This window comes from Cololabis saira, chromosome 6 (genome assembly GCF_033807715.1).
Source record: "Cololabis saira isolate AMF1-May2022 chromosome 6, fColSai1.1, whole genome shotgun sequence".
In the NCBI taxonomy this organism is placed as follows: domain Eukaryota; kingdom Metazoa; phylum Chordata; class Actinopteri; order Beloniformes; family Belonidae; genus Cololabis; species Cololabis saira.
In genome coordinates this window covers 27,793,020-27,857,969 of record NC_084592.1, presented here as the reverse complement: position 1 = coordinate 27,857,969, position 64,950 = coordinate 27,793,020, and the positions used below count along the sequence as shown (strand labels likewise).

At 42.1% G+C, this 64,950-nt stretch overlaps 1 protein-coding gene across 1 annotated transcript; it reads left to right on the top strand.

The window, feature by feature from the left end:
- The first annotated feature begins 9,019 nt into the window (after positions 1-9,019).
- Positions 9,020-42,541, top strand: LOC133446100 (insulin-like growth factor-binding protein 2-B). The gene is made up of 4 exons (XM_061723880.1): positions 9,020-9,432; positions 34,290-34,441; positions 39,539-39,679; positions 41,976-42,541. Exons 1-4 carry the CDS (start codon positions 9,072-9,074, stop codon positions 42,132-42,134), a joined length of 813 nt encoding a protein of 270 aa, XP_061579864.1. The 5' UTR covers positions 9,020-9,071; the 3' UTR covers positions 42,135-42,541.
- The last annotated feature ends 22,409 nt before the right edge of the window (positions 42,542-64,950 follow it).

The following is a 64,950-nucleotide window of genomic DNA, read 5'->3' as shown; positions in this document are numbered from 1 at the left end:
AAGATACAGAACATCTACAGTTCAAACGGGGCTCCTGTGGTCTTTTAAAGATGGACGCGCCCTCTTGGCCACGTGCAATTAGAACGGATGGTGATCCCGGTGTTAAACCGTGATCAACTGCAGAAAACAGCGCTTTAAAACATGAATGACTAGCAGAAAGTAGTGACTACAAATTAATGAAAACAGTCCTTATAATGATGGTGGTGTAATCTCAGCTCTGAACACAGATTTAGCTCTGTAACACTCCCAGTTAAACTCATACACCCAGGTCTCAAAACCTCACGCCTCCTCGGGTCTCCGGGTGCCGATCAGGGGTTCCTGCCGGGTCTTTGGTCGGAGTCCGATCCCAGAGAGTCCTCCCGCCTCTCCCGCTCCTCCTCCTGACTCTGGAATCACGAGAGGACGGGGGTACAGCTGAAGCAGCCGGCGCTCCAGCTCCGGTCCGGAGGCTATCACGTCGTCTCGGGGGCGCGCGGGGCCAGTCTACTTCTTCTGAGTGCTGGTGCCCGTCGGCCTGAGCGCGTGGCCCCGGGACGGGCAGCGGGATGCGTCTCGGTTCTGCGCGGGGCAGGCTGTCCACAGGTCCTTTCAGGTGAAGTTTTAAGAGCAGAGAGAGAGGTTAGGAAAGAAGAACGGGTCTCACCCTGGGCCGGGGCCGAGCTTCGGAGCGGCTTCCCCCCCCTTTCCAGCTCCCAGGGACCGGGGACACGTGAAGCAGGACTCTGGATGAAAAGTTGAGACCGGGAGCTGATGGGGGCGGCTCCGTGCACCGCGGCTTCAACGGGCTGCAGGTCCAACGGAGCGGCCCGATGGGGCCTTACACCTCCCCCCAGCCGGGGGGAGAAAGGGAGATGGGATCTTGGCCCAGAGCCAAACGATCCAGCTCGGATGAGAGGGTGATCGGAAGAGCAGAAAAAGGAGCAGCGGCAGGGGTTTTGATCCTACGCGCGCTGCAGTGACGTCATCGGTGCCTCATTGCGATTGGATGAGCGCCGCTTGTAGGCGCCACCCCCCCCCGCAAGGCATGCTGGGGGTTGTAGTTCAGGCAACAGCGCCATTTTATGAGGCACATTAAAGCGGAAAAGGGGGGGTTCAAAGAAGCAGTACCATTTTGAGGTCTGGTTTTGGGCTCCGCTGCATCCCGACCCCTGCTTAGGTGTCATAAAACCCCAAGGAAGTCTGTTTTCCCTGGCAGAAACCTTCCTGTCCTGCTTTGATCTGGAGCCGTATCGTGGGTCACATACAGGCCATCTCGAACCAGGCCACCAGGGTCATAAATTGGCCTGAGCGAGAAGATAGCAGCCGGGCCATAAACTCCAGGGGGGAGGCCGGGTCTGGCTTTGCTGGAATTCATAATCACAAAATGTTCATACATTTTATAAGTTCAGATGGGCATATGGTCGGGCACAACATCCCCCCTTCGAATCGAAAACCGGAATGCAGGGTCTGGTTGTCGAATCTAACAACGGTGCACCAGTCCATGTGGCCATAAACTCTGGTTGGGGGCGTGAGGCTAGCCTGGTTAGTCCACTAGGCGAGCAATGCACAAAAATATGAAAAGAAAAACATATTCAAAGCAATAACATCATTCATTTACCTAACACAGTGATATCACTCTTAAAGTGCGGTAGATGAAAGATAAAAGGAGGGGTTAGTTAGGTTTCAGTATGTACACTGTACCTAAAATCAAAAACCAACAATTTAACCACTCTTTGATTAATTGCTAGGAGACAAAAACACACAAATTAACTTATGTCGGCTATGGAAGCCTGGAAATTGTTTGTAGGCGTGAATTTTTTTTAACGCCCCAAAGTATCCTACCCCCCTTTCAGGTGTGGAGCGGGCTTCCACTTCTGGGTCAGAAAAATTGTGAGGGGGCCGCTGCATACAAGGTAATGCAGCTGTTCAGTGTTCTTTTGCTAAAAAAGGTCAAACATGGGACCCCCCTCGCTCTGAGGTACGGCGTCTGCGCCTTGGTTGTTAATCGTGATCTGTTCTCCTCTGGTTTACTTTAAGAAAACGCTGAGCTGCTTCTTCAGCGTCAGTAACAGTGAAAACTGGGAAGGGCCGCAGCTCCTTTCGGGTAATTAATTTATCGGCTTACTCACGGTGGTGTCTGACCAGGGGGCTCAGGGGATGAGATGACCGGGCTCACCACTTTTGGGTCCAGCCTAAGAACAGACTTGCCTGTCGGTCCATCTCCATCAGCCTGGTCACCTCTGCTGGTTCTCCGTCCACTGCGATGAGCTCTCTGCCATTAATAACCACACCTCAGCTCACAGTCCAGGCCCCAGCGCTTCGCTTGGGATTCTGGCAAGAGATTACACTTATTAACGAAGTCAGCTCACGTTATCACCCAGATTAGAAGAAATTAAACCGATAACAAACCCTGAGAGACTGGGGTATTGGTTATAACCTTAGAAGCAAGAACCAACTGAAAGGAATTAATAAAGTGAATAAAAAGGGAGGAATCTTTAAATAACTTTAAATTAAAGATTCAACTTAAAACACAGTAGAGATTAATCTGAGAAGATTAATAACTCACATGGGGTAATCAGCAACAGTTCAATTAATAGAATTAAAGAAATTAAGTCAACCATTACCTTCAGTTAAGTATGGTTGCAAAAGGGAATTAATCAGAGATTAATAAAATAGTGATCCCTCAATAAAAGTTCAGATTAATAAAAATCAGGAATTTACAGCGAGCCAACCATTAGTTTCCATGGAACCTGGTTGCAAGAGGAAATTACTCAAACAGATTCACAAAAATTGAGTGATAGAAAAAGTTCAGGTTAATAAAATTAACAGAACTTAAAGCAAACCCAACCATTACCTTCAGTGAAGCAAGGTTGCAGAGGAAATCAATCACAAGATTAATAATCGTGTGATGAAAAATAAAAGTTCAAATTAATAAAATTAAAGAACTTAACAAAGCAATCACCCTTTAGTGAGGCGAGGTTGCCATTAGAACCGGGAGGTTTTAAAATCGTAGGAATCAGATAATGAGGGGGGAAGAAAAATAAAAATATTTTCTTTCCCGATCAAAATTAATGTTCTGTTATTTCATACAACCTGGTCACAAATATCGTTTCGAGAGCCTCACACGGGGCACCATTTATGTTGTGCAACTCAAGGTAGCTTGGCTGTCCAGTTATCAAGGCTAATGATAATTCTATTAAAGAATTATTAATAATTAATAAAGTTGACTATTTATCAAATTGTATTATCAAAAATGATAATTCTCGTAGGGGCACCACCGCCGGGGCCTTACTTCCGGTGGAATTCGATAACTAACAGCAGAAAATCAGTCTCATTATGATTTGAATTATCCTGCAGAACAGCAAATCTTACAGAATAACAGTGAAGGCGTGATATCCGAACACTAGGCTCTGCTTAAACAAATCAATTTGTGACCAAATCTTGCATGAAATAACACAACCACTCATAAAGAAATCAATCAGAATTTATTTACATACGGGTGTCAAAAGATGATAAACGCAACACCCAAATAAATCTGATGGCAGAAATGGCTTAAGTATCCATAAAACAATTAATTAACTAGAAAAACAACAATCAATAAAATGAAACATAAACGTTAAATGCATGGAATGAAAAAGAAAAGAAATCAAGCAATAATAACGAAGATACAGAACATCTACAGTTCAAACGGGGCTCCTGTGGTCTTTTAAAGATGGACGCGCCCTCTTGGCCACGTGCAATTAGAACGGATGGTGATCCCGGTGTTAAACCGTGATCAACTGCAGAAAACAGCGCTTTAAAACATGAATGACTAGCAGAAAGTAGTGACTACAAATTAATGAAAACAGTCCTTATAATGATGGTGGTGTAATCTCAGCTCTGAACACAGATTTAGCTCTGTAACACTCCCAGTTAAACTCATACACCCAGGTCTCAAAACCTCACGCCTCCTCGGGTCTCCGGGTGCCGATCAGGGGTTCCTGCCGGGTCTTTGGTCGGAGTCCGATCCCAGAGAGTCCTCCCGCCTCTCCCGCTCCTCCTCCTGACTCTGGAATCACGAGAGGACGGGGGTACAGCTGAAGCAGCCGGCGCTCCAGCTCCGGTCCGGAGGCTATCACGTCGTCTCGGGGGCGCGCGGGGCCAGTCTACTTCTTCTGAGTGCTGGTGCCCGTCGGCCTGAGCGCGTGGCCCCGGGACGGGCAGCGGGATGCGTCTCGGTTCTGCGCGGGGCAGGCTGTCCACAGGTCCTTTCAGGTGAAGTTTTAAGAGCAGAGAGAGAGGTTAGGAAAGAAGAACGGGTCTCACCCTGGGCCGGGGCCGAGCTTCGGAGCGGCTTCCCCCCCCTTTCCAGCTCCCAGGGACCGGGGACACGTGAAGCAGGACTCTGGATGAAAAGTTGAGACCGGGAGCTGATGGGGGCGGCTCCGTGCACCGCGGCTTCAACGGGCTGCAGGTCCAACGGAGCGGCCCGATGGGGCCTTACACCTCCCCCCAGCCGGGGGGAGAAAGGGAGATGGGATCTTGGCCCAGAGCCAAACGATCCAGCTCGGATGAGAGGGTGATCGGAAGAGCAGAAAAAGGAGCAGCGGCAGGGGTTTTGATCCTACGCGCGCTGCAGTGACGTCATCGGTGCCTCATTGCGATTGGATGAGCGCCGCTTGTAGGCGCCACCCCCCCCCGCAAGGCATGCTGGGGGTTGTAGTTCAGGCAACAGCGCCATTTTATGAGGCACATTAAAGCGGAAAAGGGGGGGTTCAAAGAAGCAGTACCATTTTGAGGTCTGGTTTTGGGCTCCGCTGCATCCCGACCCCTGCTTAGGTGTCATAAAACCCCAAGGAAGTCTGTTTTCCCTGGCAGAAACCTTCCTGTCCTGCTTTGATCTGGAGCCGTATCGTGGGTCACATACAGGCCATCTCGAACCAGGCCACCAGGGTCATAAATTGGCCTGAGCGAGAAGATAGCAGCCGGGCCATAAACTCCAGGGGGGAGGCCGGGTCTGGCTTTGCTGGAATTCATAATCACAAAATGTTCATACATTTTATAAGTTCAGATGGGCATATGGTCGGGCACAACACCGGATGCCTCCCGGACGCCTCCCTAGGGAGGTGTTCCGGGCATGTCCCACCGGGAGGAGACCCCGGGGAAGACCCAGGACACGCTGGAGAGACTATGTCTCTCGGCTGGCCTGGGAACACCTCGGACTCCCCCCGGAAGAGCTGGAGGAAGTGTCTGGGGTGAAGGAAGTCTGGGCATCCCTGCTGAGGCTGCTGCCCCCGCGACCCGGGAACGGACAAGCGGAAGAAGATGAGTGAGTGATGAGTGAGGAGTCAATTTTTGTTAAAACTTACATTATTGATCATTTGTACAAACATGGTTCAGAGTTCATGATTTGAGTCAATTTTTGTTGAATCTTATATTATTGATCATTTGTACAAACATGGTTCAGAGTTCATGATTTGATCATAACTGTTAGTGGCTTGTGAAAATTTAAAAAAACTTGATTTAATTTAATTAATTAATTAATTAATATATTGTTTCCTACCTTGTTTAATCATTCTGAATATTTTTTTTTTATGAATCATTAACGATTGGTGTCTTCATTAATAATAATGTTAAATTAAAGGTAAACTGTGTAATTTTCTTATTTCAGAAGTGTTTTATCAAAGTGGTGGCCCTTTGCATTACTCAGTGCCCTTGAAGTAGCCCTCAGTTTCAAGAAGGTTTGTGACCCCTGCTTTAAATGCTGTGCACAGACAGTTAACAGACAGTGTCTTTGATATTGATGGAAAATGTTTTGATCAGTAGAAATGGTAGAAAATGAGGAATGGTCCTGGAATAATACCTTGTTTTGGCCTACAAAGCCCTGTGGGCTTACTTTGTATTAATTTGCCCGTGCACATGTACCATCCAACCGTTGTAAAGTTCTGTTATTTCTATGAATTTCTTTGAAAGTTGGAAGGAACAACATGTAATGATTTGAACAGTGGGAATATGACATGGTCACACCAAAAAGCAAAGAGAATTAAAGCTGCAAGCAGCGATGAATGGGCCCTCGCACCCTTGTGCACGTTCAGGCGTGCTGCAGTGGAAGCGCTTGTATGACTTGCATGTAGATGTCTTCTGGCCTGGACAATTAGCGGATGACACCAGCCACGACTTTCTATATCAAACCATTCAAAAGTTATGGCAGAAAGTAGGAACTATCAGATATCGACCAATCAGATGAAGGGGCGGGGCTAATTTGCAGCAATTATGTTCAAGGACTCAAAACTGAGTCCAATGACACCACCCACGAGTCTTTATGTCAAACCATTCAAAAGTTATTGCAGAAAATAGGAACTATCACATATCGACCAATCAGAAGAAGGGGCGGGGCCAATTCGGGTGAAAAAGTAAGAACCGAGGCCGATGACACCACCCACGACTCTGTATGTCATACCATTCAAAAGTTATGGCAGAAAATAGGATATAATAGGTATAACACACCTGGGTGCATGTTACGGTTCGGGCCATGAAGCGGCCGAAGAAATGGTATAAATTGCGCCAAAATGACACGATTAATTCAAAATGGCCGACTTCTTGTTCGGTTTCGGCCATGGCGCCAAGAGACTTTTCTTTAAGTTGCGACATGATACAGGTGTGTACCGATTTCCGTGCATGTAGGTCAAACCGTATTGTGGGGCTTGAGTCACAAAGTTTTCTAGGGGGCGCTGTTGAGCCATTTTGCCACATTAATGCAAACCATTAAATATCAAATTTTTCACCAGGCCTGGCTTGCATGCAACATTTGGTGACTTTTGGGGCACGTTTAGGGGGGGCAAAAAGGCCCTCCTTTCATCGGAAAAAGAAAAAGAACAAAAAAAAAGGAAAATTCCTACAGATATAATAGGGCCTTCGCACCGTAAGTGCTCGGGCCCTAATAAAGAAAAATTCCTACAGATACAATAGGGCCTTCGCACTGTAAGTGCTCGGTCCCTAAATATACAAATATTCCCCACAATTTGACCTAGCATCACAGCAAAATGGGAAATGAAATGAAAAACTTTTCTCACTAATGTGCATGAGTTGACTTTTAGATTAATGAAATGCATTTATTGCTTTGAGATTAGTTCATGGTCAACCGAGTGACTGGAACGTACCCAGTATTTGAGACAACAAAATAAGTCAAAATCCTCACCCGTGTTGGTATGAGGTGATGATGCTGTTATACTGGATTTGGTTTTTACCAAACATAGCACTGTGTGTTGGGGCTAAATGTCACGAGTTTGCTCTCATCTGTCCAAAGAGCATTTCTTAATAAGTTTTGTGATTTGTTCAGGTTCAACATTGCAAATCTAAGACATGCTGCTATGATCTTTTAGTACAGAAGTCTTTTTCCTCCAAGTATGTGGGAAGGTTTTTGTATGATTTTACCTTCCTGAATATTAACATATAACCTGATAATCTGTTGATGTGAACTTGACACCTGTTATGGCTGGCAGCTGTTGGGCCACAGCTTATTTGTATTTGTGCAATACAAATAAAGCTTTTTGACAAAAGCAGTTCCAACACTAGTTTGGTACTAGTACCAGACTTAGCACCAGTTTTTTGCATTTTGAACACTGCAAGAAAAGCACTGACTTGGTGCCAAGATAACTGTTGCTACTCTGGCCCCAAAACCTTGCTGGGCTAGATGCAAGAACTGCTACGTCACGGCGGGGGCTGTGATTATTGTGTTCAACCAAAACTATGCAGCTGCCATATTTAGACAACCTCTCTGAGTTTTAAGCTTTTATCACTGTGAAATTGTACATGCATTCTTACTGATTTAACTATGCAATGAAAAAATATGTGTACTGCACAAGAAACATGTGACTAAAAAGATTTACTTTCATCATAAAAGTTGCATGAGGTCAAGTCCAGACTCCAAACAAGATTTTTAGGGCCGGGATCAGCATCTGAACACACCAAAATTCGATTTATATTGTTGTTATTGTGAGGGATTTTACGCTGCTTTGATGGATTTCCTCCTTCCTGCTTTGGTGGTTTAATAAATGATGTAGGGTCCTGGCTCTCCAGTGCTTTCAGCCCAGTGGAAAAGCAGTGCAATTCTTTGTAGAAACGTGTTTGGAATTGTCTTTAGTCTAGCACCAGTAGCCTACACATTTTGAGTTAATTGAACAGCCCTTAATAAAGGGTCTGCATGAAACCAACAAATGACTTGAAACCCCAGACGGTGTTAGATTTCACACTTATGTGTCAAATGATCGCATTGGTTCTAAGCTCCACAAGGGGTCCGTGGTGAGCAATGTGCTTTGTTTTTATTTCTTGTTTTTATGAAGACAGCAGCTTCCTCTGTGGTAGTCTGCCATGGACAGTGATGTCCTCAAGCCTTTAGCTGTTGCTCATGGTTTCTTTTATGAGCTCACTGAGGATTCTTCATTGTGCATTTGGAATCTGGAGTGTGGGAAGAATATGAAAGACACTTAACTGTATCTACAGACAGTTTGTCTCGCTGTGGAGCGATGGATGCTGATACACTTTGAGATTATGTTGTAAATGTTTTCAACACATGCTTCTTAGAAACGGCAAACTTAAAAAGTTTGAGTCTCTTTTATCAATTAAACTAGTTCAAAACAACACCTCCAAACCTCCAGTCTTATTAATTCGACTGTAGTTACCCTTATTGACGTTTGTGCATGGGGTTACGGTTTCTTGTCGCGTATCAATATTTAATAAAGATGATTGGAATTATAACTTCATGCTTCCCCCTTAAGCATGTTTGCCTATGGTGACTGAATATCAGACCACATCTTTTAAGTAAAATATTGCAGAGAACTAGTTAATTCCTTGGGGCTCAGATTCTTTTCTTGCCACTGTACCTGTAATCCTCATGCAATGCGTTTTTGTGTAAAAACATTTAAAAACAAGAAGTCATTCATTTCCGGGCATGTTAATAGTGTGTCAGTTGGTAACATGAGAGTAGATAGGACCCTGTCAGTAGCTCTACAATGTTTACCCTCAAGGGCTGGTTGTTAGAGGATCCTGAGGTTCATGCTGTAGTCTGTCAAGGGTCATCTTTGCCTTCAGTAGCCATTAATAAACCCGTCAAAATGTTGATAAATGTTACATACGGGTTACTGTTTGCATATTTTGCCTTACCTGGATTCTTAATGGGGGATTTAGCATTCCGGTGCCCAAGTTGCACAGCAGAGCATGGGACTGGGTGTCCTGAAGTCATAGCATTATGTACAGAGATAGTGAGGGAGCCTGGCTGCGGCTGCTGTCCAGTGTGTGCCAGGGTGGAAGGTGAGCTCTGTGGCGTCTACACGCCGAGGTGCGCTAGCGGCCTCAGGTGCTACCCCACACTTGACGCTGAATTCCCCTTGCATCAGCTCATCCAGGGTTTTGGACAATGCAGGCCAAAAGTGGACATGGAAGAAACAACAAGTGTGAACCAACAGCTGACAAATGGTAAGTTAAAGAAAATTATATTGGAACTATAGAAAGCCATAGTTTTTTTAGTATCATTGGATAACATTAAATGTAATGTAAATAGTCAGACAACAAGAGGACAATCTCTCAGATCTACAATATATTGTAAAAACATTCACTGCTTCTTCCCATTTGACTACCTCACAACTTGAAATTTAAATGGACTTTGTGATTTGGTAAAAATAAATTAGAAAATAGCCACAAGTATTTACCACCCCTAAAGTGGATACTTTGCTGGAACCCCTTTTACGACAATTGCTGCTGAACCCATCCAGTACATTTGATCTGTAAAGTAATCATGCTGATGTGCTGGATCTAGTTGGAATTAGAGCTAAAGACCATCAGTGAGTATGTTTCCATGTGCAGTTTAACTGGACATGGAACATTTAATTTTACTCTTTTTTCTGTGTCCTATGTGAAAATAACTGATTTAGCAACCAAAGTATGTCATGTTCAGCCACGATAGATGGTGATAGTGCTTTCCACTTGTTAACAATAGGTTAGCATTGGTTGACTTTTTACATCATCCAGCACTTTCAGGTAAAAGCCTAAAGCGGAGACTGTGGGGGATGTGCAGAGAGCATAGGCAAGTTCCTGTCCCACTGGAATATTAACATGCAAGCGTTACCTCAGCTTCCACGACATTACCTGGGTGTGTTAGTCCAACCATGGGATGTTTAGTTTGACTCAGATTCAGCTGGACTAATATGTTTACATGCATTTTAATACTACTATTTAATTCAGACTAATGCAATAATTCTATTTTTTTTAACGTCCTGTTAAAGCAGCACAATGTAACTTTTCCACCTTAATATCATATTTCCAGAGTCATTGTGATGGTACATCCAACTTCCAACAGGTTTAATGACACCTCTGTCATGGTCTGAGGGGTCTGTATCGCCTTCACTGGCACTATACTTGGAGGTGGATGGTAGGAACCCTTCCACACTACTGGTAAAGCACTACCGCTTTTGTCCAAAGGAGCCGCCAAACTCAACAAAAGCTGAAAGTTACATTGTGCTGCTTTTATGTACGGGAATAAATGTAGCAATTACCGAGCTGAAGTGTGCTGCTCGGTTTTGTGTGTCCTTGAAGAAAGCTGCCACAAGAACGGTGAACGATTAGATCAGATTATTGTTCTTTTATCAATGTTTAAAACTGTACTGCAGTTAGAGTTAAGTTGTGAAACCTTTTTGAAACTCACTTACTACATGCATTTAACATCACATATGCTGCCATCTTTTGTTTTAGGTTATCCTATAATCCGATTAGCTATCTGTGGCAGGGTGGAGGAGCTGCCGCCACTCAGGCTGATGGGACACACCTGTGTCCCATCAGCCTGAGTGGCTGCAGCTCCTCCACCCTGCCACACTATCATCTGATCAAAAATGTTATATGATTAACATATAATGAACATGATTTATCACCTCTTCTACACACCAAAAATCTTAAATTCTGCTAAGCTCCTCTATGGTGATCCAGAGACTGCAGGTCTAAACACACTAAATTTGTTTGATACACATTTACACATGTTTCAAGTCTTAATTTACCCATTTGTAACCATGACATTCCTCAGAGGTCATTATTCAAAGGTTTTGTTTAAAAAAGAAATCCTCCACAGGAGGACCTAGTAATGCAGTAGTACACACTGTGCTAAGTAATGAATATTTACATTGTGTGGCTATCTTCCTGGACTGTTCTCTAAATGTATGTTGGAATTGATTCCAAGTCATAAGCAACGGAAATTGTCTTTGCTACAGAGAGGTTGAGATGAGTAAATAATCTTTTGATTTGAAAAAAAAAGTTTCCAGCTTGTATTGTGGTATGTCACTTGGGTGTGTGTGAATTGTAACTAGTTTCTTCCTTGTTTCATGAGTCTTCCTCCACCTTACCTTTTTCTCGCGACGATGTCACACCTCTCTCTGCTCTCTCATTGGATGTAGCTTGTCTGTTGAGTCCCTTAGTAGCCATTTACTGTAGTGCCAGTGCAGTAACATAAGTACCAATAGTATCCAAGATTCTGCCCTAACGTGGCTGCTATCATGTTCATTGGCCATCCGATTGATGGAAAGCAGCTTGTTTGTTTTCCTCTAAAAAAGCCATTAGACTCTTTTGTTGGAAGTGTTTTGGGTTATTAGATTCTCTGTTTGATTTATTTGCCATATGGGTTTTTGTAAAATGTGCAATGGCTCTGATCCATATTGCCTGTTAAAGGGATATTTCCTTTCTTTTTAAGCTAATTTTTGCACTAAGTACCTTTGAGTCATTAGTATTTTATTTCCAGTGGTCAGTATGATCTTAGTTTGGAGAATCATAGACAATTGATGAGGAGCTGGGCAAAGAGCTTCTAAATTGGCTATTGATGTTAACATCCAACTTAATCTTATTTAGATCTTTCCAGTATTCATCAGAGAACATATAAATTGATTTCTGCATGTGAGCCGCCACTTTCAAGCTGACTGGTTTCAGCTAGTCTTCATCTCTGGGCCTGACATTACTCACACCTTTAGTGTATTACTGAAAAAGTTTCACTTGTAAATGAGCACTATATTTATATTATGGGACTATCAGAAAACCCACTATTGAAGCACAGAAACAAATGTCTAAGATATTCCATGGCGAAGTTAAAATGTCAAGAAATGCTCTCTTGCATTACAGTTAGAAGGGACAAAGGGTCACTATTGATTACTGAGAATGAATGTTGACATATGGAGGGCTTTTGGCAGGCAGGGCGAACCCACATCTGTGACCGCAAACAAGCAGTATCCCTCCAAAGGACCTATCACATGTCTTCAACCCACATATCTTGAAAGCACTGTATTAAAAAGTATTTTTATGATGTCTATGGGCTCCAGATCTCCGGCAGTTATTCACTGCAAATTATATTAAAAATGATGGCTATATTTGCAATTATGTAATTCCAACTCTTCCAATATGTCCAAAGAGAACCTGAAAATTGAGTTATTTTCCTTAAAATGGCTCTAATTTCTGAATGTTAAATGCAATAATTTTGAGAAATCTCCTAAATTCAAGCTGAAAATCTAAACATGTCTTGATCACATTTCATTGTTCTTTTTTGTCTGTTCATTTTAATGACAAAATAATATAAACTCTGATATTGTCTAAGACTTTTGGACCTAACTGTAAAAACACAACAAGCAAGTTCAGTAGTGGAACTTTGTGCAGAAATAAATACAGACTATGCACATTACAGACTCTTAGTTTGTTGTTAGGAAAGATCTCCATAGCAACAGGTGCAACATAATTACTCAAATTTTTTCAAATCTTTTTTATACATACACATTTAAGCATTGCAGTACTTTCAGAGGAGAATGTACAGCACTGAAAGTACTGAAAGATAGAGAACAGAGCAGGCTTTTTTTCTTTTTTAAAGCTTTTATTCCTCTTTTTTCATGACTTCTAGCCACAGGTGTCAAAGTTTTGTTGGGAGCGTGTAATGAAAACAAACCCCATGCCAGTCCTTGCAAAACTGGCTGATGGCATAATAGACTTGTCCAAGCTCTCTGCAGGACTTGCTGTTTTTGATGTGCAAACCACATGTACCACATAAGGGAAAAACTGAAAATGAGTTGAGACTGTGGTTTACCCTCAGTTCACCATGTGAAGTTTGACTTTTCAAACTTGAGTAACAGCCAGCTATGAAGTGTTGATATCTAGAATCTTTGTACTCATGAAAATGCCCCATTCTCACCTCTTGGTGACCAAATGTGCCCGTTATGGTCATGTGAAAGTGCATTCCCTCTCAGTTGTAAAGGCTTTGAACATCAAAACACTCAAAAACAATAACCCAGTTCTTTTTTGGTCTAAATCCTCCAACTTACTTCGAGCTATTACTGATTAACCACTTCATCAGTAATAGCTCAAAGTAATCTTTTTTTTTGTTTATGTATGTTATCAGTCTTCCAATTCACCTTTGATGAATTTTTGCCCAGTCTTCTCTTCAATTCTGTTTGAGTTGGCTAAGATTTGTAAACATCTGTTTAGTCACAGTGGCTTGTTGGGTGGCACTGTTGCCTCGCACTTTGAAGGTTCCCAGCTGTGCCCTTTCTGTGCAGTTTACATGTTCTCCCATGTTGGCGTGGGTTTTTTCTGGGTACTCTGGTTTCCTCCCACAAAACTACCCATGTTTGGATAATTGTTTATTCTAAATTGACCACAGGAGTGAGGTGATGGACTGAGCACATGTCCAGGGTGAACCCCTGCCTTTCACTTGAAGACAGGTGGGTCAGGGTTCAGGTGGGATAGGCTCCAACAGACCCCCATCACTGTCTTTAGCTTTAGCTGTCTGACAGATTGTCTTACATGTGTCTCCAGAATACATTGCTAACAGAGTTCATGATCAACTCAATGATTGTGAGGTGCCATGGCCCTGCGGCTAAAAAACCATCCCAAACCACTATACCCGTCATTCTCACCCATGATAATGCATTAGCTGCTTGCCAAGTATTCATTTGTTGGAACTTGGTTTGTCCTTATATTCCTGGCCATTTTGGTCAAAAATCTCTACTTTGGTCCTATCTCTCCGAATATATTTGTTCTAAAAGTGGTTTATTCAAAGCATTATTCAAGTAAAGCTTTGCAAACTTAAACCATAGTGCAAAGGTTTTTTTGTACTTCAGAATGGTACAAGCTTACTCACTTTATCTAATGCTACCGTCATTAATATGAACATTTGAGATGCTAACTAGAGGGCTGCATTGGGATTGGGTCCCGCCAGGTCCCGCGGGACCCAACGCAAATCTCGCGGGAGCTGGCGGTTTGAACTTTGCTGCAGGCGGGAACGGGTGGCTAAAAAAACACTGTGGGATCGGGATGTAGCCTAGCGACAAGATGTAAATCAATGACGTGGAAAAGAACCTCAAACAAGGTCTTCACAAAACAAAGACAAAGCAAGGCAAGTCAATTATCATGTTAACATTGTTTTGCGGTTTGCCGACGGAAGTGGATATAAAAACTGCAGGAGCGGGCGGGAGTGTAACACACACGGTAATGGTCAGAAATTCAGCGGGAGCGGGATGAAGAAAACAGTGCCGCAGTGCCGCAGGGCTCTAATGCCAAATACTTTAGAGGTTGAAATGTAGCTCTTTTTTACAGTACCCTCTCAACATAAGACTAACTGACATTGGTTGTAAACCTTATGGGACATCCACAGATGGGATATTGACATCAGTCTGAAACGATTTCCAGTTGTGAGTAGCTTTCCTTACCGTGAAAAGACTGCAGATTGTTTGACAATAGCCCTTCCTAGACTGATCAGCAGAAAGAACTGCTTCTCTAAGATCACTGCTGATGTCATTCTTCCTTGGACTTGTGTTAGGATATACCTCAGTGCTTCAGACCAACCAATAAGCAATATTTATACTGGTCAAGGATCAGTTAATCAAGTCCATTTCATCATCTGCACATGGACTCTGATGAGTCTTGTGGAAGCAGTAGGGATGTACTTTGTTATCAACATAGGCTACTGCTTATTCATTTTTTTAAATGTAGATATACTGTATGAGACAGTGCACTTTCGTTACACAACTACAAGTGTCTGATGGTGTTAGTTGTCATGATCCTTAATTTAGAGGGATATTGTCAACCTGTCACAGTTTGGTTATTCAGTTCCTGTTTTATTTTGAAACCTGTGTCTTTGTGTTTCAGTTCTGTTTTGACTTCCCTTGTACCCATCTGCCCTGATCGTCTGCACCTGTCTCATTAACCCTTTTGTGTATATCTGTTCTTGTCTTTCCCTCCCTGCTGGTCCGTACTGTTTCATCTCTCCATGTTTCCCGTGACGTTTTTGGTAGGCTCTTGTGATTTTTTTTGTCAACCCTGCTCTGCAGCGCTTTTGGTTTTGTTTGGCATAATAAATCAGTTTTTTGGAACTCCTGCCTCCTGCTTCTCTCCTGTGCTTGGGTCCTAATTTACCAACACGTGACAGAATGGACCAGCCAGCATGGACCCAGCAGGAGAACAGATTACCCTCTGGGAGGTTTTCCGCTGGGAGACAGAGAAGAACATGCCACAGTTCAAGGAAGAGGAGTTCCCCTGCTGGGGAACGTGCCTGGCTTTCGGTGGGCCCAAGAGCCTTCAGGCTCAGTGCACTCCTTTCCTTGTTCCGGGGGTCGTCCCAGACGCACCTCCCCAAGTCCCTGTTCCCGAGGTGGTCCTGGACGCAACCCAGCCTGTCCCTGTTCCCGAGGTGGTCCTGAATGCACCCCAGCCTGTCCCTGTTCCCGAGGTGGTCCTGAATGCACCCCAGCCTGTCCCTGTTCATGAGGTGGTCCGTGACGCACCGCAGCCTGTCCCGGTTCCCGAGGTGGTCCTGGATACACAGGACTCTTCTCAGGCCTGAGCCGACGCCCCGAGGGCAGCCCCCGTGAGCTGTCTCGCCGGTCTGCCCAGCCCCGAGGACGGTCTCCTAATCTGTCGTCGGAGTACCCAGGCCCCCTGAACTCTGACTGTGTGTTTGCTGGGCCCACCCTGTTTTGGTTTCTTTGTTTGTTTGGAACATCTGGTAGCTGTGGGGGTTATGTCATGGTTTGGTTATTAGGTTCCTGTTTTATTTTGAAACCCGTGTCTTTGTGTTTCAGTTCAGACTTCCCTTGTACCCATCTGCCCTGATCGTCTGCACCTGTGTCTCGTTAACCCTTCTGTGTATATCTGGTCTTGTCTTTCCCTTGCTCCCTGCTGGTTCATACTGTTTCATCCCTCCATGCTTCCTGTGACGTTTTTGCTAGGTTCTTGTGTTTTTTTTCAACCCTGCTCTACAGCGCTTTTGGTTTTATTTGGCATAATCAGTTTTTTTCTGAACTCATGCGTCTCTCGTGCGCTTGGATCCCATGTCATGAAACATCATCTGTTCTGTTCCTTGAAGAATACCTGGTAAATATTCAACATTTATAAGATACTGAAAACAGCAACACTGTTGATTTGAATAAATGTTTAATCCTTGCAGTCTGATAAATTGGCCTTAAAGGGGATAATGTTATGAAATAAAAAATTTTGTGTTTAAAGGAGCATGAGGCAGGATTGAGGCAGGATTTATGAAAAAAATTAGTATACGTTTTAAGTTTTCTAGTAATAATGTCAGATGAAGCGTTCCAAACCAAAACGAATGAGCCCTCTAGTGTATCTCTCCTTTGCCTTGAACAGGCTGTGTGCTGCAAAATGTGCTGCAATTCAAACTCCGAATTTCCCGCGCTGTCCTGCGGATGTGACGTCATGCACATTCTCCCCGTTCTCCCGTGCCGGCTTCGCTGTTGGCTGCAGTACCCCCAACGGCCGTCGTGGCGAAGGGTGGCGCTAGAGAGTCTCATTTCTTAAAAGGAGCCTCATGCTCCTTTAAGATCAATTATTTAAAGGAGACCTATTATGGCATTTAATGTATATTTTAAACAGGCCTTGAATGTCTTAAAAACAATCTAAAGCTTGTTTTTTCTACATAAATCAGAAATTCAGCCTCTGGGCCATGTCTCTATTTTTACCGCTTCTAACTCCCTTCTCTATGCTGGATTCTGAGGGGAGGGGAGGTTATGATAATGAGGCTCTGTGCTGATTGGCTGCCTGAATGACATGTAGCAGGGGAGGGCACAAAGCCTCTCCGGGCAGAAGAGCAGCGGCTGCGTACACAAAATGTGTCCCATGCGATCGAACTTCAGTGACAAAATCAATTCCATTGCTTTATTTTCTATTGGACTGTCCTAACTGCCCGTGAGTTTAACGGTTTCAGTGTGGACAGAGAGCGCCCGATGTCACGCAGCTCGATAGTCGGATGCTCACATGCAGTTATGACATGGTGTAAACGGATCTTAAAGCCTGATTTACGGTTCTGCGTTAAATCAACGCGTACCATACGCCGTAGGCTCTGTGTTGGTGTAACGCAGAACCATAAATTAGCCTTTAGTTACCTCGTCTTCACACTAATTCACACAGGAAGATTTAATTAAATTCTAAACAGGGACACCACAGTTATTTACTCCGATTCCTCATCATTTCATTTCTTATGTTACAAGACAAATGAATCATGTTAACTGTAAAGAAATCACAACACTGAATTTTCACAAATGGCAACTTTATTGTTAAAAAAATAAAATAACATAATTTGTATATAAATAACATTTATGCACTATTGCTGGCTCAAGGAAGGACCGTGCATCTTCTGAAGGTGTCGATGAACAGCTTCAGGTGCATTGCTTGGAAGATCTGAAACCATAAACAGAAAAAAATATATTACGGTACTAATAGAGCTCCGTAACACAGAGTAACACCGGAGCTAAGCTAAATACTTAGCCCATGCAAAGATCATACTTGTAAACAAATATAAATAACATAAAAAACGGCTCGTAGAAGTCACATGACACTGGAAGATTCAGCCGGGCGGGGTGTACAGACCCTGCAGAATTTGGTGGCTTTCCATCTTCTCTGTGTTGGCAGGGTGAGGGGAGACCACTTTATATATGTTGAAACAAAAATAATGTGTTTTTCACAATAGGTCCCCTTTAAGTGTCTGAAGCTACATATAAATCAAAAACTCTGCAGGAACATGGAACGCCATATCCCTTTTCTTGGATTTGCTTGGGTCTGTAAATTTCTCCTTCGCTGAGCAGTTCAGATCATACACTATTAAAAAAAGAACTGAACAACCCTCTGTGATGTCACCCACAGGTTTTCATGAAGAGGTATTTTAAAGCATAGCTTATTGTAGCCTATGATGCTAGCCAATGTTGCTTCACAGTTGTTCTGATCAAATATGTCCAAACATCCTCATTTTGGATGTTGCTACCGAAACAACATCTGAAATAAGTTCTACCAGAGCTGAAACGAGGAGTAGCAGAGCTCTTTTAGGACATGCAATTGCTCGACAGGTCAGTCATGATCATTGCCTAGAAGCATAGGCAGTGAGCAAAAGCCAACGGTATGAACAGCTACCTGTTGATTCGTGGTCCGGTTGGAAGGGTCCTAAAATGGGGTCCTAAAGGGTCCTAAAATCATCCAAGGCAAAGGTTGCTCAACCAGAAGACCGACCTGCTACAAGAGGCAGATGTTTTTAAGATAGTGGTTGTCCAGCTGACATCCTAAAAGCCTTAAATCGGGGGATGAAGAGAGGGCAGGTGTTGAACTCTGTGGCAGGAGTGGCACGTCAGTGTCAGGGAATCTTTTTTTTTTTTCTGTCAGGGAATCACGTATGTCAGGGAATCTTTTTTTAGATATTTGTATCAACCAGTTACATTTCAGGCTGTACAGTTTTTAAGGGTGAAATGTCTGTTGACCAGTGCATAATCTATTCAATACAAGGGTGTTAATTTGACTTGCATAAAACTGAATAGCTAAAAACTCTATAACTAACATTGGTTCCTCCAGTTTGGACATTTGTAAGGGTTATGTTTCTCTGAAACCCTCAAGAAACGATCAGTGTCTGGGCTGAACCTATATAGGTAGCATCTAATACAGCTATTGGTTTAAAATCCAACCAAAAAAGTAGAATCTTGCTTGTAGTCTCAACCCATTGCAAACACATGCTGCCATTTCTAAAAAAAAACAAACAAAAAAACAGTTAATCTTTGCGTAAAACAGTGTCTTAAGCTTTATCACCCTTTTTTTTAGCAAGGATTTTCCTGTTTCACTCTGTGGTAAGTTATGCTGCTGGATTTATTTTATTTTTATGTTTTTTACAATTTTCTTGGTTAAATATACGGTAAACACCAAAGCCACTTGGTTAGGTTTAGAACAGTAAATACCTGGTTGGGAAGAGAAACATGGTTTGGCATTAAATACAAGGCTTACATAACCTTCACATTCCTCACAAACCATCACATCAATCTACATAATTTTGGTTTCCAGAAATGTACAAAGGTCAAATATTTTCTGGAGGAAATGGGCTTAGTTTATATGCAGTATACTTGACTTTGATTACAGTCTTTATTTTATATTAACAACACAACCTCCTTGAAAAAGAAATATTAACAATCTCACCCCAAAAATTTGTGCTGCCAGGAAAAGTTAGTATGCAAGTCATTCAGGAGATGGAACATTCAAGAAGTGCCACAGCAAGTCACATTGGGTAAAAAAAGAGACATGCCCTTTGTCAAAAGTTGGCATAATTTCCTGAAGTTTAATGAAATGTCAGTCACCATGTCTTTACACTTCTGTTCAGAGCATTTGGCTTTTTGGGGGTGGAGTCACACATTCTACTCCACCTGTCTCCTAAGTTGTGTGTTCCTCTATTTAGAGCAGTGTCATAAATGTGTGTTGTGCAAAAAAAAAAAGTGGGAAGGCTGATTAATTCTATCATGATTTTGATCTGTTATTTCAAAGTAACCTGATTGTCACAGTTTACTCAAATGAAAGATTTTCAAATGAATTCACAATTACAAGTCAAGCTTTCCTCATTAAGACGTTTGTATTGGTAATCTTAACTTTACAGTGTAAGGACCAAAGTACTAAGTGAGTGATGTGAACTGAATATTTCTGCCAGAGTATAATCATATCCAGGACCAGAACTGTTGGTGTTTTATACGGGTGCCACGCAGTATTGTCATCTGAATCGCTCTGATGATTCAGGGCAATTTCATCTTTTTGCCCATCCTGTATGGTCTTTTATGTAATGGCCTCGCTCCCTTTTTGTCTTCTTCTCTCTGCATTCTTGTCGGTGGTCTTGACAATTCTCTTCACCCTAGAGATGATTGAGTGCTGTAACTTGCTTTTCATCCTCATTCACACTCTTAGACCTTTAATCATCCTCTGTACTCTCAGCACAGAGTATATGCGAAAAATTATGCCATAAAATATCAATTTGGGTGGGTGTAGCATGTAGGTGCCTGCCATTCTGACAAAACTCCCCCTGAGGTGTTGGGGCACTTTTCTTATCTTCCCTCTAATCTTTAAACAGCTAACAAGTCATGACTGTCTCATTACTGCTAATGACTGAGTCAGCATTTACAAGACAAAGACAATACGTGAAGTACTTGCACACATTTTAGTATTGCTTTATTGATACATTTACATATTTGTCATTAAAGAAAATTATTCAGTTGCAACCAGAAGTTCAAACACAGTTTATAAAAATACATAAACGATTTCTTTCTCCATGACTGATAGCATTGAGAAAAAAAGTCTTTGTTTTTTTTATTTTCCATTTAGAAACCCCAACTACTGCCAAGCTTTAATGTTTTGGCAGATGTCTTATCAAATACCAGCACATGATCTCATGGTGTTTCATGAGGGGGGACTGTCCCTGAGCTATACACTGCCCCCTCTGGCCAACCAGGGTGCCAGATGGGGTGGGGAGGATCTGCCTGGAATAACGTGATCCTTCCACACGTTACATCCGGCCAGAGAAGCTCCACCCTGTCTGGTGAAAAGAAGTGGCCTGCTCACTCCTCAGGTTAAGAAGGAGACCGGAGCTGTAGGCCCCTCCCGGGGTTCGCAGAGGGGAGCAATGCCCAGGACTGACTTAGGTAGGAGCACTGGGTGATAAAAAAATGGGTAAAAAATCTGGATAAAAATATTTTTTATAAAAATTAAAAATGAGGGGGTCTGTTGTAGTATGCTTTGTATTGATGCTCATGATGCTTTTTATTTTGTGAAGTGGAAAAGTTCTTCATGCATCAAAGTAGCTCCGCAATACGTTCAGTTTGGTTGGTGTTTCTGTGGCCTGCCTGTTTTTTCAAACTCCAGACAACATTATTCATTATGCCCAAATGGTTACATTTTTGTATCATCCGGCCACAGGCTATGCCTCCAAAAATTAAGTTCTTTGTCACAATGTGCAGTTGCAAACTGTGATCTGGCTTTTTTTCATCGTGCTTATGGGCAATGGGTTTCTCTTGGTTTGTGGCCTTTCTGCTCATGTCAGTACATAAGGTGTTTTACCACTGACTGTGCTCCCATGCTTTTGATCTTTGTGTGATATTGTTTGACTAGATATAGATTTTGGGCATCTTCACATTGTATGAAAGGGTGAATAAGACTGATAAAGGTTCACAGTTCGTTCCCTGATTTTGGTTTATCTTTACGTGAACTCTTGATTTTTTTTTTTTCAATCTCAGTAAGGAGTTTGTGTTTAAGTCTACTCAGTTAACTCGAATGATGCAAAGACGTGCACTTGCATTGAACCTCAAAAGAACATTTTGGCCACACGAGCGGAATATCATACTTCCTGTCCATATTTAATCATTTAAGACATGGCTGAGAAATAAAAGACAGTTGGGACCTGTTTTTTTTAAGGAAGAGCATGGCATAGGTCTTATGGCACTTTTTAGTACCTACTCGGCTCGGCTTGGCTCGCCTCGACAGTGGTCCAACTCTGAGGTGCAGACATTCATACACCTGTTGGCTGAGGAGAGAATTCAAAGGGATCTATTTAAGGAACAAAAATATCTACCAGGAGCTTTCTCAGTCCGTAGCTGCACACGGCTATCAACGGACATCTTCATCAGCGTCAAGACAAGCTAAAAAAATGAAAAAGCCTTGCCGCTTGAAGCCATCTCTCACTATCATTTTTTACTTTGATATAACACACACCACAGACCAAGCAGTACATAAACCATCTCCTTCCTTCCTTTGTTTGTGTCACACACTCAAGTATGTCACAGCAGCTTCACTTCAACCCTGCCTACTTCTGCTCCGGGGTACTTGATTGTAGTGGAAAAAAAAGTAGGGCAAGTTGAGTCAAGCCGAGTTGAGATTAGTAGAGCCGAGTAAGTACTAGTGAAAAATTGCCATTAGTCTTGCACCTCCTACAAAAGTGTTTGCCTCCCTCATAACACAATCTCCATGGACACAGTAATGTACCTCCCAACAGTTTACTGGCTGTTGTTATTGTCTTTTTGACAGGCATTTCTAAACTAACAAATGATGCAAAATAAATCAATCAATCACACTTTATTTATAAAGTACTTAACATACCATAAGGCAACCAAAGTGCTGTACAGATGAACAGAATACAACAAAGCAAATTCATAGAATCAAGTAGAAACAACAAGACTAACTAGAAAATTAAAGGAAATTTTGATATGGGCATGCCGTACTGCCCATTAGGGCTGTAGCTATCGAATATTTTAGTAATCGAGTATTCTACTGAAAATCTCATCGATTAATCGAGTAATCGGATAAAACATATTTTTGTTTAGTTAAAGAGCGATTATAAATATACATAAGATGTTAGATGTTAATTGACATCATTAAGACTAAATTATATAATACAGTAGGTTCATGGCTGTGCATTTAAAAACCCTGAACTTACACCAGTTGACCAAATTCACTGCCTTCACTCAAATAACTAAGGATCTTACCAAGAAATAGTCTTATTTCTAACATAAAAATGCCATTACACCTGATAACACACATCACTTAAAAGGTTAGGTGTTTTCCCACGTGTTAAAATTTAACTTTCATTTGTGTCAAGCAAATTTTAAGCTCTACTTACGTTTTAAGTTAGAGTTTTGGCAATGTTCAAAATAAAATTATGAGACCTGCTGTACGCACATTTTCTTTTAGTTAAAACTGTAGCGGGAACAGATGTTTAGAGGAACCTATGTATGTACCGGGTGAAGGCTGATTTATGGTTCCGCGTTACAACAACGCAGAGCCTACGCCGTAGGCTACGGCGTGGGCTCTGCGTCGATTTAAGGCGGAACCATAATTCAGGCTTTAGGGGAACATATCGGAGAACAACCAGAAGAATATAGAGTGGATTAAAAATAAAAGTTAAGCACTGAGCTACATGTGTCTCCCGTCTGGGCCATTGCAGACTCATTGCTTGAGCATGATGTTACTAAAACCAAACATACCCGCCGCCTCTTTCTTCTAACTTCACGTGCGCGGCGGCAGCGCGTTGTGTCGCATTAAATGTGGTCCGGGCGTAATACCTGCTTTGAGCTGGTGAAATTAAACGAAAAAAAAATAAATAAATAAATAAATAAATAGATAAATTAAACAATTCCTCGAGGCAGAAAAAAATCCTTGATCATTTTTTGTAATCTAATTACTCGAATTATTCGAGGAATCGTTTCAGCCCTACTGCCCATTCGTCCCCTCTCGCTGCTTTGGTTTGGGGCTGTAGTGGTTGTTTTTAAGATTGTTTTGGTTGTGTCGGAGGTGGTTCTTGCCATGTTTGGGGTTATTAATAATGGCCAATAAACCAAACCAAGGCCTGGATGCACGTTGTGGTTCGGGCCACATTTACCGATGATTTATTCATATTCTCCCCCATAAAAATGCATAAGTTTTGTTGCCATAGTAAAAAGCCCCATAGGATAGAATGGGACAATTTGGCTTCAATATCTCAAAAGTTATAGACAACAGCCTGATGAAACCTCAGTATGTTGTAGTCCACATCATCCCGAGTCTTTTAACGTTGGATCAATGTCTCTGCGATGGAGGAGGAGGTGTGTCGGCTGTTCCAGAGGCAGAAGGTCAGGAAGGCTCCAGGCCCAGACGGCGTGTCCCCCTCCTGCCTGAGACCCAGCGCCGAACAGCTGGCTCCCACCTTCACACGGATCTTCAACCGGTCCCTGGAGCTGTGTGAGGTGCCCTCATGCCTCAAACGCTCCACCATCATCCCAGTCCCCAAGAAACCCACCATCACAGGTCTAAATGACTACAGGTCTGTCGCCCTGACATCTGTGGTCATGAAGACCTTTGAGCGGCTGGTGTTGAGCCACCTGAAGGACATCACAGGCTCCCTGCTCGACCCCCTGCAGTTTGCCTACCGGGCAAACAGGCCCTGTGGATGATGCAGTCAACATCGGACTGCACCACATCCTGCGTCACCTCGACACCTCAGGGACTTACGCGAGGATCCTGTTCGTGGACTTCAGCTCGGTGTTCAACACCATCACTCCTGAAATCCTCCACCAGAAGCTCACTCAGCTCACAGTGCCTGCCTCCACCTGTCAGTGGATCACCAGCTTCCCGAGTGACAGGAGGCAGCAGGTGAGGCTGGGGAGCATCACATCCAGCACCCGGACCATCAGCACTGGTGCCCCCCAGGGGTCCCTCCTCTCGCCACTGCTCTTCTCCCTCTACACAAATGACTGCACCTCAGGGGACTCTTCTGTGAAGCTCCTGAAGTATGCAGACAACACCACCGTCATCGGCCTGATCCGGGAAGGTGACGAGTCCGCGTACAGACAGGAGGTGGAACAGCTGGTCCATTGGTGCAGTCGGAACCACCTGGAGCTGAACCCGCTCGAGACTGTGGAGATTACATCATTTTTTTCTACCTCATACTGCTGCACCTTCAGTTCTTTAATTGTGTATATATGTCAATAAGTGCCACATTTGTTTATTTACTGTTTGATATTCTAAATCTAAAGAGTGAAATAACAGAGTCAAATTCCTTGTTGGACAATGTTCGAACCTGGCCAATAAAGACGATTCTGATTCTGATATCGTGTTGCCGAGCAACAAGCGTCCAAGATTCCGTTAGCGTCAAAATTAGCATAGTTGAATATCTCAAAAACCGTAATAGTTAGCATGATGAGACTAAAATATGTTGTAGTACAACGCGTCCCGGGTTTGTCAATTTTGTAATGATGTCTGTACGATAAACGGTTGCCTAGCAACAAGTGTCCAAAATAAAATGGAATTTTTTTTTTAAATGAAAGTTAAATATCGCAAAAAACGTAATAATTAGCATGATGAGGTTGTACGGTCCTTTAGTGCCAATCGGGCCGAGTGTTTGTAAATTGAACAATGTCTCTACGATAAAGTTCGGCCGAGCAATAAGCGTCCGAATTTTCGCCTTTTTGTTTTGCTTTTTGGCGTCTAGCGTTGCCACGGTAACACTTTTGACTGAGAAAAGTATTGCCTTTCGAGGCAGGATGGATCCACATGTGTTGAGAATTAACACATCCAACGATGTATGTCATGCATGGGTGCACGTTGCGGTTCGGGCCGCATTAACGGACGAAAAAAGCATGCAGACTAATAATAAGAAAAGGGAAACCTTTTCTGTATACTATTAAATCGCCTTCATTTTCATGTTTTTCCTCGTTTTTTCGGGCCAATGGGGCCCGGGCCGCAGGCCCCGCAAGATTTTTTTTTAATTTTTTATTTTTTTGTGGCACCACTTGGTTCATATTAGGTATAAAGCATTGTATAATATGTTGTGCTGAGATTTTCACACTCACAGTTGAGATTAAAACAAAAATTGCAAGTATAATCTCCAGATGTATTTTGGGTAAAATCGTTTGTCATCAACAGCCGTCTATAAACGTCATACGTCATCATGGATCACTTGTCAACAGAGCGCAGTAATCCTACAGCCTAAACATAAGTGGGAGTTATAAACACAAAAGTGGAGCGATAAAATGCAAAGAAAAAGAAAAAAGGGAGCAAGAAAAAGCCAAATTGCCCAACCTAGACACATATTTTGTATGCCCTAATCCTCCTCATGTGGGAGATGAACCACGTTGTTAGCAGCGCTTCATCCCCGGGCCCCCGGGCGAGTTTGCGGAGCGCAAGGCTCGCCGAGTACCTTCAAGTAGTGGTGATTAGGCCACAATACTTTGTATGTAAATTTATGGGCCGCCGTACCAATTTTACTGCACTAATGTCACTAATTGAAGTGGATGTCAGATGGTGATTTCAGAGTGATATGGAGGCTCCGTGGTGCTGAACGCCTACAATGTCTGAAATGTATTTGTTTTATTAGGCTATGTTTTTGTTGTTCTTTTGGTTTGTTGGACTTTGTCATGTTATATCAATATATGAAGTGGGTTTCCGCTATCTGTTGTGCCGATAAATACAATCAAACGCGAATCATAGGGGTGGACATTAAATTATATGTTACCCTGCTGCAAGTAAACATAATTATTCAGAATAATTTTAATATTTTAACAAATTTGAGAATTATCTTTCACAATCTCTAATAGGGTATGTTCTGCTCTTACATCTGGTAATGCTTGTAAGCCCCGTTGTTGGGCATGTGTAGGCTATGATAATGAGACGGGTATTTTTGCAGCCTAGAGCCAGACGGGAGGTCATGAGACGAGAGGCTCCAGGCTGCAAAGGGTTGATATGTTCCGCTACTGCTACTAAGACAATGATAATGTAAGAGCTCAGAAACATAAGGAGGTTCCAGACCATGTGAATATTTTAAAAACCAAGAAAGCAATTTTAAACGTTATTCTGAAAGAGCAGGCAGCCAGTGAAGTGTATGCAATATTGGAGTAATATGATCACCAGTGTTGTGCAATTTCATACTTCTCATGAACTAGTTCAAAGTTCACTTCACATAGTTTAAAAATGAACAGTTCACGTTCATAGTTCACCATTTTCATTTTGAACTAGTTCAAATTCAGTTAGTTTCAATATTTTTAGGTGAGAAGTACGAATGAAACGCCACCCTATCCTAAAACTGTTCACCGTATACCAGTGGTCTTCAACCCTGGTCCTCAGGACCCCCTGTCCTACATGTTTTAGATGTTTCCCTGCTTCAGCACCTTGATAAAAATGTCATTAACAGACTTGTGCAGACCTAGATTACAAGCTGATGAAAACCATTAATTAGAATCAGCTGTGATGATGCAAGGAAACATCTAAAACATGCAGGACAGGGGTCCCGAGGACCAGGGTTGAAGATCCCTTCTGTATACAATCATATTTTGTCCTAGTGGCTTTTCAACTTTACTCAGAGGCTGTAAATCTCCAACAATGTCGTCCATTATCAGTTTGTCTACCTGTTGCTGGGATATCAACCCCCTGAAGGTGCAGCAGTGTGACTGGGGTCATTTGGGGCTGTTGGGTCTTCTTGGTCTTTCCTGGTGACTGTTTTTGATTGTCAAGGACTTGCAGATATTTTCTCACAACGGACGGATGCTTTAACTCCACATGACGTTTCAAATGTGAAGCTGAAGAGGTAGATGCTCAGACTTGTTTTCTCAGCGCAGGTGGACATAATTTGCACAGAAAGGTTAGATTTTTACCGTCTGACTCTTTGGGAGACGTGTAAAATTCCCTCAGATAATCATAAGCAGAGGCATCATCTGACCGCTCGCTGACGCTGCGTCTGCAACATCTCTCTCTTCACTGGTCATGTAAAGCCTGCACCGGGCTCGGCCGCCGTTGCCATGGAGCTGGTGCCTGTTGTTATGCTAGTGTGCACTGCATTGTGGGTAGGGTTGCAAAGGGGTGGAAAATTTCCGGTAAATTTCCGGAAACTTTCCGGAAACTTTCCATGGGAAGTTAAGCTGGGGAATTTTGGAAATATTCCAAATTGGAAACTTTCCATGGGAATTATGGGAATTATGGGAATTTATGGGAATTATTGGGAATTTATGGGAATTAACTGGAAATTGGGGGTAATTTAAACAAACAGTATCATATCCAAACATAAATGTAAATATTTATTTTGTCATAAGCAGATATCCATGGTCCAATGGTTACAGAAAACCGTCTTGCTGGAGTCAGAAAAAACAGCATCAAATTTGAGGTAGCTACCACCATAATAAGCTAGCCTCTTAAAGGAGCTTGAGGCTGGATTTATGAAAAAAATTGTATACGTTTTAATTTTTCTAGTAATAATGTCAGATGAAGCGTTCCAAACCAAAAAGAGTGAGCCCTCTAGTGTATCTCTCCGTTGCCTTGAACAGGCTGTGTGCTGCAAAATGTGCTGCACTTCGGGTCCAAATTTCCCGCGCTGCGCTGCGGATGTGACGTCACATGACGCTGCATGTGCGTTCTCCCCGTTCTCCCCGTTCTCCCGTGCCGGCTTCGCTGTTGGCTGCAATACCGCCAACGGCCGTCGTGGCGAAGGGTGGCGCTAGAGAGTCTCATTTCTTAAAAGGAGCCTCATGCTCCTTTAAATGGTCAATGAAATGAAAAATAGCTTTCATTTAGCATCTAACTTACCAGCTAGCTAGCTACTGTGTTAATACATTTTTATTTAATATTTGCAAGTTAAACATTAATACCATTATAGATCAAATATATTTACCCCATAATATTATCAAAACTTACTTGACTTTATATAGTCCGTGGGCTCAAATGTGTGGCTTCAATAGTCTTGTGCTTTGAGCTCAAATGTGTGGCTTCAATAGTCTTGTGCTTTGAGCTCAAATGTGTGGCCTCCAGGCTTCAAGAAATAACCTGCGCATGTGATGGAGGAATGCACAGTGCATGTAGGGGGTGTGGCCTCAATAGCCCTGCAGTAAGCTGTGTGCATGTGATGGAGGAATGCACAGTGCCTGTAGGAGGCGTGGCCTCAATAGCCCTGCAGTAAGCAATGTGCTGTGTGCATGTGATTGAGGAGTGTACTTGTATTAAATCTGGTTGTTTTAGCCAAGACTATGCTACAATATATTTCCCCCAACTATATTTAAGTTCCCTGTTAAGGGCCAACCTTCAATTCTGGAAATTTCGTATTTATTCCCGTTAATTCCTGTTAATTCCCATATATTCCCGTTAATTCCCATGGAAAGTTTCCAACTTTGAAAATTCCCGGAATTTTGCAACCCTAATTGTGGGTAATGTAGTGTGAAGTTGTCATCTTGTCGAGTATTTTAAATGTGTGCGCCGCCCGCTGGTGAAATGAGAAGGATTATTTCGTAATAATTGGACCTAAACAGTGAAGCTGAAACTCACATAATCTGAACAGTTCACACTCCAGTTCGTGATCTGCAGAATGAACAAGTTCACGTTCAAGTTCTTTATTTGCAAATATGTTGCGTTCAGTTCAACATTCTCACAGAAATTAACGTGTTCAATGAACGCGTTCATTTGAATGCGTTCAGGCACAACACTGATGATCACACTGTCCTGTTTCCATTAATAAGCGGGAAGCTAAATTAATGGCTGCAGATGGCGAAGAAGTGGCTGGTCCATCCCACTATAAAGGGAGTTCCAGTAGTCCAGTCTAGAAAAGATAAAAGCATGAATAACCCTTTCAAGGGCATCAGGCTGAAGATATTGTTTCTGGTAAGAGAGAGGGCTTCAATTACTACACTGAGGCACTGCATCAAATTTGAAATAGTTATCAAAAATGACCACAAGATTCCTGCTAAAATGAAGATTAGCTGGATCCAGGGAGCCAAGATTCTATAAAGCTCTAATTCAGATTCCAAAAACACAAGATGAGATGTTGATTTCCTGTGCGAGCACATGCAAATGGACTTGTCGGTGAATGATGGATGTAGTCAAGAAGGAGATTATCGGGAAGAATTGAAAAATTGTGGGACGCATCATCAGTAGTGCTCCTCTGGGTCATGGGGTGTTTCGGCCCTTTACACTATACACCCTCCCCAGAGGCGGCCAGCTGTAGGATGATCAGACCTCAGCTTGCGTCCCGAGCCCAATTAGCCGTGAGAGTCACTCATTGACTAGTGGTGGACATCTCAGGGGACTATGCGTGGCAGGGGCGTCCTATTCCCTGAGCCAAGCCTAGACTGACCGCATACCTCCTGGCACATTACTTTGGGGCCCAGCTGGGGTCCTTTCTCTTCAGCCAGAGCCACTGGCTGCTTCTTTCTGCCGCCTCTGATGCAGCTTTGACGGCTCTGCGCTGGTTCTGGCCCTTAACCCCCAAGTCCCTCAGCAGTTTTGTGGTGGATGTTCCCACAAACCCCCGGCACCCAACCTCCACTGGGCGGACTTCCGCGTTCCAGCCACGGTGTTTTGCCTCTGCGGCTAAGTCGGCATACCGCAGATGCTTCCGCTCATATGCCTCCTCCATGGAATCTTCCCAGGGTACGGTGAGTTCGATGATGTATACCTTCTTTAGGGAGGGGGACCAGAGCACCAGGTCAGGCCTCAAGGTGGTGGTGGTGATCTCTGAGGGGAAGACCAGCTGTTTGCCAATGTCTGCCAGCATCTTCCAATCACGTGCTAGGCAAAGCTGGCTTCTCTCCGATGGTGTGGAGTTGCTCCTGGTAGCTGTAGTCCCTTGACGGACAAAGGCCGTTGCCCATGGTGTTGTTGAGGTGGTAGTTGTTGGCAGAGATAGGGTGTTGATGCTGGATCGTTTTTCCTCCAGTGTGGCAGCAAGGCTCTTTAAGACTTGGTTGTGGCGCCAAGTATATCGTCCTTGGGTGAGGCTGGTTTTACACCCGGTGAGTATGTGATGGAGGGAGGCTGGCCTGGAGCACAGGACGCACCCTGGGTCTTCGCCAAACCACTGGTGGAGGTTGGTTGGTGTTGGGAGCACGTCGTAGGTGGCTCTGATGGCGAAGCTCAAACTCCTTGCCTCCATAGCCCATACATCCCTCCAACTCAACTTCCTCTTTTCGACACCTTCCCACCGTGTCCACAGGCCCTGTTTGCCGAGGGAGACTGCCTTGGCGGATCTTGCCATCTCCTCCTGGCGCCGCACTTCCTCCACCACCATCTTCCTCCGTGCTAATTGATCCTGTAACTGAAAATAAATCACCTTCTCTAAAATTTTGGAAAGAAAAGGCAGCTTGGAGATTTGCCTGAGTTTGAGAGAACTCATTAAGGCCATTCATGAAAGATATGCCCGGTAGGTCCTCAATTGCAGCCCTGCATACAAAAGTTGTTATAATAAGATGTTATGTTTATATTATAAATTCAAGACCCATGGACATAGTAGTTAAATTAGTTTCATGACATATTGCAACAATGTTTGCAGTGAATATGGAGACTGCAATGAATTGCACAAGCTAAGTTGGCTATCTTGCCTCTTTGCTAAAGTACTGTGCTATTTTTTTGCTATGTACTTTGTTTGAGCTGCCGGTGGAGCCCATTTGTACTGACTGACCAGTACATGTTCTGTTTTATTCAGAATAAACTACAAACGGATGAGCAAGCCTTTTGTCCTTCATCTAATACACAACACAGAGTCAGAGCTGAGTGAACCAACTAGTTGTAGCTCAGCCCCCAGCAAATAGTTATAAACACATTCTTGATGGCTTACCTAAGTAGATACAAGTCTACAGTGTGAAATATAATATTCTTATATGGGCGTAAAAAGCTCATTCTTTCTAAAAGAAGCTTACATTTGTAAAGTTGTATCTAGATAAACTACTAGACTGCTAAACGTATGTTTCGTAGACCAGCAGGACCAAAGTTAAGATGTGTGGCCTTAATGTGCAATGCCATGTTTGCTGAAAACCAACTACAATCCATCATCACAAATGCCTTTTAGGTTTTGCAGCCACAGAACCACGGTACTATCCACTCACCCAGTACCTCCTCCCTGCACCAAAGTATTCTAGATTTGAAGCCACTGACAGATAAAGTTTGGACAACAAAAATCAACCATTTTTCTGATAAGTACAGTGGGTTTTCTCAGGGTGTTGTCATAAACAGTTGATGCTCTTGTTAGCAGAGTAGTAATACTTAGAAATTGTAAGTTGTAAAACAAAGCAGTGGCCTTAGATACTTCCAAACCTGGATTAACTGGTATCTGATTTATTTCAAATTTTGGGGTGTAAAACCAGTTATTTGTGTTGTTTACAATAGAATAATAAAATATCTCTAAATATATAGATATATAGATATATATATATAAATTATCTTTCAAACAAAAACTTTAGTTCAACATTTTGGGCAATACTTATTACAGTACATTTAGCATGTCACGCTCTTATTAGTGGTGGATGTAACTTACCACTGATGAAACTGCGTGATAAAACCCAGTCAAGTGTTGCACATACAGTACTGACAGTTTATGATAACAGGCCAAATATATTAATACCAAGCAACGCTGGAGAGAAATGACTCATTGTAAGCTTTGATAGAACTGCAACAGCATTGCTTAAAGGCAAAAGCAAAACCCAACACTCCCAACAGCTTGAGACAAGCAGTTTCTATGGTGCTGAGACAGAATCAACAACACAGTATTTACATGGCAGCTGCAGGCAAGATTTTTTTGTCAGAGCTGTCATGAGTTCATATAGTACAAATAAAAAAAAATAGAAGCGCATCAGACAGAAAATCTCAGTGCTATTTGCACAGCTTCTAAGATTCCTCTGATAGGGGAAATTACACACAACCATTAACAACTTATCTTAGAGCTCCCAGGTCTGGGTCTTAGGGCCATTGTTATTGTCCCTCAAGCTATTTCTGATTTTTGTTTGTTTCAAGCAGAAAAAAAGAGCAACAGTTCTTCCTTGGTGTGTCCAGCAAAAATGACACATGTGAGAAATTCCTCAGTTGAAGATCTGGAAGTTTCCCTTAGAGAAAGATAACAACAATTTAAAATCGCTAATTTGTCAATTACATGTTTCTTATGTCTTACAAGATGGGCAAAATTTTAAAATCACTTCCAGTTCACCACAGAGTCAATCCATATGTTCGACATAGAAGAAACAAATCTTAACTACTGATGAGATTTGACTTTCCAGCTAATTTAGAATTTCTAAGAAAGATTAAGAAAATAAGAAGCTATCAAAAAAACATGCCTGAGCTGCTCTGTTTATGATCCATGTCAGCACAAACCCCCCCAAAAAACAAAAAAAAAACAAGTACGATTGATAAAAGATCCTTTAATTTCATCACTTTGTTTGCCCATCCCACTTTTTTTTCTTTTGTCTGAGCCGTCAACTTCAGCTTTACAGAATCTTTTTGTTTGCTGGACTTATTGGAGTCTTAAGATAATTAAGGGCCCGTTAACACCATCTATCTGAGTTACTGAGCGTTATCACGTCATGTCACTCATGTGGATGCAAAGTGCTTCACAAGATTTAGATGCTTAGAGCATGAGTCGGTGCCTGCTTCAGGCATTATGAGAGAACCGTTGCTACAAAAAAAAAAAAAAAAAATCAGATCTACACGTCTGTTTTTGTTGTTGTTTTAAATTGTATCGAAAATGCATGAGGTGTTTCTCAAGTTCACTATATAGTGGTATCAGTTAATTCAATGTTTGTGGCTGTGAAAGAGGATTCTGATACATTCTGTAGCCAAGAAACTGAAAAACAAAACAAAAGAAAAAACAAACTGTGAGAAACTAAATTTAGCTGACACATCTGCACACACTCACTTAGCTTTTCCACCTGGCATAGTGTGCACACACACTGTGAACACACAGAGAGACATTTGGTAAGTGCTATAAATGTGTATGGAGCTCTGATGACTTGCTGAACGGCGGGGGGGGTGCTTTTCCTGCTCAGACATGATTTACAACCTCAGAGTTTTGCTGCAGCACTAATTACAGACACACACAGACACACAACCAAGGAGCCTCTGGCAGGTCTGGTTAGGTACCCCCGTCAACCGCGCCCCCAATCCTTAGTCAGCATGTAAAAGCTTCATCAGATGTGCCTCCATACAAGTCTCAACTCCAAAGACTTAACTCTCTTCCTGACTTTTCCTGTTGAAAAGTGTCATGACCGGGATTCCTCATAAATGTCAGTGCAGGTTTTACCATCAACAGTCATCGCACAAAGTGCTTCATTTGCTGTTTCTGCCTTGAATGCTGCTTTGTTAGCCTGTACATTGTGTTTTTTTTATCACTCCTGCTTCATGAAATGATGAACGAACTCTAACTGCTTGGAGGAGAATTGTCATAAATCCAGGGTTACAGATCTTACATGGGTTAACTGGAGTGCAGAGCCGATCCTCACAATTAACCATGGTAATTAAATCCCTTGCAGTACTTTAATGTTCAGCGTAGCATTAGTCAAGGTGTGGTATGAGGGTCACAGGATGCCTTAAGGATACAAAATTACTTTGTCTTCTTAAGAGAAAGACAAGAGCCTATAAAAAGGACCTATTATTACAACAATGTTGCACAAGGATTCAAATATGAGATGGTATATGAGTTTTATATGATGTTTTGACTCAAAGTCTAACTTCAAAACACATTGTTTGGACACAAGCATTGTATTAACTGCTTGTCTAAGTTGCTTTGCCTGTCTTTTTTGATACAGAGGTGCATGGGACACAAACTCCAGAGACAAAAAGACCTCCCATAGACTCCTGGTTTTGGCAGGAATCTGCCATAAGGCAACACCTGAATGGGCGTAAAATCAAGATGAAAACAAATCAGTTGGAGGATCCCCGCATCCAGAAACAACCAAAGGTCAGGATTAAAGTTTATGTTTTCTTTTTCCCCCTATGATAATCTATCTGTAAGTAAAGCTTGTGACTTATTTCCTTAGAATGTGTGCAAAATTGCATGATTTTTTTTTCTGTTTGTGGACATTAACATCCACAAGTTGCTATAATTCCTTTAGGCAAAACTAACATGACTATGTATGCTATGAACAGATAAAACAAGAGCTCCAACAAAACAAAATGTCACCTAACTTATTTTTCATCTTCTTTACAACTCAATTTTTTTTTAAAAAAGCTCAATTTAAAGTAAAATATAAGTGACTATTAATTTGATGGTAGACATGTGGCATAAAAGTTGGCAAATGGGCAACAAAAGTATGGAAAAGTGCTACCAAATAGAATCCCCTCCTAGGTAGTAGTATTTACTGAGCAATAGATCAGACAAGATAGCCAATCTTGAAAAAGGGGGCATTGTGGAGAGTCTTTCAACAGTAAATATAAGCAAGTTTAAACAATCTGCCAAAAAAAAAAAACACAGCATTTTCAGGCGCCACTACAATAAAAGCCGGTGGGATTTTGTAGAGCCCATGCATTTTGTAATGCATGGTCTCAGTGATACTTCAGGAAATCACAGTCCATCTTCCCATTCACAAATGCAGGTGAAAGCACTATCATAAAAATAAGAGAAAATAGAAGAATTTCAGCCATATGGGAGGAAAAATTCATTTAAACTGTAAATTGGAAAACAAAGTGGTCAGCTCAAAAGCCTTATATTGAGCAGCTTGTCTCCTACATCAGACAAGACTGGGACAACATTCCTCTCCCAAAACTCCAGCAGTTGGTCTCCTCAGATCCCAGACATGCATGGACTGTTGTTCAAAGAAGAGGGAAGTTACACAGTGATAAACATCCCAACTTTTTTTAACTTGTTTCTGCCTTCAAATTCAAGGTCACTTTTTTTTCTTTCAGATTTGCATTCTGTTAAACATTAAACATTATACAATGTCCCAACTTTTTGTGGAGCTAGGGTTGTAGTTGTGCATGGCAGGCTGTGGAGAAATGCTCAGTCTGACCATACAAAGCCAGAAGTGCCACAACGTCAGAGGTATGTTATATGGGCCTGGTACAGTAGTGCCCTCCTCTGGGCACTTTTTGGCTCAAACATGTGCACAGACACACACACACACAGTAAACTGTAAAGGCATTAACACACTTAAGAGATTTATATTCTACATTGGGAAGAAACAAAAAAAGATCGATTTCCTTTTTTCAGTGTTTTGCTTTTATTAATCCCTTTTAAATTTTGTATGAAGTCCTAAAAACGGAGTTAGCCTGGCTTCCACAATAGCTTAAAATTAGCAGCTCCGCTATGAGAAGTGATATTGTTTAGCTCTGCATGGTGAGTTCACATTGGCAGTTGCAACAGACAGGATAGGCTACATTTCACAGTATGCAGCTATACAAAAACAATATATAAAAACAACTCTTTGAGAACCCCCAACCACAGATATCCTCTTTAATGCAAATGAGCTTCTGCCCAGGGGGCTGTGCATGTTGAGGCCATACACTACTTCTCATTAATGCAAACACTTATATGTTTTTGTTCATTTTCTCCTTCATTTAACTAACTCGCTAGTAGAAAAACAAAGATAAAACAAGAAAAATAATAAGTTCGGCGATACAATACAAATGTCAAGCTCATTAAGCGTGTGCATTAAGAGGGGTTGAGCAGCTGGCCGGTGGGAGGACCTTCAGACGGCTGGTGTCAAGCATGGATGCACTTCGTTGTGGGTTATCATGTGAGGTCATAAACTGCAAATGAAAGGTGGGTTTAAGCGGGATCAGGCCACACTTGGCAATGCTTGCATCCAAGTATCCTTCTGAACACATGTACACCTACTTGGTCGTGCACTTCTATATCATGCAGATACAGGTCAGGAAAATGAATTTATGATAACAATGAATCAATAATGTTGATACGTGTGTATGTTCTGTAACTTGAGCTAGATGGCTGTTGGTGACAGTCAAACTTATTTATGAATGTTCCTGAAACTGCTCAAGTCCACCATAGCCTATGTTATTCACTCTGAATTCAAAAATTCAAACACTGAAGCTCGATGGAATGAATGCACGGCACTGGTTTGAGCCCAGTCATCTAGTTTTGACGTTTAGCGAGGCTGTGCAGTGGGCAGAAGCTCACCAGTACCATTGGAGAACCAAAAACCTAGCCTTGTCTGATGAACCTCTTTCTTCTGAGGCTGGAGATGATTGCTCAGAATTTGATATTTGCATCATGAATCATTGGCCTGTTCATTTGTTCTGGGCGAATAAAATAAAACTGTTGCTGACCATGTATATCCATTGAATGCTACCAATCTATAATGGGCATTTAAATGATTTCATGAACATCTCCATGAGGTTAGTGACCAGTGGCGGCTTGTCAATAGGGGGCGCTAGGGCACCCCATTAAAATTATAGACACAGTACACATAAATTACGTGATAAAAAGTAATTATCACATCTGTGCACTCATAAAATGTGTCTGACTTAATTTTTCTAGCCATCCCATCCCATACTGGGTTTATTCAGAGTTGTTTTTTGTGCAGACCGAAATACATAGGTTTCAATGGTGAGGGGCGCCGGCCAAATGAGTGTGCATTGCATGTTCTTAAACTTTTCTTCCATGTGACTTCATGCTGGTCTCTAATTGGTTACTCGAAGACTCTCCTCCGGGCGCAGCTCTCTGCGCCCGTGGCCAATCAGCGTGTTTTCTGTCATTCTTCATCCAATCTGATTGATTCATGAGCTGTCAATCAAAGTCACACCCCTGACAGTGTAGACGCGCGACTGTATCTGTCACTCGCTACAAACGGAGTTACAGCCATAGACATCTATCCGTATCCGCCCCATCGAGCTACTGCGATACGTCAACGCCGCCGCCATATTGGATGTGGCAAGACTACGGTGTAAACTAATACAAGTAAAAGGACTTATTTTCATTAAGCGCCTTTCTACAAAGAAATGTACGTTTTACGTCTCATTTATTCATTCACACATGCACTAATATACTTGGGAAACAGTTAGGCACCAAATATAATATATTTAATTTTCTGAGATGGCAAAAATAAGAACTTTATCTATGCCACATAGGAGTAATGCATGTTATATCAGCTATAGAGAACAAGGTAGTGCCGAAAAACAATATATATCCCCCCTCACAAAAATAAGAAAAATAGAGAAACATATTTTCTCATCAACAAAACAAATTTTAAATTTTTCAAATTACAAAATAACATATTTGAACCATTTTTCAGACAATATCTGTCAATACCTCTATATAATAACTGAAAGAATCTGAAAAATTATTGAAATATGTTATTTTGTTACTTGAAACATTTAAAATATGTTTATGTAAAAGATGCTACATGTATATGTAGTATATGTATATGTAGTATATGTAGTGATATGTAATAAAAAATAACAAAAAAAAAAATATGTTCAAGTAGAGTTTATAGTTGTGTTGTAATCCCCACTCGCCAGTGCCCCCCCCCCTACATTTTTTATCACCAGCCGCCACTGTTAGTGACCCATATCCCACATGTGGATCTAGTAATGCGATTTTAGGGTGTGATAGAACAGGAGACCTGCATATCTGTAAATTGAGAACAACATCCACGGAACTTTTCCAACCCATGCTAGGAGGAATTGGTAATGTCTGCCAACTACCCATAGGAGGCAATTACTACCCAAGTTATGGCTTAAGTGGAATCAAGAGACTGTCAAATAATCAAAGTGCAGGCAATTAGCAAAACAATAAGCATCATTTAACCAAGGAAATATGTTAAAGTGACCATATTATGCATAGTATGATTTTACAGTCTAATTATGATGTATTATCATTTTAGAGATGACCAAAGGCCGAAGAAATGTGGTAAATGTAGGATTTGAGACAAATGAAGGATCTGAGGTATTAAGTTAATTTATATGAAATGTTGAAAATACAAGATTGATAATGTATTGTATTGTATGTTTGACTGACAACAGGTCAGCTACACAGTTTGATGAGCCATTAGCTCTGTCTATTGGCAATTCTCCAGTAATTTGACCATTCAAAAAACACATAACCCAAATCTGTATTTTTCAGGAAGAGGATCTCCTTGTGATTCTCAGACTTTGAAAAATAATTACAGGCTTTTGGAGTTATGCTGGTTGTAAAACTAATTCAGAGGTACCGGAGATTAACATTAAATTGCTGAGAAGGACCGTAATATGGCCACTTCAAGGCTAGTGGCAAAAAACCTCATTATAAAATGATTGCACAATTTATTCTTACAACATCATTATATACATGACATATATTACATGCTTTGATTTGGTGGCATAAAAAAGACCATGAAAAGCAAAAACGATCCCATAACTATCCTTTAATACGTTGGCGCAACAGCCTACCAAGGCTGCACCGAAACTGGAAAGTGCATGACCTGACTTGTAGGTCTTCATTATGAGGCAGCAAGAAAAAAGAGTCAAAGACTTTTAGAGGGAGTGTGAAAGAGAAAGCCAGAGAAAGAGGGTACTTTCCATCCATACGTTCAGATGTCTGATAAGGTTCATGGCAGACCTTGCCCTCTGCTTCCCTTTTCTCTTATCCTCAGCCAACTAATCATAAGACTGGACCTCTTTTGATCCCACTGGGAGCCTGAGACACAGACTCTGTGTGTGTTACAGTGTACACTGGAATACACGATATATGTGTGTACCATGAGCAGTAAGGTGTACATGGACAGCGTACATAGTATCTATACATTAACTTGTGTGTGTGGCTGTGTCCTAACGTTGACTTGTGCGCTTGAGCCACTCATTATTCCACTCCATCAGACTTGATGTGAGTGAATAATACTGGCGGAACTTCCTGCTTGCCCAAACTCACCTCGGAGAAACTTTACCTGTAAATGTGTATATTTGAGGTGTTTTCATCAGAAACAAAGTTTTATATTTCACTATTCTTTCTCCGGGACAGAACAACTCCTTTGAACTTGAAGATAAAATAACCTAACTCTCTTTCCATGTTTGCACATCCACTTTAATATGGTCTCAACAGTAACTTTGCTTTTTGTCATGTCAGAGTGCCTGTCAGGAGGAACTGGATAAGGTCTTGGAGGAGATCAACAAAATTACCTCTGAGGATAACAGGGGTCCACTAGAGAACCTGTATGAGCTCAAATTTCCAAACTGTGACAGAAATGGGCTGTACAACCTCAAACAGGTGAGCTCACGTTTGGCTTTCTTGACGCACAAAAAGTCCCATTCATGTCATGTTCTTAAATTAAAGTTTTTCAAAGGTCTGCAGCATAATGTGCGACATTGTGCAAAACAGTGAGTATTCATTTCCATGAATGCAGGAGTGCTTGCAGCCAACAACTGAACAAGTCATTCACCTATTGGAGACAATAGTTCTGTTTCCGCCACTTTTTGTGCACATTTTGATATTGCACATGAAAAAGGATTGACTAAATTGAAAAAAGCTTTTAATCTCACTTGAGAGAGTTTCTTTCGACCATTTAGAAAAATAATCCATTAATTACTGAAAAATGAACTAGATGTTATTTGACTGATTACATTATCGATTGGTTTTTCCTCTACAGTACAAATTAAACATGACCAAAACTCATTGAGAAAGAATAAACAGGATATACTCAGATAAAAAGAATTCCTGAAGAATTCTTGTTTTATATCATCAAAAACATTGTGAAGAGTGATACTTATATGTATAATTTTGTTAAATACATTTCTTAAATTTACAGGACAATCTAGATGTTTATCCAGGCATAAATTAACAATCAATTCTGTGAATATTACATCCTGGAAGTTCAGATCTTTCATTTACCCCTCCCAAAGAGTTTGTGACAGCCATAAAGCCAAAGCTGATTAGCTAACACATGTTTAGATAGGTGGCAAGTGTCAAAGAAACTTTAATGTGAATGCCAGAAACAGGTTTTCCCGGCAAAATATTGTATTTTAAGAAGATGACCACTGTTCTCCCTTCACCAGTCAGTGGTTTGCTGTGATGTATATTAATTGGGTTTTCTTTCATGAGAAGTTCTAAATATTTAGCTAACGGAGACCAACAGAGCACAGTGATTAAGTGGTGATTTGATCTTTAATGGTAACATAAAACCATGGAGAAACTCAGAGTTCCAGATATGATCAGGCTATTGAAGAAATTTTGACTGTTGACATTGACAATTTTAAAAGCTGTGGAAAGTGGAAATCATTTGATTTAGTTATGCACAGTATAACTCATGCAAGTTTGGTGCAACTTGATCTTGGAGATTTTTTTATATTTCAATGTTTTTGTCATTATTTTGAACTTTCTTTGAGATCTGCTTCTTTCGATTACTATATTTTTCCAGTTTTTTTCTTGCCAAACTCTTTCACATCACATAATTCTCTGTATCAGCCTTTCAAAACCTTCAGCGCCTACTCTCCTCCTTTTTTTAGCACTTTGCTTTTAAATAAACACACACAAACACACATGCGTGAAGAGATGTTGTCATTATGAATGAGACAACGAGGTTCTGAGCTCAAGGTTACAAGGCAATAAAACGGTTTGGCGTACTTCATGGGAAGACTTTTGTTAAGCCGAGGAACAAACTGTGCTTCCGATTGGAGGGAATTTGAATTCTACTCATCCATAGAAATCAGACAGAGAAGGACAAACAAGGTCACATATCCTGTGTTTTCTTACAGAGATAGTGGAGCAGAAAAGAAGATTTGAATAGGCGCCAAAGTTTCCTAAAGCAGGGCTCTTAACCACTCAGCCAATTTTCGTCACTGGTCACAAACAACAGCATTGTTTCTGACTGGAGTCCTCAGTTCCCAGGGAGGAACACTGTACCTCCTCAACACTTGGCTCCCCTTTGGAGTTGTCCCTCCTTGTCGCGCGGTAATTACTGTAACTGTCACTTTTTTTGTTCTTTCTCATCGAAGGAAGAAAATGGAAAGTCTTTTCTTTTCCCCCAGCTCCTCATTCTTTTCGTCGACCCCTACTCAGTTGCCCCGCGTGCGCGGCGTAAACTGTGTCCACTTCAATCACGACCTAATTTCTGAGTAGAGGGGGGTTCTGAAGTGGGGGACCTGTCTTGTGTATCCATGTGTAGCTGTGGATATGTTGTTGGTTGTGTGTAGGGGGTATGACCTGAGGACGGGCTGTTATTGGGTGAGTTTCGTCCCACCCAAACCATAGCTCTCAATCTCATCCAATGGCCCCCCGCCACAAGAACATCCACATGCCCAAACACACACACACACACACACACACACACACACACACACACACACACACACACACACACACACACACACACACACACACACACACACACACACACACACACACACACACACACACACACACACACACACACACACACATCTCAGGTCACCGTATGCCATGCTTCATTAATCCATCCTGTGCTTCCCACTGTGCATCCTTACCCCCCCTTATTTTTTTCCAGTGTTTTCCAACTTGTCTAGTTTGTGTTTTTCTTCTCTCCTTCCAGTGCAACATGTCCACCCATGGCCAGCGGGGCGAGTGTTGGTGTGTTAACCCCTTAACAGGGGTCCAAATACCAGCAACGCCTAAAGTCAGAGGGGATCCCAACTGTAACCAACTAGAAGAAGAGCTCAGAGTGACGCCCACTGAAATATCGTCCCGCTAGCACACATTACTAGACATCATGATGGAGATGGGTTTTCCTTACCATTCAGACTGCGGAATTAATTTTCCACTAAAATTATTCTGTCTACACAAAAGTGTATATTTTTGACTGTTTGGTTTTTTTCCCCCCTGTTAAACCGCTACTAGGTTATAGAGTCTAAAATCACATTTTAACAGTGATGCTATTACATTTTTTTAATGGCAAATAAGTCCCATGGGAGAACCCAAAACAGCTACATGCCTTATTACATCTTTTTCTGCCTTTTCCAACATATACTGTATATATTTCCTTCTTAGACTGAGCAACACTGTTGATATACTGAAGTAAAATACTGATTTGCTACTAAGTTGCTCTGCAGATTATATAAGATAATTGATTTCCACATTAAAATGTTTTGAAATGAAAAAGACCAGCGTTGTATATTTTGTTGATTTGTGTTCTTATTCCAAATGGTTCCATCTATCCATTAAGTTCCACTTCTTCGGGTCACAGTGGCTGCAGACTGAATTTAGAAACTGACCTCCCTATCCACTGAGACCTTCTTCAGCTGTTCGAGGGGTGGAAACCTAGGCATTCTCAGGCTATGCCTTGAAGGAAAAGTCCAGCAAACCCAGGTTTCACTCACTAACTTGCAGTCTCATTCTTTCAGTCACTAGCCACAGTTTGTGACTGAAAGTGAAGGAAGGCATTAGATTAACCATTAAATGGAGAGCCTTGTTTTTTGATTAAGCTCTGCCTTTATCAGAAAAAAACTGGAACAGAGTGTGTTATTCCAGAGGTTGCAGCAATCCACCTGTGAAACTCTCACTACCCTAATCCTCATGTACGAACAAGACCTTGTGATGCCTAAACTCTTCCACTTCAGGCAACACCTCACTCCAAACCCAGACAGGGCATTCCACCTTTTTCCAACTGAGAACCTTGGTCTTGGATGCCCATCACTCTTGACTGTAAATGACTATCGAGAGTTGGACATCACAGCTCAATGAAGACAGAAGGACTACATCAGTGGTCCTCAACCTTTTTTCAGTGATGTACCCCCTGTGAAATATTTTTTCAGCCAAGTGCCCCCTAACCAGCACAAAGCACTTTTGGTTGTAAAAAAAAGACCTAAAACAGAGCACTGTGCCATCAGTAACTGATTTATTAAACATAAAAATATTGCTGCTATGCTTCAACCACGACTCCATCGTTGGTCCAAGTGATTGACAGGTGAAGCCATGTGGCATTTGACAGGTTAGGTGGAACCATCCTGGGGACGAGGATACTCTGCGGTTTTAGGATAATAAGTTGAATAGCCTACTCCTGAAGATAAAGTTCATTTTATGAATTTAGACTTATATTTTCCTAAATTATTTATGAAATATTTATTTTTAAAGGATTTTTGCATGGATACTACTTTTTAAATATATGTATGTTTTAAAATCTCACGTACCCCCTGGAGTGCCTTCACGTACCCCCAGGGGTACGCATACCCCCATTTGAGAACCACTGGACTACATCATTCACAACAAGCAGAGTAGTAATCCTAAAGTCACCAATCTGGACCCACTACAACCCTTGGCTGAGCCAAGAAAATTCTGCCTTTGAAAGTTATGAAAAGAATCATTGACAAAGGGGAGCACTGGTGAAGTCTGACTCTTATCTGGAACAAATCGGATTCACTACTAGCAATTTTGCTAAGTCTGTACTGGGAGCGAATGGCTAGTAGAAATGGGATTTTTCTGCTCATTTCTCACATCAGATGACTGAGTCACATGGAAATAAATGATACAAGGTTGAACCAATCATAGCTTATAAACAAGGACCTCAACACCCTTTTTACATTTGTAAAGGATGCAATATGTCTGTTTTCATTCCTGTTCCAATTTTCACTACAGCTCATAGAATTGGCCACTTTAGTGGAATTGTCGGTCCCCACACATGGATGAACTTTGCCTAAAGATTCTCAACTTCAAATTCTCAAACAATTTCAGTTCATTCTGGAATCATTAGTGTTTTTTCAGGATTGAGAGTTTGCATTCAAACAGGTTGGGAAGCCACATGCTACTGCCTGGGAGCCTTCGATTCAATGACATCATTACAATTGTTTAAAGGGGACATATTATGGCATTTAATGTATATTTTAAACAGGCCTTGAATGTCTTAAAAACAATCTAAAGCTTGTTTTTTCTACATAAATCAGAAATTCAGTCTCTGGGCCATGTTTTTATTTTTTCCGCTTCTAAAGCCTTTTTCTGTGCTTCATTTTCAGGGCGGGGGGGGCTATGATAATGAGGCTCTGCGCTGATTGGCTGCTTGAATGACGTGTAGCAGGGGAGGAGAATAAAGCATGAATTATGGTTCCGCGTTAAATCGACGCAGAGCCCTCGGCTTAGGGTACGCGGCGACGTGCGCCGTACGGTGCGTGTAGCCGCGAACCCTACGCCGTAGGCTCGGAACCATAAATCAGCTTTAAGCCTCGCTCCGGCCAGAGCAGCCGGCTGCGTCGTACACAAAACGTGTCCCATGCGAGAAGCTTCTGCGACAAAATCAATTCCATGGCTTTATTTTTTTTGTATTAGATTGTCCTAACTGGCCGCGAGTTTAACGGTTTCAGTGTGGACAGAGAGCGTCCGATGTCACGCAGCTCAACGTGATAGTCGGACGCTCTCATTCAGTTACACGCTGTAAACGGATCTTAAAGCCTGATTTACGGTTCTGCGTTAAATCGACGCGTACCCTACGCCGTAGGCTCTGCGTTGGTGTAACGCGGAACCATAAATCAGCCTTTAGTCAACTCGCCTTCACAGAGGAAGATTTCTCATCATTTATGTTACAAGACAGATGAATCATGTTAACTGTAAATAAATCACAACACTTTTTCACACATTTTCACCGTGAGCCGGTCCGTGAGCAGCCCCCGCAGCTCCATATGCGGCGCCGGGGCTCCGGAGCTAAGCGAAATACTTAGCCCATGCAAAGATCAAACAAATATAAATAACATTAAAAAAAAAGGAACATACCGCTGCCTCGTGTGCAGTTGCCGGGTCCATGCTGTGGGAACTGATCCTTTTATGAGGGTAAATGTCGATGCAAAATCTCATTTCTACTCTCCCTCGCTGTTCAAACAGCCACCGCTTCTAAACAACGGCGGAGCTCTAGCTGGTGGAGAGAGCTGGTTGTGGGCGTGGTTTCAGCAGCGGAGGCCGAACCTCTGCGCCTCGGGTGACGTCACCCTAGGCGCAGATTCTAATCGGCTCAAAAAAAATCACGTGACACTGGGGGATTCTGTCGGGGGGGTCACAGACCTTGCAGAAATTCATGGGATTTCGTCTCCCCTGTGCTGGCAGGGTGAGGGGAGACCACTTTATATATGTTAAAACAAGAAAAAACGTGTTTTTCATAATATGTCCCCTTTAAATTCCGCTGTTATCTCTGTGTTCTCTCTTTCCATCCCTTTTTCTTTGAGTAAGAAACATTTTCCATTATTCCTAAATTTCTGGAGTAAGTCCTTACTGCACATCTGGGAGGGAAAGTGCTTCTATTTTATTTTATTTTAAGAGCTTCTCATCTGGTTTTAAAGTTCTCTCTGGCATAGACAGCACTTGTTAAAATGGCAGAAAGGAAATTGTATGTGTCTTATCTTAGAGGTGTGGTGCTCCCCAGGGGTCAGTCTTTGGCCTTCTTCTGCTACCACTTAGCCATCTTATATAAGACTATAATGTACACAGATAGTTTTACACAGTTTGCACACAGCTGAACATGTCAATAAAAAACAAATATCCCACCAGTTTTTCAATTCTCACAGCAAATCTGTTGTAGCCCAAAATATCCTTACATTATAAAACAAACAAAATGAACAAAACAATAATGATTAGCTAGAAATAATTCTTGTAGGTCTTTATGATTTTTGTGTTTAGTTCATTATAATCTTGCAAGTATATCAAATGATATCACCCTGCTCTGAATCTTGGAGTAATAACTGACTTTAATATTTGTTTTGATGTCAACATGTTTCTCAGTTCCCATTTTTGTTGTTTAGTTTTTTTACCTGAAGACATCTAACTAATATAATTTCCTTCAATCGCTGAAAATAATAAAAAATAACACATTGTTGTGCCTATCTCCTTGTGATGGATCCCCTTTGGATTTACAACAATACCACATAACTTTACCCCTTTTTACGATAGTTTCAAAATCCTCCTGATATTTTAAAGGGATTGTGACATGAAAAACACATTTTTCTTGATTTTTTGTGTTTTGTTGGGTGTCTTGACATCAATTACACCCAAAAAACAACGAACTTTTAACATTCAGTGTATTGTGTGCTTTCTGGGATTTTCCGCATAACTATGCAAAAACGGTGCATGTGGTTTGGTGGCGGGCCGTTACGTAACGGCCCGCTAAATCCCCGCCCCCTCCACCCAGCTCCCTGCCTCCGCTCCTCTCCAGCGCACCATAAAGGCTGATTTATGGTTCCGCGTTACACCGACGCAGAGCCTACGGCGTAGGGTTACGCGGCGGCGCGCACCATACGCTGAACCCACGGTGTAGGCTCTGCGTCGATTTAACGCTGAACCATAAATGAGGCTTAACAAGGAGCTGTTTAGAGCCTCTTCTGTTCTAATCACCGGAGGAAAACTGCTAAGAAGACCCGCGGCCACTGACTGGACTTAAGATAAGGGGACAGTGCTGCTTGCATGCCTTTATTTTTATGATTGTTTGCTGTGGTTCGCCCTCCTGCTTTTCCGTGCATGCTTCGCCTGTCGCTCCCGGCTTAACTCTCCGACGCCGCTGTGAGCGTATGGCTGGAGGAGGAGGAGGTTTGGAGGAGGAGCGGCGCAATGATTGACAGGAAAGGGGGAAAGGAAGCGTTTTTCACGGGGCAAAAAACACTGTAATAAAAAGCCAGGAATAGAGTACTAGAGTGAAGTTTTTCTTGTTACACTCTTTTAGACACATTTGAGGGATGTTGGCCAAGACTTTTAATAGTGTTAAAAGCATGTTAAAAATGATGTCACAATACCTTTAAAGACTTATGATAGGGTGAATGGCACCCCTGTAACTGATACAGGATCAGTTGGACATGAAATTGCATTTTGTAACTTCATGGCCCTGCACTTATTACTCTCATGAGAACATATTGTGGAGCATATCACTTCTTCAAGCCAAGTCCAAAGCTTTCTACCTCACTATTTCAAGTATGTTCATCATGGCAGAGATGCTGAAAAAACCAAAGAGAACCATGTTGGAGGAACCAAGGAAGATACATTCTCTGTGGTGGGAAGAAGAGTGACTAAGCAGAGGAAGAAGTATATCTAAGTGTTACATGTTCTACAGAAACTAATGTTTTTTTGTGTTGGGTAATGTCAAGCTATGTTGTCTTTGTCTGTTAGCATTATGGTTATAAAAGTGTCCATGTACTTTTTCTTGTGTGTGTTTGGTTTCTTTTTTCCTTGGTTCTGATTTTGTTGTTTTAGGACATTATTATAAGTTGTGTGCCATACTTTGTGTACTTTGACCATAGATTGGCAATAAAAAAGCTGGAGTGTGCACATTTTATTTGTGGAGATATGGAATGTACGCTACATTACAGCCAACAGCATTGGTCCTTTGAAAGCTGGTATTTCATCACCTATTGCTGTTGTAATCCTAATATTTTTTCTTCTGTCATTCTGTCAGTTCAGGAGGCTTTGTTTTCTTTTCCAGTTATACTGGGCTTTAGCTGGTAAACAACTCCAAATGTACCACTATAAGTCAGTGGGGCTCAATTCATGACTTGTTTTTACAACCATGCTGGACCACATCCAAACTGTAGGGAGCTCCCAAGACCAAGAAGAAGAAAAAAACACAATTCTTCACCAATGCTGCTTTAAAATTAACCTTCAACTCTTACTGTTCACTTTCAACACCCTAAATGCCCTGGGCCATTTACACATCTCAGACTTACTGACCTGGTATTTCTTGACTTCTGATAACTGGAACCTGCAGATAGCGCCTTGCTAATTGCTTGCAAATCCCAGAACGTGAGAAAAGGATCTTTTCCACTGAAGCGTCTGCTCAGTGGAATTCTCTAAAGTCAGGCACAACAAGTCTCTAACTGCCTTTAAATCGCTCTTTAAAACATTAATCTTTGTGAAAGCCTTCTTAAAGTCTGATATATTTATTAGATAGTATTATCATTGCAGTCGAGATGAAGTCCATCCGACATAGATCACCTGCTCTGCTCTAAATAAAGCAAATTATAACGTCATCATTAAATACACTTGCTAAATCTTGGGCACAGCTCCCCGGATAAAGTTATAAGCTTTAATTATGCTAATAAAGAGCTGTGTTTGCATTTTCCACATCACTTCAGCTAACCATCCAGAAGAAACTAAAATCACAAGGATATAAATATATATATATATGGTTTGTGCAAATCCAGCATTGGCTAAAGATGACAGGATTTTTTTATTTCACTGCTGGGAACATGTTAAATGGTATATACTTCTGCAAACATCTTCCGGCAGCTATCATGATATTTCAGCGGGGATAAGATACATAAGCCCCCTTATGAAGAAATATAGGCATCAAAACCCCTCTTCAGAAACCAATGGGTCACATGACCTAATGCTTCATCCACTGTTTTATACAGTGGATGGATACAGTGGTTTTAACCCCATGGTGAAATCAATAACATCAGCACCATAAAACCCAGGAAATGCTTTGGAAGCCAAGGGTCAGTGATAAAGACAAACTGGACCCCCCCCCCCAGCGACATAATACACATGTTTTCTGAGGAGAGCTTCTGAAGCTTCTTTTTCATCATACTTTCCCATGTTGCAACAAATGAACAGATGTGGGAAGCATCTTGTGTCATCTTGTCTCATCTCATCTATGTTTCTTACCTTATAGGACATCTGGATAGGATGACTCTGAGATGCCACCCTTGGGAGGTAACGGGAGGTAAACCCTGAGGCAGTCCAAGAAACGCTGGAAAGATCATATTACTTGGTTGGCCTTGGTGCCCTCTTAGGAAAAGGTTGGAGGAGGTGTCTCGAGAGAAGGAATCTGGACTCCTCTGTTTAGGCTGCTGCCTTTGGACAGACTGATGGATAGACAGGAAATGCTGGACCAGCCCCTTTAAAACACCATTGTGTAACACATGTTGGGTCAGAATAAAGGAACAAACAATTATTAGTAATAAACAATATTTAAACCTACAACACAGTAAATGTAGCTTAAGCTAACATGGATGTGTGTTAGCTTTAAACCTCGCAAACTGATACATGTAAACTGTAACATAATGCTAGATTACAATAGAAAATGGATTAAAGCAAAATGATCAGAGATCTCGGCCACTTGACACATGACTGATTTTTACTTGTGGCACCATCATTTCATAACGCTGGTTGCAGTGGTGCTTAAACTTCAGGTACAGCCTCAGTTTTTCTTGAGTCGAGCTGAGAATGCTGTGGGTACGCCTTAGAATCATTTGACAAGACATTTCTGCACACGCTGCGACCCTTTTCAGTACTGACACTTGATGGCCACTTATTTTCATGACAGCTGACACTGAAATATTCAGGAACATAGACTACTTTCGACCATTTATTAGAACTGGGCTGTTTGCTTGTTTCTGTTGTCATACGTACAATACATATTATAGTAAAATAAATAAATCTTTAATTTAGCATTAAGCACAAAATTGTTCCCATTTGAGTACTTTTGTCAATTTACGTTGTCAGTTTTATAAATCGAATACATTTTGCCTTTGTCAGTAGATTCTTTTTAACAAGAACTAAAAATAAGTTTCACTAAAAGGAAAAAAATGCACTTGGTTAAATAATACTGGAAATTGCTGTGAGTCATCATTATTCCTGTCATTGCTGTGTGTGTGTGTGTGTGTGTGTGTGTGTGTGTGTGTGTGTGTGTGTGTGTGTGTGTGTGTGTGTGTGTATCCATGTGTTGCTGGAGTTACTAATGAAGTGTTGACATGAAGAGGGATTACGAGGGGGGGCTGACATTGACAAATGTGGGACTAAGTGGGTTAAGGTGTCTATGAATAAACCAAGAAGACCACAAATACTCACGGACAGGCAGACATACACACACACACACACATACACACACACACACACACACACACACACACACACACACACACACACACACACACACACACGATATTTGGATAATTGCAATAGAGTGTGACTTTATACAGTATTTTCTCATTTTTAGAGGATTAGCACTTGCAAGCAACAGACAGCCAAACCATTTGTCATTAGCATAACTGATGAATAACTTTTTATTTTATTTTAGGTGTCTCCATGCAAATGAGAAACATTTTCCCAACATTTTACCCTGCCAGAGGATTTAAAAGTAAAGATGATGACCATAAAGGTGAACATATTCTATCAAACCTCAACTGCTGCCACCGATAAAACATCACTGATGCATCACTGAATGGACCCTGAAAAGATCAAAACCCAGAAAAACAAAACAAAATACATACAATCTTTTATAGAAGAAACATTTAAATTGTCACACTCTGCCCTGTTAGCTCATGCTGTGGTGGGTGAGTTCACTCACCTTCCTGCCACACCTCCTCATCTGCTTCATGTACAACACCTGTTTAGTCCCAGCTGGAGCTCATCACCGCTCATCAGCCAGACAGTATTTAAGCTCCACTGAGGCCTCACTCTGGGTCAGATTGTCTTCCCAGCACTCAGTATTGCATTGATGGTGACTCTGGATTGTGACGATCACGTCTTTTTTTTTTGTCTCTGCTGTGACCTTCTGCCTGTCTGCAACAAGTCTTTCATCTGCTCTCTCTGGATATACTGTAGTTTGCACTGCTGATCGACCCATCCATGAGAATCCTTCTGTCTGCTACCTCTGGACTTTGTTTGCCCAGATGGTCTTCTGTCCAGTTCAGATACTGCTCTGCCCCAATCACGGTTCCAGCTAGCCCCTCCATGGTGTTGTCGCCATAATTGAACACCCACAGGAATAGTGTCTGTTCCAGTGCACTCCCTTGCTTGCCAGTCAGTAGGCGTCTGTTTTCTGTTGGTTCCTGGAGTTTTCCAAAGACTGCTACCTGCTTCCAGCTGAAGAACCTTCCTGTGGATAATTCAAAGACATTTCTAAACTTTACCCGTTGCGCTGCACTTGGGTCCTAAAATCCACCCGTGACATAAACACGCATATCAATCGACGTAAAAGACTGTTTAGAAACTTATGATTGTTTTCCCCCTATTCTGCATTGAAAATGAAATTGCCCCTACTGTCTATAATGCCTAAAAGGCAGTCCTTCGGAAAGGTTGCAACCGTGTAATTGGGAAGAGCCTTTTTTTCCCTCTTTCTCCCTATTTAAGCTTCATTTGAGCTGGAATGTGTACAGTGGTTTTTAGGTCTTACAAGGAAAAAAAACCCAAGAAAATATGACATACCAATTAACTTTGAATCTTCAAGCAAAAATGCTGAAGTAAATTTGCATTCTTGGTAGAAAACAGTGCAAGTGTAGTATATAGTTATAGTATAATAGTTTGGACCTTGTGCTGTTCCATGCTGAACAATGGAAGGATACTTTAATGTCACAAGAAAGTTTGCTACCAGGGAATACACTGGTATTATCCCTGTGTTCCACCTGATGTGGAAGTGCCACATAATGGCCACGCCAGTCACCGCCTCAGTCCAGACTGGGAAAGCAACACACCAGTCTCCCACCTGTACTTGTTAAAGTCCCAGCGCACCTTCTGCTCGACCTCGGAAAAGACGTGGAAAACGCGGTGGTGTGATCGTGAAATTCAAGGCTGACCTGGCGGCTTCTTTCAGAGGGTCTAATGCTCGGCTACTTTACAGCGGGCGTTACGTCCCCACGGTGAAGCGTGTACAGCACACGAGGGGCTGTTGGATCCGTCCTGTCCTCCCTGAGCCATTGACTACTCTGATCGCTGACTTTTTCATGCAATCCAACCTGTCTGGGATCCCTCTGGAGTTTCCTGCTGCTCCCTCGGATCCTGTGGTGGAGGTTCCACGACGGATCTATCGGATCCGGGCTGTAGACGCGGCGTCTCGCACGAACTCCTCCGGCCGCTGAAACGCGCTGCGCCATTGGCTACTGAAGAGCTCGAATTTTTTACGACTTTACTAAACACCAGATCACTGGTAAATAAGACGTTTGGGATTCAGACTTTATTTTCCTGGCTTTGAGACGGTGAGTGCACACCATTTACTGAAGTCTTTCCTCCCCGTTGTCTATTCCTCAGCTCCCCTCCGAGCACCGGCAGAGGTGGCGGTCTGGCCTCAGTCTTCAAATCCGCCTTAAGGCTGGATTATGGTTCTGCATTAAATCGATGCCGAGCGTGCGCTGCAGGTTGCACCGCAATGAGCACCCCACGGCACACGCCGTGCCGTGCCTGACATGCACCTCCCAAGAAATGTAACTACGCGTCAAGAGGTCGCAGACCCAACGCAGACCGAGAGGGCTGTGATTGGTTCGCTTGGTAGCAACACATTTCCGGTTCCGGTTCGTGAAGCAGTCGTGAACTTTCAGCGCTCTTTTCTTCGTGTGTGTGTCATTTTTTTTTTGTTTTGTTTTGTTTTTTTGCACAATAGTTGTCCTTATCACTTTAATTCACTGTGACTGGAAAAGTCGGATAAACCATTCAGAAAAAGAACGCACCCCCCTAGCGCTCTCGGGGGGTACTGCACCGTGGCCAAATGGAGTGACAGAGAAGTCCAAAGGGTTCACGACGGCGTCACGGCAGCGGCGTGTGCTCTGCATTGGTGTAGAGCAGAATCATAATCCAGGCTTTATTCCAACTGCAATTTACTCCAGCTTTGAACTGCAGACTTTTGAACTTCAACTTTACTTTTCTCTACACACACAATGAAGGGCACATTTTAGATTGGGTTTTATCATATAATTTATCTGTGTGTGTTGATGAAATTTGTGAATCAGCATGTATTTCTGACCGTCTCAAACTGCATCTCAGTTTTCAGCCATGTATAGTTTCTAGTAATGTAAGCTCTCAGGTTGGTAATCACGCTACTAGTGTTGTAGGCCTTCTACATAATTTCAATTCTACATGTGCGGACATCCTTGCTTTTATTGCTGCTTTTAGACCTAAACGCAAAAAAGCACTTTCAGAACCGTGGCTTAACGACTCCACTCGCGCTCTCAGGCACTCATGTCGGCGCACTGAGAGAAAGTGGAAAAAGGATAAGCTCCATGTTTCTAGAGAAGCTCTTCGTGAAGGTCCGTCTGTTTACCAGAGTGCTGTTTAGGTTGCTGAAATTGAATATTTTTCCAGACTTGTTTTTTGCAATATCCTATGTCCCAAGTTCTTTTTAACTCCCCCGTAAATCCTTGAAAACGCTTCAGTTGTAGGCCTACTGTCAATCACCCTTTGTGAGAGTTATCTTAGATTTTTTTTATTGAAAACATTTCTGCTCATAGGTCACCTGTCCTCTCATCTGCAGGCCCCACATGTCCTCCTTTTTATGCTGCTTTTGATCAGTTTGAGCCTGTATCCCTTGCTTCATTGGCTAATATAGTTCAGCATCTACGACTCACAAACTGTCCCTCAGACTACATCCCTTCTTGTCTTTTTAAAGATGTATTCAGTACGGTGGGCCCTGTGATACGTTTACTTATTAATTCCAGTCTTAACGCTGCATGTGTTCCAGCTGCTCTCAAACATGCTGTTGCGCAGCCTCTTATCAAAAAGAAAAACGTAGATCTGTACTATCTAACTTCAGGCCTATCTCTACACTGCCCTTTTTGTCTAAACTTTTAGAAAGGGTGGTTATTATTCAGATCCAATCATTCCTAGTAACCAATGACATCTATGAAAAGTTCCAGTCTGGCTTTAAGCCATCCCATAGCACAGAGACAACAATGCTGAGAGTTTTTAATGACATGATGGTAACTATTGACTCAAGAAAACCTGCTATGCTGGTGCTCCTAGATTTGACAGCTGCTTTTGAGACGGTGGACCATGGGGTCCTTTTTACCACCATTGGAGCAGTGGTTTGGCATTACAGGCACTGCTCTCTCATTGTTCCAGTCCTACCTATCCGACTGTTTTATTGTGCAGTTAGGTGAATTCCCCTCTTCTTCTGCCCCTCTCCCCTCTGGGGTCCCTCAAAGCTCCATCCTTGGACCAGTTCTTTTCCTGCTGTATGTGCTGCCACTAGAGTCAATTTTAAAGTAACCTAATATCTCTTTTCATTTTTATGCCAATGACATGCAGATGTATTTGCCATTGACACCAAAATCCAGTGACTTCATAAAGACATTGTCTAGCTGACGTTAAATCCTGGATGACCTCAAACTTTCTGCATCTAAATGAAAATAAGACTGAAATTATAATGTTTGGATGTGGTCCAGCAGACTTTCCCTTTGGCTTTTTGGGTCCCCTTACTCCCAGCATCAAGTCTTCTCTAAAGAATCTTGGGGTAATATTTGGTAGGCTAAAATTTGATCGCCAAGTCAGCTCAGTTATAAAACAACTTTTTTTTTTTATCATTTAAGGATTTTATCAAAAGCAAAAGGATACTTGCCACAAAAAGATCTGGAGACTGTAATCCATGCTTTTATTAATACCAGACTCAATTACTGCAACTCTTTATTTTGGCCTGGGCCACTCACTCTTGCACTGCCTACAGCTGGTACAAAATGCAGCTCCCTGCCTCCTTACTGGCAAGCGTAAGCGTGGCCACATATCCTCTGTGCTAACTGCACTGCACTGGCTCCCTGTTGCTTTTAGAATAGATTTTAAAATTGTATTGATTGTTTTTAAAGCTCTTAATGGACTAGCCCTCCATTATCTGACTGAGCTCCTCAATACCCACAACCCTGCCAGGTCCTTGAGATCCTCCAATCAGCTGCTACTGGTCGCCCCCAAAACACGACTGAAGACCAAAGGTGACAGAGCCTCTACGGTGGCGGCGGCCCAGAGGCTCTAGATAAACCTGCAGTTTCATGTTCGATCTGCACGATCACTTGAGGTTTTTAAATCAGCTTTAAAAACACACTTTTTTCCTGGCTTTTGATTAGATTTAGTGGATTTTGGCAACATTTTATTTCAAAAATATTCTTATTTTATTATTTTACAGTTTTTATTTCATTGTATTAATAGGGCCCGAGCACTTACAGTGCGAAGACCCTATTGTATCTGTAGGAATTTTTTTTTTCCTTTTTATTTTTCCGACGAAAGGAGGGCCTTTTTGCCCCCCTAAACGTGCCCCAAAAGTCACCAAATTTTGCACGCAAGCCAGGCCTGGTGAAAAATTTGATATTTAATGGTGTGCATTAATGGGCGTGGCAAAATGGCTCAACAGCGCCCCCTAGAAAACTTTGTGCCTCAAGCCCCACAATACGGTTTGACGTACATGCACGAAAATCGGTACACACCTGTATCATGTCGCAACTTAAAGAAAAGTCTCTTGGTGCCATGGCCGAAACCGAACAGGAAGTCAGCCATTTTGACTTAATCGTGTAATTTTGGCGCATGCAATGCATGGTCCACTTTTGAAATATACCTGGTAAGACCCAATGTAACGCTGAGCATGGAGGGAAACTATAGCAAAGCTGGACTGCAGGGTTTCCACTCCCAGTGAGAGCCAAGCATTAAACATACAGCTGCCAGTTACAGGGTGGAATTTTGTAGTTGGCATGCTGCCATAGAGTGTTATAGTTAGAGTAATAATTATTAGAGTAATAAGGGCTGGACCACAAGGCTAGAAAATACAATTTCAGGCCAACTAAGAGTGCAGTATAATGGCACTTTTGCACTAGGACTTACTTGGCCCGACTCGGCTCGGCGCGGCTTTACACGGCTCCACACGTGTGTTTTCGCACTGCCAGGGGAGAAGTGGGGGGGGTGGGGTGAAGCGGCTGTGACTCTGTGTACTCGATTGCGGAACCGCTTTGTTTGTGTCAGCGCTGATGAGAAATCAGCTGGAGCCGCGAGCGGCTGAGAGAAAACAGCCCGTCTACATCGCTTTTTAAATTTTTTCTCGACAGCCACCAGGTTTATGAACATCTGCACCTCAGAGTTGGATCACCAAACAGACGTTTGTGCTGTATAATAAAATCGCCGCGAGTCGCCTCGCGCTGACTCCCGCTTCCTGATTCAAACGTTTGACGGCCCCGCCCCCCGACCAATCAGAGGCGCGGAGGGTGGTGACGTCAGAAATAGTCCCTGCTCAGCCCGCTATAGAACCTCACTGAAATGGTTACAGAAAAAGGTATCGGCTTGGAGCGGCTCTACCCGTCTCAGCCCTAATGCAAAAGCGCAAAACGGGTAGAACCGAGCTAAGGTGATACTAGTGCAAAAGCGGCATAAGTGGCAGAAGTGCCATTTAGCAGAATAAGTCTTTGATCCATTTGAGATGGTGGTATAATGATGCACTTGAGATTTCCTCATTACTCCATTTCTATTATTCTACTGTGCATTTAAGGATCCCACAAAAGCACCAAACCTGAGTGCTTTCACAAAGCATTACAGTATTCCACAACCTGAAGTTAGACCATATCCTCAATATTGGTGTCCACTGCCAGCAGCAAGTCTCAATGTCTCTGGTCACTGACCGATTTAGTCAGTGTCCGTTTCTTTAGGACACATCAGTGCTGGTGTCAGTTTGGCTGCGCACCTTTTAATCAGGTGGGGACTCCTCCAGGTTGCTTAGTGCTAAATGCTGCAGCAGGGTTTGATAGTGCCTGAATCTAGATGACAAATATCGTTAAAATGGCAATCCCAGCTATCATCTACATATCCTTCTGTGGAAAGAAAAACAAATACCCATGAAACCGGCAACAGGGGAAAAACACCACCAGGATGAAAACCTGGTGGTACTTGCTTCCACAGGTTCTGTCTCTCATCGTTCCATAATGGACTGATTTCATCCTCTGTTAGCCATCCTTGCACCCCTGTAATGCCTCTCTAGACTGCATTTCACAAAGCACACATCCCGCTTCTGATACACCTCTGTTTCTACCTCCAAAAGTAAAACAATGGTGTAATGGGGGAAGCAAATGTTATGCCATTATGCCCCTGTACCATTCACTCAGGATAGTTTAGCTGCTGAGGCTGAACGAAGTAGCTGTGGGAATGGGGCTCCACGCTGCTAAAGCCTCATGCTCACCCAACTCTGAAACAGATCTCTAAACAAAGACTGCTTCCATATTTTACAGCAGAGGCTACGCATTCACATTCAGTCCGGGGTGATGACTTAAAATACTTTCACTGTAGACATATGGGTATGTGAATATTGAAATAATTCTTTGTTAAACCTCAGTCACTATAGAAGAGATTAGATTTGCTCCAAGAGGCCTTAGTGTTTTTCACAGTTTGTCTATACATATATATACAGTATATATATATATATATATATATATATATATATATATATATATATATATATATATATATATATATATATATATATATATATATATATACATACATGTTGTATTAAGCTATGGCTTACATGTATAACAAGTACATTTCACACAAAGTTAAAATTGCAAACATTAGCAAATGTCCCCTCTAAAAGTCACCAACATGATTCAGGACTTGGGTGTAAAGAAAGAGAGTTCTTTGTAGTTCTGGCCAAAAGCGTATCATATGAGCGCACTCCTGACTGGGTTTGGCCTTGTAACTTTATACATGTGCCAGTGTGCCAGTTAGGCTGAGCGCCTCGCCAAGGCTGCGTTTAATCAGAATGTGAAAAATATGAATTCTCCTACAGCTACGCCGTTGCACTTCTGTTCAGCTTTTTTGTGACATGTTTTGTTTTTACTGATTCCTTATTATGTTTTTTGTTGTTTTTTTTTTAATTTATGCCTGGGTTTTGGCAGGGAATGTGCTATAAATATTTGACAGCTTGGCTTGGTGTCGCTCACGGGTCCTCTGGTCGTTCAGGACATTTTATGGTAGTTTAAGGCTGGCCTGTTCCTGAGAACAAATCAAAACAAGTGTCTTTTGTTTTTGGTTTAATAGATCAGGCACAATGGGCGGAGGAGGGTAGTTCAGCTGTGGGAGTGAAAGTGGGGGAGAGTATCTGTGCTTACATGAAAATGTCTGTGTGCTTTTGTGCGTGTCACTTTGTGCATGCGTGCAAAAGAACATTTGCGTGTGAGTGCGTTGCCATAGAGAAGTGCAAGTTCCGCCCCAGTTTAAGACTTTTTCTTTTCTTTTTTTTGTCAGCCTTGATATGTTGATGGTGGGTTTCTTTCTAAGACCTCCGGAAGCTGTACTTGTTGAATGTTACAGAGTAATTGTTGTTTTATCCTTGTTGAAATGACAAGGTTGTAAAATGTTATCAGGAAGTAGAGAGATTCATCTTTAAACATTAAAAAGCCAATTATTATGCTTCAGCTCATCAGGGCTGGGAAGACTCTGTAGTGTGCCATGGTGATGGGAATCTGCTCAGATGGCTGTTTGGACTTGTATGTGTGTACTATTAAAAAAGGGGGGGTGGGTGAAAACGTGAGTAGTTCACCTGAGCAAACACCTTGAGTTAATTTGTTTTCCATTTATGACATGCTTGAGAGTGATTGCAAGCCTAAAATTGCATTATTAGACTTTGCAATGACTAAGTTTTTGTTTCTCGCTGCCTGGACATGAAGTAACATAAACTTTAAGAGCATAAGACAGAGCAAGAAAAAAATCAGTTTGCATACCAAACATAAAGGTTAACATAGTTTCAAGCTCATTTTTGACAATCAACACTTTTTTGGAGTTAAAAATTAAAGTGAGAAGTCAAAATATCTATAGTCACCAAGCACAAAAAAAGGCATTGCCTATAGCGAGGCACTTCATTATATGGTACATGACAATAAAGAACGTTGAATCTTGAATCTATTCACTGCTCAGGTAAATCAAGGAGATGCCACCAAACTGTCTGGTTTGTAATGTGAATTTGCTTTTTTACCCCTTCATATAACTGAAATCATGATCAATGTCTCTCTGTGACTTTGTGGTGGACTGGTTAACTCTTGCCTGATGACAGATGAGAGAAGATCCAGCTACCCACTGGGCCTGAACAGAATAAAGTGGGCATGGAAAGAAGGATGGATGGACTTAATGACTTTAAATCCTAAGTGTATGTCCTAATGCCCCCCCCGGAGGAAACACATTTCAGCAGATTGTATAAGATATCTTATTCTTTCAATAACTAGCTGCAGTTCATGACAGTAGGTGAGGGTAGGATCATAGAATAAGCGGTAAACAGAGTTATCCCTTCTGGCTCTGCTCCCTTTTCATTACAACAGACAAAGTCCATATTACTGCAGATACAAGTCTGCCTCGCAATCTCCTGCTCCGTTCTTCCCCCACTCGTGAACCTGAGCCTGAAATACTTACACTTTTTCACTTGAGGCAGCACTTTGTTCTCAAGCCTGAGAGGGCTTTCCACCCTTTACCGACTTAGAACCATGGTCTCAATTTGGGTGTGGGTTATCAGGTCCCCACCCTGGAGCCCGGCTGTGCTTAGCAGAACAAGCAACATGGGTTTGCCATCCTGTGAGATCACCACTTGCTGAAAGGGTTGCATAGCATAGGTACAACGTGCTGTGGGCAGTAGCTAAAAGCGCATGCTTTGGTGTGCTGATCCTTAGCTTCCAAAATTCGCTCTTGGGACATAAAATGCCACATTTCTGTTGGGGAACGAGCCTGAGCTTGTGTGTAAGTTTGTGAGTTACAGGCTAGATATAGTCAGGCTCACCTCAACAAACAGCATTGAATACGGAACCACTTGCATTAAGTGCATTGAATACGGAACCACTTGCATTAAGTGGGACTGGACCTCCTTCCACTCTGGAGTTGTGGAGTTGGGTTGACTTTCATCCCCTGGCTGGGAGCCTTTATGTTGGGGTTTTCCCATGTGGACAAGAAGGCCCCTTCCCTTCACCATGGGTCAGGGAGCACCAAACAGCAGTTTGGAATACCCAGCTTTATGGCAGGTGTGCTGGAAGTGCTCCTGAAGGGGACTCTATTGGGGGAAGCCTGAACCAGTTGCCATCACTGAGAGGAAAATTAATTCCCAAATTTATTAAAAATATTTTACAGATTAATGTCAGGGTGATTGTCCATCAGTTGGAGTTTAGTAGAATCTGGGCAGCACAGTTACCACAAGCATATTAGTAAATCCACTACAAAATGGTTTTAGAAGAAGACAATTCGGCCATTTGGAGTGGCCCGGTCAAAGTCAAGACCTCAACCCCATACATTGCAACAACAGCCCCTCTAGAAATGACTAAGATTCCATAAATCTAGTCAAAATTTTATTATTTTAAGTAAAATTATCTTTGCCAAAGAGGTAAGATTTTTTTTCTTGATTAGAATAACTAAAACTAAAAATTTGACCAAAATAGTATTTTTATTTTATTTTTACTTTATAAGAAAAAAGTTTGTGCAATATAGACATATGGAATGACCTGGAGAGAGCCATTCACATCGGACATCCTACAAATGTGTCTGAGATTACACAGTTTTGTAAAGTAATGGTGCAAAATAGCTACAGCTACTACTTCCTATGGGTTCACTTATGGCACTTTTTTTCACTCGTACCTACTTGGCTCTATTCATCTTGACTCAACTTGGCCCAGTTTCTTTTCCACTACAATCCAGTACCCGGAGCAGAAGTAGACGCGGTTGGAGTGAAGCTTCTGTGACATACTTTGTGTGACACAAATGAAGAAGAAGTAAACACCAAACATGGAGGAGATGGTACATGTGTGGCGTGTGTTAAATATCAAGTTAAGAAATTAGAGTGAGAGAAGGCTTCAAGCGGCAATGTTTTTTAATTAGTTTTTTAGCTATGGACTGAGAAAGCTCCTGGTAGACGTTTTCGTTCCTTATCACCCCATCTAGATCCCTTTGAATTCAGCCACCAGGTTTAGGAATACCTACACCTCAGTGCTGGATCACGGAACAGACTTTTATGCAACCATTGCTTGTCGAATAGAATGAAAAATAAGCAGCCGTCAGAGCCGCTCTTCAAATGATGTCCAAATCCTGACTTAGACATCTGATTGGCACAACCCCCTCACCAATCGGTGGCATGTAGTGCGTTGACGTCAGATACAGCCCAACTCAGCCTGCTTATGGCACTTTTCCACTAGTACCTCCTCGGCTCTAATCTTCTCAGCTCGGCTCGACTCAACTCGGCCTAGTTTGTTTTCCATAACAATTCAGCACCTGGAGCAGAAGTAGGCCGGGTTGGAGCGAAGCTGCTGTGAATTATTTTATTGTGTGATCAAAACAAAGAAGACAACAACACTAAAGATGTAGAACATGGAGTATATGGTAGATGTGCTGCTTGGACTGTGGCTTGTGTTCGATATCAAGTTAAAAAATGAGAGTGTCTAGATCCCTATTTAATTCTCTCCTCAGCCACCAGGTTTATGAACATCTGCACCCCAGAGTTGGATCCCGAAACAGACTTTTGCGCTGCCATTGCCTGTCAAATAAAATGAACCAGAAGCCGCCGTCAGAGTCGCTCTTTCACTTATTTCCGCCTCCTGACACAGGCGTCTGACGCGCCAACCCTCTGACCAATCGGTGGCGTGTAGTGTGATGACGTCAGATACAGGCCAACTCAGCCTGCTTAGAACCTCGGCAGAGTAGTTACAGAAAAAGTATCTACTCGCCATGGGTAGAACCCTAGTGGAAAAGTGCCAAACCGTGGCGAGTCGAGTCGGGCTGAGTAGGTACTAGTGAAAAAGTGCCATTAGAGTAGTTACAGAAAAGTATCTAATCGGCACGTTTACACCCCTAATGGAAAAGTGTTAAAACCAAGTTGAGGCGAGCCAAGTGGGTGCTAGTGGAATAGCGCTTTCAGTCTTTCAGGTAGCGCTGTGAATGTGTCATCTGTTCTCAGTAAAGACATGAGAAATAACAATTGTATGCTGTCAGCCTTAAGCACATTGTGTTAGTCTATTATTATGACTTGGACGAAGATCACATTTTGTGACAAAATAGTGCAAAACAAAAGTTAATTCTTAAGGGTTTACAAAAATGTTTTTTCTCAATGCATAGGTTTATCTTAAAATGCTCATTTAACAAATCGTACAGCTAAATTATTAGGGCCAGAGCACTATTTACAGACACCTATTGTATCTGTAGGATTTTTTTGTTTTTTCTCGTTTTTTTTTTCTTTCTTCCGATGAAATGAGGGCCTTTTTGCCCCCCTAAATGTGCCCCAAAAGTCACCAAATTTTGCACGCAAGCCAGGCCTGGGGAAAAAATTGATATTTAATGGTTTGCACTAATGGGCGTGGCAAAATGGCTCAACAGCGCCCCCTAGAAAACTTCGTGCCTCAAGCCCCACAATACGGTTTGACGTACATGCACGAAAATCGGTACACACCTGTATCATGTCGCCAACTTAAAGAAAAGTCTCTTGGCGCCATGGCCGAAACTGAACAGGAAGTCGGCAATTTTGAATTAATCGTGTAATTTTGGCGCAATTTATGCCATTTCTTCGGCCGCTTCTTCGCCCGAACCATAACGTGCACCATGTTGTGTTATACATCAAAATGTGCGTCTCCATCCTGCGACGATGCGCATTACTTTTCTCAGTCAAAAGCGTTACCGTGGCGACGATAGATGCCAAAAAGCGTGCCCCCCCTTCATCTGATTGGTCCATATTTGATAGTCCTTACTTTCTGCCATAACTTTTGAATGGTTTGACATAAAGAGTCGTGGGTGGTGTCATCGGACTCTGTTTTGAGTCCTTGAACATAGTTTGTGCAAATTAACCCCGCCCCTTCTTCTGATTGGTCGATATTTGATAGTCCCTCCCTATTCTCTGCCATAACTTTTGAACAGGTTGTGATAAAGACATGTGGGTGGTGTCATCGGACTCAGTATTGAGTACTTCACCTTCATTGTCCTGAATTAGCCCCGCCCCTTCATCTGATTGATCGATATTTGATAGTCCCTATTTTCTATTATAACTTTTGAATGGTTTGACATAAAGACTCGTGGGTGGTGTCATCTGACTCGGTTTTGACTCCTTCACCTCAATTGGTGCAAATTAGCCCCGTCACTTCTTCTGATTGGTCGATATCTGATAGTTCCTACTTTCTGCCATAACTTTTTAATGGTTTGATATAGAGAGTCGTGGCTGGTGTCATCCACTAAATGTCCAGGCCTGAAGAATCTACATGCAAGTCATACAAGCGCTTCCCCTGCAGCATGCCTGAACGTGCACAAGGGTGCGAGGGCCCGTTCATCGCTGCTTGCACCTTTAATTATGGTTTTGTGATTCTGAGTTGCAAATACATCTCTATCTGTTCCATGCTGGCGAAACCATCTATCTGGTCCATGCTGTATGTGATGAAAGGGATATGGGGCAAAACTAGGAGCCTTGCCTGCTGGCTCATGTGATCTACCTCCAACCACTATACATTCTTTAAAATTTCCTTTCATCTCCCTCTCAGTGCTGACAAGAACCACCTTTACCTCTTTAAGAGAGAGTATTACAGAAGAACACGAGCAATGATTTGCAGAGATCCTGATTTTGTGGTGTAAACATCCATCCACTCGTCCATTTTCTGTCCATCCATCCTTTGCAGGGTCACGGGGGTCTGCTGGAGCCTATCCCAGCTCAGTAGGCGAGAGGCAGGGGTTCACCCTGGACAGGTCGCCAGTCTATCACAGGGCCACATATACAGACAAACAACCAGACACTCACACTCACGGGGAATTTAAAATCATCAATTTACCTATTATGCATGTTTTTGGAATGTAGGGGGGAGCCGGAGTACTCGGAGGGTACCGACGCAAGCACGGTGGGAACATGCAAACTCCAAGACTCCTGCTGGGCCAGCTAACTAAGCTAATACTAACTAATCCACCGTGCTACCCTGATGTAAACATCTGCATGCCATTTGTAAACTTATATCACATGATTGCTGGTAAAAGTCACATTGAAAATATATGCATATGCATGTGAAAGCCTCTTCAGAGGCATCACATATGATTTTATAGGACTGATAATTTGTTTTCAGTGTTACTAAATGAGAAAGAGAAAGATGAATCAAACTTCCTGCAAATTTTAATGTCTGTACTTTGCATGAGACAGCCAAAACAAAACAGTTTGGCTGCCTTTGGGATAGAGTCAGGTATACGAGTTGATGTCACATGTCAACATCCAATATTGTTGTAATCATGTAATAAAAGGGGCTTGAAAGCTTTGAAGTTCTAAGTACAGTTGTCAGTTACTTTGAAGGCAAATAGTAATTGTCATGTTAAGTACCTCACACATTAAATGCTTTACACATGTTTCCCCTCACATCCCTACCACATGCATACATGCACACACAAACAAGTGATTATACCACAACAGCCTTCGTGGTAGCCATGGCCCGCTCCTGTCTGTATTACCTACATCTGGATTTTTTTTTTTTTAAGTGTTGAGAACAACTACCCATTATCACTTCGTCATCAGACATTGTCATGCTACAAAACTTAGGGAAGCAATCAGATGTTTATATTAAGTCAGCGTCGGCCAAAAGATCTTGGTCAAAAAGTAATTTCTTAATTCACCAACTAAAAGACATCTGAAACAAGATATTTAGCTGCAAACATGGAGCAGCTGAAGGAGCTAGTAGCCTAGGCAACCTTTCATTGATGGAAGCTGGGTGTGTTCAAGTTGGCTTACTGGTGCCTGTTTGTTATAACATGGGCTACGCAGTATAAGGAAAAAGTCACTTCAAAACTACGGTACTCAACAGAAACCCCTATGGCTAATATCTCAGATCATATTTACAGTCTTTGGTGGTAACCAAGGTAAAGTGGACATGTTCCAGCTGACTGCCAAGCTTGTTCAT

Excerpts from the sequence above, each read along its gene's own strand:
- LOC133446100 (XM_061723880.1), top strand. The coding sequence starts at position 9,072 with ATGTTGATAAATGTTACATACGGGTTACTGTTTGCATATTTTGCCTTA. Across the intron at positions 9,433-34,289 it reads GAACCAACAGCTGACAAATG|AGGTGCATGGGACACAAACT; the intron begins GTAAGTTAAAGA and ends TTTTTGATACAG. Across the intron at positions 39,680-41,975 it reads GGCTGTACAACCTCAAACAG|TGCAACATGTCCACCCATGG; the intron begins GTGAGCTCACGT and ends CTCTCCTTCCAG.